Genomic DNA, 71,686 nt, shown 5'->3' on the forward strand with positions numbered 1-71,686 from the left:
AGCTCCCGTTGCTCTGTCCCAGCTTCTGCCAACCTAGCAGTTCGAAAGCACGCCAGTGCATGTAGATAAATAGGTACCACTGTGGCGGGAAGGTAAACGGTGTTTCCATGCGTTCTGGCTTCCATCACAGTGTCTCGTTGTGCCAGATGCGGTTTAGTCCTGCTGGCCACATGACCTGGAAAGCTGTCTGCGGACAGATGCTGGCTCCCTCGGCCTGAAAGCGAAATGAGCGCCGCACCCCATAGTCACCTTTGACTGGACTTAACCATCCAGGGGTCCTTTACCTTCTTACCTTACCTAAATGTGTATTCTTTATTTACAGTCGAGAAAGGGCCAATAAAGTATTGCCAGTTTTTTTAAAAAAGAGAAAGCACTGCAAGATTCTCTCCTTCTAAAGCTAATAAAATTAGTCGATTTAGCCAGACCATTAAGCCTATTTTCCTTCGCAAGGCAAGTTACCTGCACGCTAGTATTTTACTCGTACAATACCCTTTCAGTACAAGCCACGTGTGAAAGGAAAACATCTCTCCAAAGTGGGATCTGTGTGGGGCATCACTGAGCCTGGGTTCCTCCTAACTGCTGACAGACCAGCTCCATCAGATCCTCCTCTCCTTCAGCGAGCAGCTATCCCAGCAAACTGTTTCCGTGAGAGAGATGGAACGCAGAGGTCCCATGCCACAGACCTCTTACCCTTGAACTGTGCCAGGCCAGCTGGTGGTCACTGTAAGAAAATTGGTTTGAGTTTGATCCCTTCTTCCCTTCCCTTCCCTTCCCTTCCCTTCCCTTCCCTGTCCCTTTCCCCTTGCATGTTGTCATTTTTAAACTGTAAGCCTGTGATCAAGGACTGTCTTGTTTTAACAGGTTTTATGTAAGTCACTTTGGGAGCCTTTTTGGCTAAACAGCGGGGTGGTTGGCACCCGGCTGTCTCCAGAGACAATGAGGCGCACCTCTGGGGGGGGGGGACGGGACAAAGTCAAACCACTGTATTAGCAACATCCAAGTGACGTCTCCGGGGCGCAATCCTGGCCGATGTGTTTGGAGGTCCTGGGCTGCCCCAGACGACAAAACCTCCCCTCTCGGCCTCACTGATGTGGTCCAAAGAAAAGCAGAGCGAGACGTTTGGCCCCAGCTTGGCTGCAGGAGTGGCCGGAAGGAGGCGTAACAAGACGCCATCCAAATAAATAATTAACAAACAGATAACTTGCGGCGTGCGGTGTTGCCTGTTACCTTCTGTGGTGCTCTGTGGATGATCCACACCTCAGGTAATAATCCCTTGTCACTGCCGTTCTTATGGGCTTGCATCATCAAATAATTACGGGTGGCTTACAGATAATCTGTTTACTGAACATTCTTCCTGATTTGCTCAGAGGGAAATAGCTGCGAGGAGGGATTATAAGGCAGAACCGGAACTAAAAGCACAGTTCCAGAGAGCGGTTCTGGCTGCTTCCAATATGGCAAGCCAGGAGGGCCAATTCACTACACAAGGGTCAGCCTAGCAGGGTGTCTTCCACAGGGGTGTAGCAAGGGGGGTGGGGGGCGGACCGCCCCATGCTCCATAATGGACGGGGTGACAAATTATCAAGGAACAATTTTTTTTGAAAATTTTTTTTTTCCTGAATTTTTTTTAATGCCTGCTCCGAAGGTCTTATCTTACTATACTAGGGATTACATAGCTATATATGAAATTTCATGCATATCGGTTAATATCTTGACCCTCCTCCACCAAAATAGCTGTTCACTTGGCTGTTTTCCTATGCCGTGAAGGCTGAAATTTCAGTTCAGTGGAGCACTTACTGTTCCCAACCCTAACCCTGTGGAAAGCCTTCTAATTAGACTTTAATTTGATTTTGAGATGTTTTTAGGAGGTAATTTAATTATTGTTTGATTTTATACCAATGTTATGTATCTGATGTTAGCCACCCTGAGCCCGACTTCGGCCGGGGAGGGTGAGATATAAATAAAAGTTTATTATTATTATTACTTGTTATTATTCCTTTGTAAGAAAATATGAAATAACGTAAAACCATTTTTGCGGCGGGGGGGGGAATCAATGGGGGGTTTACAATAAATCTTCCGCACCAGGTACCACCTGACCTTCCCATGCCCGGGGGGAGGGGTGACAATTTTTTTTTTGCCCCTGGGTACCAATTTACCTTGCTACGCCCCTGGTCTTCCATATTGTGTTGGATTACTCCTCACATCTTCTGTCACCGTTGGCATTGCTGTCTGGGGCTGATGGGATTTTGAGTCAAATACTGTATCATCTGGAAGGTACCCCTGACTGCTAGGTCCAGTAGCGGGCGACTCTAGGGTGGCGGCGCTCACCTCGCTCTATAGGCAGAGGGAGCTGACGTTTTGTCCGCAGACAGCTTCCAGGTCATGTGGCCAGCATGACAAAGCCGCTTCTGGCGAACCAGAACAGCGCACAGAAACGCCGTTTACCTTCCCAATGGAGCGGTACCTATTTATTTACTTGCACTTTGACATGCTTTCGAACTGCTAGGTTGGCAGGAGCAGGGACCAAGCAACGGGAGCTCACCCTGTCATGGGGATTCGAACCGCCGACCTTCTGATCGGCAAGCCCTAGGCTCAGGGGTTTAGACCACAGCGCGTCCTATTCCATCATAATAACAGTGTCACACGTTTAACATTTGGGAGGAAAGGTGCTGGTACTGTGTACCTCTGAATACCCCCAGGGGGGAACCACTTGCCAGAACCCACCTGAGAGGAGTTGTAACTGAGTACCTGTGAGTTCCCCTGGAAAAAAGCCCTACATACACTGTCTGTTGGGGTATATGCCTGTGTTACTGTTCCACCTGGAGCTGTTCCACCTGGCCTTTGGGTTGGTTTCTGTTTGATAGTTATGCTTCATTCTTTTATTGGTGGGCTATTTGGAAATGAGACTGCAGTTTTAATTTTGAATTTTTAAATTTGTATTTTAATCTGTATTTTAAATTGATTGTTTTTATGTTTTTGCTGTGATTTTAATTAGTGTTAGCCGCCCTGAGCCCGGTTTTTGGCTGGGAAGGGCGGGGTATAAATAAAAATTTATTATTATTATTATTATTATTATTATTATTATTATTATTATTACCAGTCTAAGCCATGCACTACTCTGTAGAGTCTGGCTAGCTCTCTGTCTCCCAGAACATCAATGCCTATTCCCCAAGATTTGGAGAGAAGAACATCTAAACCTCAAATCGCTGTGGAAAACTTAGAAAACTGGCAAACATACTGACTCAACACCACAGACTTCCCTTCTGCCTCATACAAACCCAGTTGGAGGGGAAAGCGCACAAACTATTTTTTAAAACACACACACACACACACACCCCTGGTGTTTTTAATAATGGTTTCATTTTTCTCTATGTGGGAGCTTTAAGAACTCAAAGTACTCAGTAATCCATAGTCCCCGCTCATAAATTTATGAGATGGTCACAACCTCCTCAGCTTGTTTGCATTACAATATATTTTCTAATGAAAACCAACTTCCCATAAGAAGGGAAAACACAACCATATATGATTCCAGTGGGAAAATCCTTTAAACTCAAACAGGAAGGAAACCGCCAGGGCTCCAAAAGCATTTCATACCATTCTAAGACAATTGCCTCTAAAGCCAATAAGCTTTCATAGGATAATAAGCCGAAAGAAAGGGTTATTTAAGGCATCCTGTAGATTTAGAAAGCAGGGATATTTACCTTTTGTATACTGCAAAGGAAATCTTAAAAACAACATTGTGGAAGAATTAACGAGGGAAGCAAGCTTTGCACTTGGAACAGCGGGTTGGCTGCTTTCCGTCTGACACGGCACACGTTTTAAAGGCATTCATAGGTCAATATCTCTTAGGTATAATTCATCTTTGTTAAGCACTATGGAGTATGGCTGCTTGCTCAAGAACACAAGGTCCTTGCTGGATCAGAGGAAGGTCTGAGTGGTCCAGCATTTTTTATTTTTTTGCAAGATTCCTTCTTCTTCGGCAATCACTTGTAGCTAAGATTGTCTTCCATGAACACAGTCATAGAATCCTAGAGTTGGAAGAGACCACAAGGGCCATCCAGTCCAACCCCCTGCCAAGCAGGAAACACCATCAAAGCATACCTGACAGATGGCTGTCAAGCCTCTGCTTAAAGACCTCCAAAGAAGGAGACTCCACCACACTCCTTGGCAGCAAATTCCACTGCCGAACAGCTCTCACTGTCAGGAAGTTCTTCCTAATGTTTAGGTGGAATCTTCTTTCTTGTCGTTTGAATCCATTGCCCCGTGTCCGCTTCTCTGGAGTCTTTAACAGTAAGTCCGTAAGTTACTGTGGAGGCCAATTCTGGAGCCACACGTCCTTCCACAGTGGGGACATAGGTTTCAAGGCAGGAGTTGATCACAGTGAGGGTTTGCCAAGCATGCCTTCCCCTTAGCTCGTTTCTTCCTTTTTGTCCTGAGTACAAGCATCTTCAAAGCCCATGACACCTTTGGGAAAGGCTGCTCTCCAATTGGAGCGCTCACAGCCCAGTGTTTCCCAGTTGTCAGTGTTTATACTACATTTTTAAAGATTTGCCTTGAGAGAGTCTTTAAACCTCTTTTGTTGATGACCAGCATTACGCTTTCCATTTTAAGTTCGGAATAGAGCAATTGCTTTGGAAGACGATAATCAGGCATCCGAGCAAGATTCCAGGGAGTTACTAACTAGCTGTCTGTTTGAAACTGGTCGTTGATCTATTGCTCACTCACAATATACCTTCTGCCTGCCCTTTATTCTTCATTCCAAATCAGAAACATTGAGAAACAATCTCAAGACTTCTTCACCCTAAGATCCAGCAGTCCAAAGCCATCCTCTTCAAACATACAAAGCAAGGAGTGCTAGCCAAAAAAGATTTAAAAAGGCTGCCTCTGTGTTAAATACAGAAGCTCAAATATTTGTTTCTGAGAACAAAATTGAAGCTTGACTGCAACATCTCCTGGTTACTGTTGAGGTTTCCAGAGACAGGCTTTGACACAAAATCTAAATCCCCTTTCCCAATGTCCCCCCCCCCTACTGTAGGGTTGCCATATTTCAAAAAGTGAAAATCTGGACACAGAAGTTCTTGAGGTTTTTTTTGGAGGGGTGGGTGGGGAGTTGTTGAGCTACCCCCCCCAAATCTTCTAGACATTTTTACCATTTTTTTAGAAATTCCTCCGTATAACAATGCTTTTTTTATTATCATGAGCAAATCAAGATATTCTCTTGGAAAACACCCTTTGCTTTATTATGTCTGTTAAAACTCATTGTGACCGAACATTTTGGTGGTGGCTGTTTTCTCAGGTGACTCTTTCACGAAACGTCATGAGAATAATGTGGTTCAACCCCATGAGTCATTTCATAGTTATTACAGTAACACACACACACTCTAAGTGCATAAAAACATTATTTCCATTTGTCCCATCCATATGAGCATACCAGAAAAGGACAGGCATTGGATAACACAGACTGGTATTCAAAGCTTGGCTGAGAGAAATTCCAGTACCCACTCTTCTGCAGAGCAAAAAGAATTATTTTTTCACCCAGTGACAAAATGGTCGCTTTTGTCCTGCATTCTGAATCCGGGCCCTGCCCGTCCACCACCACTTCTTCAAAACAATTAGGGCACCCATGGTTTGCTTTACACAGCAGCACGAGAGGGCAACAGCCACAGTTCTCTGGATTGTGGACCTGCTTTGTGTCAAACACCTAAAGCAGTATACAGGTGAAACTCGAAAAATTAGAATATCGTGGATATGTCCACTTATGTAAGCAATTTTTTTCATTAGCTACTGGAGTTTAATATATGAGATAGACTCATGACATGCAAAGTGAGATATGTCAAGCCTTTGCTTGTTATATAAATGTGATGATTATGGCGTGTAGCTGATGAAAACCCCAAAAGCTTAAATTGTTAATTTGGGGTTCTCATCAGCTGTAAGAGCCAGTTTGGTGTAGTGGTTGAGAGCCAGTTTGGTGTAGTGGTTAGGAGCGGCACACTCGTAATCTGGGGAACCGGGTTCGCGTCTCCGCTCCTCCACATGCAGCTGCTGGGTGACCTTGGGCTAGTCACACTTCTCTGAAGTCTCTCAGCCCCACTCACCTCACAGAGTGTTTGTTGTGGGGGAGGAAGGGAAAGGAGAATGTTAGCCGCTTTGAGACTCCTTCGGGTAGTGAAAAGCGGGATATCAAATCCAAACTCTTCTTCTTCTTCTTTTCTGTACGCCATAATCATCACAATTATAACAAATAAAGGCTTGACATAGACTCATGACATGCAAAGCGAGCTATCTCATATATTAGTTCCACCTTTTAAGTTGAATTACTGAAAGAAATGAACCTTTCCACGATATTCTAATTTTTCGAGTTTCACCTGTATAAAGAATTTCCAGAAAGCTAGAACCTTAAAAAGCATTTGCCTTGTAATTCCTTCAGCAAGTACAAAGAAAGGCAGTAGGCCCACCGATTCCTAAATGTAGGAGTATGCAGACACAGCTTCCGAAATAGCACTCTTCCCTTCCTCTTAAAGGATAAGACTTACACATTCATAGATCAGCTGTCTTCAATGCCTACTCTATTCTTTTCAGAGTGGCTAGGAGGGGAAGCAGCAAGCAGAGGGAAGGAGGAAAGTAGACGGATGGACCAAGAGGAGGAGGGGAGGAAGAGCAGAGCCAACCCCGATGGCAAAGGAAGTCGCTGGCAGAGCGCTAAAGGCGACAAAAAGCAAACTTTTCGAGTTTCTGGTCCATGGTCTCTCCCCTGCTTCAGAGCCGACAATGCACCTCCTTGCCAAAGACTAGGTACGCCTCTGAAAATAAGAATCTGCCTTATACTGAGTGAAAACCATTGGTCCACCAAGGACCAGTACTGTCTCTGTGCTGGCTGGCACAGCTCTTTGGAGTTTGAAGCAGGAGTCTTTTCTCTGCCCAAGCTGGAGACATCAGGGGCTGGGGCTGGAACCACATGCATGGAAACCTTTCTTTCTCTCTGAACAGCCTATGAGAGGAAGCCAAAGGGAAGAGTAGAGCAAGCACGCTGCCATCTCAATCATGTCTACTCCAGAGTGTGACCTACTGAGTTCAATAGGGCTTACTCCCAGCAGGATTGCAGCCTTTGGGAAATTGGGTTCACAGAGGGTGTGTGTGTTGCTTTTAAACTAACACCCGTCACAAAACATATTTCATAAAAGCACACAATTGTTCTCAAGATCTGACAGCACCTCCCGCTATTTGTAAAAAAATGCAAGTCTTTCTACAGCCTGTAGCACATGGGTAGGGAACCTCAAGCTCAGGGACTGGATATGGCCCTCCAGGTCTCTCTAAACAGCCCTCAACACACTTCCCAGGCCGGACCCTTCACTGGTCATGATTTGCACCAAGTATGTTTCCACCTGGCTGGGATGCAACCTTGAACTTTCTGGACAATGACAACTCATGCATCCATTGTCCTGTCCCTTTGACTCTAGCTTTGCCCCCCCCCCCGAAATGTGGCTCCCTGGTTGGAAGGAGGCCCTCTGCTCCTGCTGCAGCATAACCCCATGGCGTGGTTGCATTTCGATGCATTGGAAAGCAGCACAATGCTTGTGAAGATGCACATCATATTCCCCTTTACTGGTACATTTAAAAAGCACTGTGGAGCTGTACCAACCCACATTTTTAAGAAGTTTCAAAGTGCCAACATGTTCCTGCGAGTATAGAAAGGCCAGCCAAAAATAATGAATGAATGAATTTATTTTTACAGTCACACACTTGCTTTTTTCAGCTACAGCTATATTAAGATCGCCCTCTGCTGCTCAGTCCAGGTCTATATTCACATTACAAAGTGATTTAAAAGACTCCCCCCCTTGGCATGTGGGAAGACAGAAAAATATTTTTAAAGACAAGCTGAGTTTTGTCAAACAAAAACATCTAGCAGTGCCACATAACCTGAGGATCACACCAAAAAGTCTTTCCAGTAGCACCTTAGAGACCAACTGAGTTTGTTCTTGGTATGAGCTTTCGTGTGCATGCACACTTCTTCAGATACCTGATTTTGTTTTGACTATGGCAGACCAACACGGCTACCCACCTGTATCAGAAAGTATGGTTTAACAGACTATTTTAATTTCAAACGATGCCAAGATACCTAACCCAGAGTCGTCCTCTTACCTTTATAGTTAGAAACCGAATCGTCAAGTTCAAAGGGACCTCAAGGATAATCTAGCTTTAGCCCAATTCCCAAACATACATACAGTCTTCTATGTATTTGAGGTAAGCTAAGGCTTTTCTGTGAAGGACTAAGAACTGTTCAAGGAACACCGTCCTCAGAGACAACCAATGATTCAAATGAAAGACTGTTAGGATTTACCCTAAAAAGTTCAGCACACATTACCCAACACTGAGCATCTCATTTTCTGGATGGATCATTCTATCAACTGCCTTCAGTTACATGCTAGCAAAATGCCCATTTTGGTGCCAGGTCAGTGTGCTATGGGAGAGCATGTTTCTACAGGGATCCCTGGGGGGTGCAGTGCACCTCTGAGTGCCAGGTACACGGAGATGAATGATGCACTTTTGCAGAAACCATTAGTAAGGCCAGGCCCGTGAGAGAGAATAGAAAGGCTGCTCATCCTCCCTGGACAACTAGGATTAGAGAAGGAACCAGTTTTAAATGGATCTAACACATGAATTTGCCGGTTCCAGCCCAACTGAACTTTACTGTCTTCGGATTCCCTCCTTGCCTGCTTATGTCTAAGACACCTTGCCCATTATTGTAATTATTATTTTTTAAAACACAATCTTGCTAACCATATGCAAAATGATATGCTAAGTCTGTTTACCAATTTCTGTGGTAAATTCAGAAGCAATGAGCAGAAAGAGACCATTGAGTCCCAACTGGTTTATTAAATCAAAGATGAACACTTCATAAACTATACAAAAAGAAAGACATCTTTTATGTCGTTCTTACGCTCCCTCTTTCCCACTCTTGATCAAAGCTAAGCTCTGTTGTAGGAGTAATCAACCTGGTGCCCTCCAGAGCTCGTCGGACTCCCATCAGTTCCCAGTCAGCATGACTAATGCTCAGGAATTACAGGAGTCCTTCAACCTCTGAAGTGCACCATGTTGGCTTCCCCCTGCTCTGTTGAATAATTTGATCATCAAACCGAGACAGGTAAGTTCAGTTTCAATGCACAGTTTACTTTATGTGAAGTGCAAACAAATTACATACTCAATGCTTAAAAGGTATATATACTAGCCGGCAACAAGAGAACAGAAGTAATAAATATTAACAAATTTTTGAATTTAAATGCAAAATAATGATGCATGACTAGATTTTACTACCATTTAAAGCTGCCTCAAACAGATGAACTGCCATGATAGTTCAGAAATATAAACATAAAACTGAGCCAAAGCCAGCAGTTTAACAGCTGCAAAAAGTAGCTTGAATTCCATCCAAAAAATATGAAATATCATCACTACTAAGGTACAAGACAGGTTTGTATAATATAATCATATATAGTTTCAAATGGGTGCAATAGATGTTGTCAGACAGCTGCCTCTGCTCTCTGACGCTTCGTTTTTGACTTTTCCCCTCTTGGCTGTGCTGTGCCGTTATGCAGAGCCTGAGTATATCGTGCCACAGTGGAAATGCCGTCCACAAACTTTGTCTTGTAGAGCACATTTGCATTGTTGAACATACCATCCTTCAGCGATACCACAATGAACTAGGAACCGAAAAAGCACATTGTTAAGCATATGTCTGAAACAGTTATCAGTGGAATGCAACAGTGTCTAACAGCAGTCCTCTCATGAACAGCTAAAATCTGCCCAAGCACTGTTGTTCAGCCTGGACACTGAAGTCCAGCTCCAAGGACCTTCTGGCAGTTCCCTCACTGCAAGAAGTGAAGCTACAGGGAACCAGGCAGAGGGCCTTCTCAGTAGTCATGCCTGCCCCGCGGAATGTCCTCCCCGCAGATGTCAAGGAGAGAAATAACTATACGACTTTTAGAAGACATCTGAAGGCAGCCCTGTTTAGGGAAGTTTTTAATGTTTGATGATTTATAGTGTTTTTAATATTCTGTGGGAATCTCCATTTACTCCTCTTGCTTTTATAGAAAGAACGAGCAACCGAGATACGAGATGAACAAATGTACCCCTGATAAGAGAGAGAACTAGAACCCTTCAAAGACCCAGAAGCATTTGTTCAGAAGATACTCTGTGAAAATTACACTCATTTACTAGCTTCTTACTTGGGAATGCCTGAAGTGGGTTCGAAGCATCTGTCCAATATTCTGGGTGTGTGACAGATCAAGGGCTGCATCTACTTCATCCAAGATGTAAATTGGAGCTGGCTTGAAGAGAAGCATGGCTAATATCAAAGATAAAGCCACAAGAGACCTGAAATGCAAAACAAAAATAGAGAACCATTCACATCCAGGTTTTATATGTGAATACCTGTATCCCTATTTTCAATAACGGACACTCTTTTTTTAGCTTTCTGGAGTAGAAGGATTTAATTAATACTTCACAATACTTCTCTCTTTGAGATTAATGCAAAGTGACACAGCTAGGTCTTGAAAATTTTGAGTTAAACAACGACATCATGTAAACCTCAATACTGCTCAAGTGCATAAACAGTTTAGATGCACTGAAGATTTGTTACATTTGTTTGTCACCATACAGAAAGAATCTCAAAACAACTTAGCAAGATAAAATACGAATGAATAACATTTTTTTTAAAAAAAGATTCAAAACAGTTTATGATATGTAATATCTAAAATATTTGTTCAATAACACGATAAAGTCTTACCATCAGCCACAAAAAGAGAACACCTGACCAAGTGAAAACGCCTTGGGCTGCTGACAAACAATTAAAATTGACAGTACCTGGTATGCTTTATTGAGGAAAGCATTCTAGAGAAGGGGCCAAAACTGAAAGGGTCTGTTCCATGTGCCCATCCTGTGTACCTCCCTCAGGTGAAGCACACAAAGAAAGGGCCTCTGATGAAGATTGCAGAATTCAGGCAAGTTCATACGAGGAGAGGAAGCCCTTGAGGAATTGGGATTCTGAGCTGCGTAATACTTTACTGGACAAAATCATTGCTTTGAATTGAACTCAGAAATTTAATTGGTAGCCAGAGCAGTTGGACCAATTTTAATGAGTGCAGGTTATGCACTTACTGGTAAACAGCAAGTAAGCATTAGTATGGATCCCATCTTCCCTGTCTCGCCAAGTAAGTGAAGGAGAGTCAGCAGCCCTTGGACCACCTCGCCACACCCACAAGGATTCCAAGGTGGACCTATTCCCAAGAAACTGAATATTCCCAAGGAACCTAGTAATCAGGTGAGCTCATTTTGGGCTAGTCAAATTTGTCAGTTTGCTACCTCCTCTGGCCAGTATTTTTCTCCTAAAACCAAGTTCACGCACCACTCTGCATTCCCCATATTGTAGACACCAGAATAAAGATCCTTGGAAATTGCAGACCACAGTATATTGCTATACCTCTATAGACATTTCCACACATATAAAACTATTTATTAGCTTAATGGAGGCCGAGCCCACAGTTGCGTTTTTAAACTTTCCGACCGATTTCTTAGCAGCTATTTTAGTTTAGCTTCCCAACTCCTATTCTTTTATTATTTCCAATTATTAAGAACATTTCACCATTTTTTCACTGAACTCATGAAACTTAGCAAGGTCAGTATCCAGACTATTACACAGAACAATGTATCATAAAAAATTGATATCCCTGTGGTATAGGACAAGGATGGGAAAGGGTGGACAGAAGAGAAATTTAACAGTTGTCTTATATTTATAAATGCTAATGTAGCACAAAATCAATCACACTAACCTTTGGCCCCCACTTAATTCAGTTAAATTTTCCTTCCAGGTGTTCCCCAAAGCAACTTTGAACTCGAGACCATCTAGAACAGTTTGGCCCTCAGGAGGAGACAGCATAGCATTGGACCCAGGCAAAAGTGTCGAGAAAATGGAGCCAAAGTCTTTGTTTACCTGGGAAATTGAACACAGCAATCATATTTTTAGAAGTTCTTTTGAGTAAGACCGAGACCTGAATCATGTCTTCCATTTCTAGCACATAACAATTCCATAGGCGACAAAGGTCTTTTTTTGCCACTCATTTTGCTTTATGGGACTTTTGTGCATCTCAAGTAATAGTTAAATAGACAATGTATTTTGGGTAATCCATAAAAAAGACCTATGAAATTAAGTTTATTCTTCAGCCCATGTACAGAAGAGTTATCAAACTAAAGAGACCTACCTTCTGCCAGGCAACATTTAAAGCTTCATTTTTCTTTTGGTCAAGTTCTACAATTGTCGCAAGAATTTTAGACTTGTCATTCTCAACAATTCTTTTCTTCTTCATCAAGTCATTGTACTAGAAACAGACAAGATTGAAAATCATGTGACTTGGAATGGGGCAGATTAGGCTGTAGAACTTGCAGTTTTCCTTGATTTTTAGTGTGTGGTTGAGCAATTTCAGAAAAGCAGGGTAAAGAATGTCCTTTTAGGGTCAGGGAATTTAGTGCTTTGTGGAGTTGTCAGTATTTATTTGGCGGTGTGGAAGTATGAACCAATGCTGCAGAAGCTTGATACTACACTGATAGTTTGGAACAAAAAGCAGAATCCTTCTACTATATACCAGTAACGGTCTCTTTTGCCTGTACCATAGCTGTCAAGTTTCGTATTTGAAAATAAGGGATCAGCAGCCTCACCTATCCTGGGGACAGTCACATGGCAGTGGTGGGCGGAGCCAGAAGCAAAAGTGGGTGGCACTGGTGTGAACGCACGTAGTAGGCTTACTGTATTTTGGAAACGCTGCCCGTGGGCTACGACACCTGTAAGCGCGGGAAATGGCTCCCGCTTGCTTTGAGGCTGCAAGGAGGCGAGGTCTTCCCAGTCCCTGGCTAGCAGGGGATGGGAGAGGAGCTGCTTCCTTTGAAAAAAACGGGAAATTAAAGGGATATAAAAAATAAGGGATAGCAGCGGGAAACTGCTTGAAATAAGGGAGATTCCCGGGGAAAACGGGATACTTGACAGCACTGGCCTGTACTGCCTTTTTTGCCGTCATTGGCTGACCTGCTCTGATGTCACAGAAGCTCTCTCTTAGCAGCAGTGGCACAGCCCCTCTTGCCATTGGCTGCAGTTTTCCATATCATATGGGTTGGCCATTCTGGCACCAGGCACCTGAATGCTTTAGGCAGCTGGGTAAAAACCTGCTAATAATTATAGCTCATTAACAGGAAGTTTGAATGACTCCTTTAAGAATGTTATGGAGGTCTTTTGCTTGAAGTACACAGAAAAACACTGGGCAGTAGCCAACAAAAGCATTCCATCAGCACAAGGATTTCTGCTTGCTCATTGGAAAAATCCCCTCTCTGCCTTGACACTCTCCTCCGCTACACACCTTCCCTCTAAATTTACTCTAGGGGCTCCCCCAATTCTCTGGAGCAGATCTGGGGAGGGCGTGAGGCAGGCACTGGACAAATGAAAATCATCATGCTGACAGGACATGTTAGCTAGATATTGCCCACTTTCTGTATAGTCATGCATCTAAAGCCATCCAGTTTGTTGTTCACTATCTAAACATGCTGCTTCCACATTAGGGTAGGGTAATGCAGCATATGGGACGCGGGTGGCGCTGTGGGTTAAACCACAGAGCCTAGGGCTTGCCGATCAGAAGGTTGGTGGTTCGAATCCCCGCGACGGGGTGAGCTCCCGTTGCTCGGTCCCTGCTCCTGCCCACCTAGCACTTCGAAAGCACGTAAAAAGTGCAAGTAGATAAATAGGTACCGCTCCAACGGGAAGGTAAACGGCGTTTCTTTCTGACCTAGAAGCTGTGTGCCAGCTCCCTCAGCTATTAACGCGAGATGACCGCCACAACCCCAGAGTTGGACACGAATGGACCTAATGGTCAGGGGTCCCTTTACCTTTAATGCAGGATATGGTTTGGCTGTGTACACAGTAACTGGGAGGTGGCAGGGGGAAAGAGTGGAGTGAAAGTGACTTAACTCTTTCTTCTGCCTCTGTAAGCATGTTCATAGCTCTCATGTTGACATTCCTGCCCAACTTCTCTTTCTTTTCCTGCAATTTCTGAAGTCTCTGGCCAGCTTCTTTTGGATTGTTAGTTTTGAAATCATAAGCTGTGTTTGGCTGGCCAAAAAGGTTTTTCTCTGAAGCTATCCATTCATAGTCATTCAGCATTTTGGCAACCTGTAAAAAACAAAAAAAGTCTAGAACTTTTATAGAGTCATATTTATCTACCCCCCCCAAATGTTTCTGTAACTCTTAGGACAGCAATTCCAAACTGCGTGCTGTGGGAATCCCCCAAAACTTCAAGTATGAAAATTTATTGGGTTCAGTGTTGATATTGTGTTGCATCTTTATCTTGCAATGAGAGGGCAAGTTTATCTTGCAATGAGAGGAGGAAATCTGTTAGGGAAGCTTCTGTTTGGGATATTAATCTTGCATTTGCTAGTAGGATCACAAGGTTTTTGCAGCTGCATCACCTTTAATAGATAAAGTAAGCCAAGCAATGGCAATGGGAGATGAACAAGCAATGCACTCCTTTGGCTTACTCAGCAGCCAATACATCCCTTATAATTCATCTCTGCCCACAATATGCACATTTTAAATTGAAACACAGTTAAAAGTATCAGAAATAGGGATCTTACTCACTGGTGGGGAAGCAGATTTGTTAACATACCTTTGCAGAAGCATCGGAAGCCTCCTGCTTGTGTTTGCTGATACTGTGTTCCAGCTCCTTGATCGTAAGCTGCGCCTTGTTATTTTGTTCTTTATATTTCACAGCCTCTGTAGATTTGGCTTTGATTTCTTTGTCCTGGGCCATCACCACAGCTTTCTGCTTAGCCAGTTCCTCTTGAGCATTCTTTACGGATTCCTGAACAGCAAAGGAGACAATTATCTCCCCACACTGATTACAATTAAATGTGGACTGGAAATATTTAAAATAGTAAGTGTTAACGTATTAAAACTCAAAACAAAAAAAGCATTCAAGATTTAAAGAAGCTAGAGTGTGGACCCTTACAGGCAAGGGGAAGTCCCCCATCCTCAAGAAATGATTCAAGAGACAAAACAGAATGTCAACGGAGGGACTTGGCAAGCACAAAAATGGGACTTGCCAGCATAGTATTTTAGGATATGTTTGGGGTATTGACTCATCGGCTCCTCTTTTCTTAAAACTCGAGAGTTCAAGAAGACATGTCAGGTTGCAGCTTTCATTAAATCAGAATGACAAGACTTACCTTGTTTTTTGCTACCTCGGCTGAAGTGACCTCAGCCTTCTCTTGGAACAATTTCATAGCTTCATTCACCGCCTCAAGCTGTTGCTTATAAGAGTTTTGTTCCCGTTTTAGCTCTTCAAGTTCCAATGCTAGAGCTTCAGCTTCCTGAACAAAGCAAGCAAACAAAAAACAACAACACCCATCATGGCTGCAGTTCTTTGGGAGCAAGCCCCACTGAACGCAGTGGGACTTGCTCCTGACAAAGCATTCATATTATTTGTGCTGCACGGATAGCACTTGCTTGGTTTTAATCTAATGAAATTATGCACATTACACTCCCAAGGTGGGTTGGGCAAATGTTTTCCAAGCTTCTCTTGACGGTAGAAAGCTTTTCCACATCCAACTGTCTTCCAAGGACCACCTAAGTGCCTTCCCCACAATACTTGCTTGTGGCAGGCAATTCTGTCTGGGGCATGGCTTGACAATGCACTCTCCCTTCATGGGGTGCCCTAAGCCAGTTCTGATGGATGTCATGGCAGCATAACATGAAATGTACGCTCAGAACACACACAAAACAAGCTGTTTGCAATGTGAGAGCTCTTCTGCTGTTATTGATCCTCTTACGAAGAAGCCCCAAATAAGCTTCCTGGGAACATCCGGGATTCCCAAGGAGACATTTCCACAATGTTTAGGAACAATCACAAGTTTCAGTTAATTTCAAAACTATTTAAATGTTTGGGCACCAATACACTGTTGTCAAAGGTTTTACCTGCTCCTTTTCTTTCATCTTTTTGCTGGAAGCATCAGCTTTTTTTTTTGCTCCATCAAGCTTGTGCTGGGCATTTTTCAACTCTTTTTCCCTTTCTGCTCCAGCATTTTTCATTTTGTTTTCCAGCACTTTGAGCTTTTCCTCTGCTTTTTTCTGAACCTCTTTTGTTTTCTTCAAAGTCTCCTCACTTTCCTCTGAAAAGGAAGAGGCTGCTGATCACAAACTTCTGGGCAGAAAGCTACTACAGCAATTCTGTTCGAAGCACCCCCCCCCCCAAGAAAACCTCGAGAGAAAATGAAATGTTCCTTTTGTAAAGGCATGACGACGTTTTTTGAAAGTTAAAAATTCTGTCCGCTTTAAAGTAATATGACAGCCTTGTAATGCCTACTGATAAAGACGAAGGTTCAGCCAGTGGCGTAGCGTGGTTTTCTGGCGCCCAGGGCAGGTATGTGCACATGTCATTGGGGGGCGGGGGGGAGGCATGGAGGGTGAATGGAACCCATCACACCAGCCCAGCCCTTGCCAAAGCAATACCAGTCCTGCACCACTTTGCGAGGCTGGGATCTGATCTGAATGATTTCCCTGGCTACCACGGATGTCAAGCACCAGTGACTCAACGTAGAATGCACTTTGCAGAAAGCTACCCAAGATTAAAGAGGCTAATTCTCCTTTGGAGAAAGATAAATATTAACCACCGGCAAGAAATACAAAAAGTTACCAAATTACCACATTGACTTAATTTACCTTTTAAAACGATTATTATTTTTAAAAAGTCATTTCCCTCGCTAAGCAACTGGCTTGCAGACTCTAACCCAAAGTAACAGTACATATAGCCAGTTAAAATACACTATCACCGTTTTCTTCTCACCAATTGTATTTTTCAATGTATTCAATTCTTCCTGCTGTTTGTAATAGGAACTTTGCTGCAACTTGGTTTGCAATAGTTCTGCTTCTTCAGATTTGATCTCCCATTGCTGCTTCAGCTGACGATACCTTAAAAAAATTAAGCATTTTAAAAACAACAACCAGTGCTTCACCCAAGTATTTTATATATAAGTACCTTTAAAAGCAATTGAACTGGATAGTAGCAATACTCTCTAATGATTTTTTATTTAACAGCATTTGCATCTTTGTCTTTTCCTCCAAGGAACTCAAGGTAGTGTACACAGTCCTGCCCCTCTCATTTTATCATATAACAAGCATAACAAATGTCTTGTGATAATTGTAATATTTCTATAGTAGAGATGTCACACAAAATTAGTCAACCGTGCTCTTTAATTGGCATGGAGGTAGCATTACTACAAGCCAGCTTCCAGGACAAACTATCTGTAGATGTTTAAGCTTCTATACATCGTTGTTTTTTATTCAGATTTTTATCTAGGAAAAAAAGACCCAATTCTTCCCGCAAAATACAGCATCATAAAACATTTGTAACTGCTTTAAGGTGAACGTTTTCAGGTTTCCATACAAAAGTAAGTACTGACAATACTTACTTTTCAGCAGTCCCCTGCAGACTTCCTAATTCCTTTCCTATTGACTCCAGTTCAGCCTCCTTTGCTTTCAATTCCTGTTGCACATCTTTAACTTCTTGAAGCTTGGACAAAACCGAAGCAGATTGTGGTCGTGCGCCTGGTTCATGAAAGAAGAAAGACTTAAACAGCTGCTTGAATGAAGACCAATGAATACAAGCACAACACAGTCGCTCCACAGCTGTGTATGATGAATTCAGTTGCTTGAAAAGGGTTGCCATTGGAACAATGTCAGGTGACACAAAAGCTCTCTCTGCAGGGTGAAATTTGTTATGCTGAATCAAGTGATCCACATGTATTGTTAAAACTATTATTTATGATCTGCTCTTCACGCTCAAGTCCCAGGGCAGGTTACAACAATTAAAGAACCATATTAAAAACCATTTAAAACAATTTACAATCACAGAAAATATACATCTCAAGTGTCAAAAGCCAGGGTAAACAGTGCATACAAACACACCTGTCCATTATAATAGAGGGATAAAACTAGAAATGCAGTCTTTAGCAAGCAAACAAATGAATCCAAATTCAGTATAGCCAAACAAAAACAAAAAAATCAGTTATAGCTGTGCAATATGAAATAAAAGGCAGTAATTACCTCCACTCAGAGTGCCTTGGGGATCAAAGGTATCTCCATCAAGGGTGACCGTTTTTGTCATTATCCTTTTGTCAAAGGTAACTCTCTTGGCCTTCTCCATGTTATCGCAAACCAGCGTACCTCCAAAAACATATTCCATTGCCTTTTGAATTTCAGATTCATACCCCACCAGACTAAGGGCCAGATGGACACTGTCTTCACCAACCTAATGTCCAAAAGAAAAAAAGAATTAAGACGGCACAGAGAAAAAGAGAACATATAGCACTAGAAACAATGAGACTCAAGGACTTGCTCTCCCCTATTCATCCAATCCAGAAGCGGGTCACCAGGGGGGAAGAATCACTTTGCTAGCTTCCTGGGAGGTGCCTCATTGGTGCTTATGAGGGAGGGGAACAAGGCAGCAGGGAGATTGGTGCCATGCAGATGCAGAAGCAGCAGCTCTAGCCTGAACTCCTATTGATGCATTTACACTGTGCAGAGCTGCCCACCACCTCACCTCTCCTGGGAAGCCAGCCTAGAAGCTCACGCCCCCCCCCAGCTGCTTCTGTCTGGATGACTGTACCACATATATATTGACTGAATTGTGGCGGCTGCCCCGTGATTTCTCACCAACCCACTGCTCAGACAGAGACCACCTACGATGTCCAGGTAATGACTATGCAAAATCATCTATCCCAAACTCACAGCCTATAAAAGAAGCATTTGGTATATAGAGTGGTACCTAGGTTTTTGAACGTAATCCGTTCTGGAAAACCGTTCAAGTTTTGACACACATCCTGGGGGGGGGGCAGGGCACAGCTGCCATGGCACCCTGCCCCCCCCACTCCTCTTCCTCTGCCAGTGTATGGTGTTCGAAAACTGAAATGTTTGTTAATGGCGACATACAAAAACCGAGGTACCACTTATACAGGAAATGGAAGCGTAAATCATATCATAAGAAAACTGAGCCTGTAGTGTGTGTTATAGAGAAAGTGAAACTGAAACCAGTAGCATACTGGGAAAAGTCCGTAAAATTATTTAAGAACATACCAAGGTTTTAGCCACTCTGATAGCTTCTTTCCCAACACACTTCGCAGAAATTTTGTTCAGTGGAATAATGGTATAGCGACGCTTCAGTTCACCCTTTTCTAGCAATTTTTTCCCAGTAAGCTAACAGAAGAAAACAAAAACAAAAAAATCACACCTATATTCTAACCCATTTATCTCATAGCTGGTGCTGAGTTAATGACAAATTGCAGCAGTAATAAATTACAACTTCTGAAAGCTAGAAAAGCTTAATAGGTTAAATTTTTAACTCATACCTGGCTTATGTCTCAAACTGTATGAAGATCATGTTGGACAAGCTTTAGTTGTGCATCTGAGTCTTAAGATATGAATAAGGCCATAAGATTTGTGAATGAGACAGACCCAATTTCAAACAGGTGCCTCATCCTGTTGAGTGCTAGCACTGGCAGCAGTTTGCCATCTAGTCTATACCTGCTGCCACATCTAGGGTCTTTTCTGCAGAAAGACCCTTTAAAAAGCCTGGATATTTTCTTTTAATTTATCCTATTGAGAAAAGCTTACCTCGGTGTCCACCACAACGTTGTAGAGTCGACCCCCAGCAACTACTTCTAGTGCTGTTGCTGTAGAGATATCTTTCACCGTAATCAGGGACGCAACAAGGCCTTTCACATGATCTTGGTTCCAGTTCTTTTCTGGATCTCTTAAAATGAACAACAATCATCAATCGTAATTTGGCTGCTGCTAAGTATTACCAGCCAGTTCAAATGTATTGCTTGAGAACAACATAAGGGGGGGGGGGAGAATGGCTGACTAGCTATCGATACTCTGACAACAGAGATAATTATGCAGTGATTTATGACAGCCAGGATGAATCCTGGCATCACACTCTCCCTTTAAAGATAGGGAGATTAATTGGGATGAACCTCACTTAACTCTGAAAGCAGTCGCTTTCCCTCCTATCTTCTTTGGTCGCCCCCATCTCTTTTGTTTTGTTTCTTTTCTCCTCTATCTTTATTTAGATTAGTTAATTTTTTATTATGTTGAAAGCATTTATTAAATATTGATATAAAAAACAAAGGAAAAAGGGGGGAAGACATAATGCAACAAATGTGCTACTAAAAGAAGTATATAAATAATATATTGACCAATTAATAGCTTCCAAACTGAAGCACTGCAATTCTATCCAAAATCAGAATATTTTTTTCTCAGCTTCCATGTTTGAAAATAGGACATTTTAAGGGAACAGATGAGCCTGTAGTTTTACCTGTACTCAAAGCGTAGGTTGGGGAACCTGCTCATTAACGTTTCATAGGACTCTCTCAAGCGGTTAACCACGCGGGACAACTCCCTTTGTTTTTCCAAGAGGTTCTCTTCTTTTTTCTCTAGAACCACCAAGAAAAAAAAAATTAAGAACCCAGCTTACATAGCTTCAAAATGAAGCTGTTTAGGAGGAAATGCAGAGTCCATATATAACTAGAATAATACATCCAAAATATGCGAAACTGGTAGGAGCGTTGATTTAGGTGCCACAAATTACTAGGAAGGAATTTAAACATAGGCACAAAATGTAGGTAGCCCATGTCCCATGTAACTGCATTTTAAACGCATAGCACTTGTTAACATGTGCTAACTCATATGCATGAACATTAGCATGCCTGCACTCTTCTATGTCTGGCTCACATATTGTCCAACTTTGGCTGTTCACCAAAAGTCTGCTATTTTTAATCACATGGATAGCAATTTCTTAAATACACACCTGTGCATGACAAGCAAAAGCCTCCCCCTTGTTGAATTTCACAAGCAATTCAATGCTACCTCCTTTCTCAGTAGTATCCAAACATTAACTTCCAGATACCCACCTCCATAAATTGTTTCCTCATTCCTTCTACTCCCAACCGTTTTCGCCATTCAATCACCTAGTTCTAAACTAACCTTCATAGTTGAGTTTCTTCATTTCATTTTCTAGTTTCTCTTTCTGCCTTTTGACAGCTTCTAAGGTGTCTTGATCTTTCTTGTAGCCAGCATCCATTTTTTTCACTTCAGCTTGTTTGGTCTTTAGCTCTTCTTGAGCATGTTTCAGCTTCATCTGAGCCTGCAAAGAAAATTCAAAAGGCTAGGGACCTTGCTTATATGGGCGTATTCTCTCACCATTAACATGAAGTTATTAGTCAGGCTTTTTACACTAGAACTAGTAAATATAGGCAGCAAACGTATACAAGCTTTATTCAGAAGTGTCAGTGAAGCTTACGGCCAAGACACATACATGCATGATTGGGCTGGAGCGTTTAGGATTTTTTGTTGCGGTGGAGGCTGTTACTATTGTGTCTTTATTTCATATCTTATGATTTATGTAGAATTTGTACGGTTTGACTGTACGTATTTTTCGATGTTTTATTTATTTATGACTACTTTTGTTATGCTTGTAATCAAGTGTTTTTTTTAAAAAAAAAGTTCTAAGATTCCTTTAGCTTGGTTTTAACTTTGGAAAGGTGGCGTGCAAATAAAGTGATTGATTATAATCTGCTAAAAAAAAGTTGTTCCATTACATTGCTATAACATAAAATGTGATGGCAGGCCCAGAGTGAAGAATAGAGATAAGAAAAAAATATTTTGCCTGATAAGGAGACTTTCTCCACAGTAGGATACGAAATATTTGTAACATTTAACATCACTATCATATAACAGCATATGCAGAAGTCTGATAATAATTTCTGCCCTCTAAGTTCACATGCTTCTACTTCTTTTCAGGAGCTGTTTAGTTTGCACTGTTTTCCAAAAGGGAGAAAGGTATTCTCTTCTCTTTCAGTTTTGTTAAGTTTTAAACATATTATACAATAAAAAACCAAACTAGCCAAAGTAATAAACCATATTTAACAAGAAAATAGAATTACAACATCTATCTATCTATGCCTCTATCACCATTTTATTTTATCCTAGCTCTTCTTACCCAGGAGAGCATCACCCTTTCTTAGCCTCCCACCATGAGGAAACCCACCTTGTCTTTTAAATAGGCCCCTTTGTCTTCTGTCCATCACCTTCCAATACAGAGCAGCGCACGGAAACACCGTTTACCTTCCCGCCAGAGCGGTACCTATTTATCTACTTGCACTATGACGTGCTTTCGAACTGCTAGGTTGGCAGGAGCTGGGACTGAGCAACAGGAGCTCACCCCGTCGTGGGGATTCGAACTGCTGACCGATTGACAAGCCCTAGGCTCAGTGGTTGACACCACAGCGCCACCTGTGTCCCTGATACATATACATACAGTGGTGCCTCGCAAGACGAAATTAATTCGTTCCGCAAGACTCTTTGTCTTGCGGAAATTTCGTCTTGCGAGGCACCTTTTCCCATAGGAACGCATTAAAATTTAATTAATGCGTTCCTATGGGAAAAAAAGTCCGGGGGCCCCTCCCGACCGGCACCGGAGCCAAGCCAAGCCGCGTTTTAAGACTGCAGTGAGCGAACAGCAGCGCTGCTGTTCGCTCGCTTCAGTCTTAAAAGACGGCGCCGCGGCTCCGGGAGGGAGGGAGGGGGCCGTGGGATCATGCCCAACATCGGGCATGATCCCACGGCCCCCTCCCGACCGGCACCGGAGCTCCGCGGTGCTGTGTTTTAAGACTGCAGCGATCGCTGCAGTCTTAAAACGCAGCTCCGCGGCTCCGGGAGGGAGGGAGGGGGCCGTGGGATGATGCCCGACATCGGGCATGATCCCACGGCCCCCTCCCGACCGGCACCGGAGCTCCGTGGTGCTGTGTTTTAAGACTGCAGCGATCGCTGCAGTCTTAAAACGCAGCTCCGCGGCTCCGGGAGGGAGGGAGGGGGCCGTGGGATGATGCCCGACATTGGGCACGATCCCACGGCCCCCTCCCGACCGGCACTGGAGCTCCGCGGTGCTGTGTTTTAAGACTGCAGCGATCGCTGCAGTCTTAAAACGCAGCTCCGCGGCTCCGGGAGGGAGGGGGCCGTGGGATGATGCCCGACATTGGGCACGATCCCACGGCCCCCTCCCGACCGGCACTGGAGCTCCGCGCCGCCGAGTTTTAAGACTGCAACGATCGTTGCAGTCTTAAAACGCAGCGGCGGGGCTCCGGGAAGGAGGGAGAGGGCCGTGGGATGATGCCCGACATCGGGCACGATCCCACGGCCCCCTCCCGACCGGCAGCGGAGCTCCGCGCCGCCGAGTTTTAAGACTGCAACGATTGTTGCAGTCTTAAAACGCAGCGGCGGGGCTCCGGGAAGGAGGGAGAGGGCCGTGGGATCATGCCCGACATCGGGCACGATCCCACGGCCCCCTCCCGACCGGCAGCGGAGCTTACCTTTTCGCTGCGGTCGGGAGGGATGTTGTCCGCGTCTGCCATTTTGGATCGACTGCGCATGCACAGTCGATCCAAAATGGCGGACGCGGACATCACCCCTCCCGACCAGAGCGAAAAGGTAAGCCAGCTTACAGTGGTACCTCGCCAGACGAATTCGTCTTGCGAAAAACAGGCATAGACGAATTCGTCTTGCGAGTCAACTAAAAACTCGCAAAACCCTTTCGTTTTGCGAGTTTTTCGTCTAGCGAGGCATTCGTCTTGCGGGGTACCACTGTATTTCAATTATTTAGCATCTGCACTCCAGAATGCTATTTTCCAAATGAGCTGGATTAGAAAAGTGCTTGAAGTAGGAATTGGCTTTTAAGAAAAAGTCACCTCTGTCACTAGCACGGTATTGCATATATTTCTAAAGAAAGCTCTTCCGTTGATTTTTTGCACCAGAATGCTTGTTTATTGTTGCTTTTGCCTTCATGGGCATATCACTGCCCTCCTAAGTTGCAATCCTACAGAAGTTCATAACACAAGATATTTGTTTGTCATTTTAAAGGCTAAGGATTCCAACCCTCTCCAAAAGATGCAAATACAGATTCTTACTCGTTTTGCTTCTGTTTCTGCTTTGCTCATATCGTTTTTGCAAGCCATTATCTGTCCAGCAAAAGTAGCATCTTCCCCATCTTCATTGCTGGACAGACCAGCAGATACAGCATTGAAATGCTGCTGTGCTGCAGTCAAAGCCTCCATCTCTTTATTATTTGCCTCCTGTAGAGCACTCAGTGCATCCGTAATCTTATTTACCTCTTTTTCCTTCGAGACTAAAGCTTTAGAGTCCTACAAGAAAATATAAAAATTTATACAAATTGTATACACAGAAGCCCACAAAAATTAGATGCAACTGACCAGAAAAAGTCCACCAACCTTTTTTAAAAAGGCACTTACCCTACCAAATCTTAATAATAATATGGGTGGCTGGGGAATCAGTCATATTTAATCTTACATGGCCTGGATCCAAAGAACTGCACAATTCGTCCACAAATTTTGGCAGGGCACCAAGGCAGAATTTGTGATTGACAAAGTACCCGTGCATAAGTTCTAGTGGTTTCAATTGAGCACTGTAATTGTTCACAGGGCAACAGCCTTTTAAGGAAACAAATACCACTGAACATGTGCAGGATTGCACTGTTTGATTCCCAACCTCGTGCCCTGCCTCTGTGGGACACAGTATCTGCAATCGTGAAGCAGTCCCAGCTCCCTTATGTTACCTTTACAAATGTTAAGATATATTTCTACAACACAAGTACTTTACATAATGCATATTAGCAAAATGTACAAGAGTAAACATATTGGGGGTGCACATGAGAATGTAAGGGGAAAGAGAAGACAAGAGCATATAATTTAATAAAGTGTTCTTTGCTTACCTCTTCCATGCATTTAACCAGCTCTTTATGCTTTTTTTCTTCACTTTGCAAGTTTTGCTTTATGATGTCAAGTGTGCTTTGCGTTTTAGTTTCTGCTCTCTGAACTTCTGCAAGAGCTTCTTCTAGTGAATGAAGAACGCCACTAAATTCCTGCAAATATTTTAAAGTATCAATTGTTAACTTACGTGTTTCGTGTATTTGCAAGTGTGCTGGGAAGAGGCAAAAGGGTTCTTTGTTAAGGATCTCTGAAACAAAGGCAGACCACCAGTGGAGAAAGGCTGAGTTTTATTAAGCAAAATGGCTTCACATGCACACAAGGGTACAGAACCCCTTCAACGATTAAACAACAATTCCTCATTTGCACAATAGACAAGCAAACAATAATCAAGCCTGAATATTGAATACAGTATATTCTGGCGTATAAGACTACTTTTTAATCCAGGAAAATCTTCTCAAAAGTCGGGGGTCGTCTTATACGCCGGGTGGAAAATCTGTGGTTGAGTATATCTCAAACTCTATATTTTAACTGGAAAAGTTGGGGGTCGTCTTATACGCTGCAATATACGGTACTAACCAAACAACCAATAACCCCTTGCTTTTTACTAAGCAAAATACCAGATGACAGAATCCCCACTTCCTGCTATAAGGAGTCCCAGCGGTAAATAAATATTGGGAAAGCAAAATGTCACTTAAGGAAGGATCCGAACTATTTCCCTTGAAGCTTGAATTGGTTTTATTCTGTATTGTTTTATTTGATGTTTTAATGTGTTATAAACCATTTTGAAAAAAAACATTTTTCAAAATATAAGATGGCATAAAAATGAACTGAAAAATAGTTTTCACAGCAAAAAAGGGGGGTGTACCCAGACATTCCCCTGTGGTAACCATAACCTAGGTTTAAGGTACCATTTGGCGATTAGCTGACATTTTTGAGTTTCTAACACTGGATCTCGGTCCAGACAGCGATGCAGGACCTGCAACAGTGTAGATCTGCTTCAAAGCTCCCCGCTTCCTATCTCAAGCTCTATGGCTTTTTTCTGCTCCATGCAGGGGACACTTAATGACTCAGCTACCTATACCTGGCATGATTATAGTACTACCTTCACGTGGTCTGGGAATCTCATGATCAAGGCCTGCAATCAACCCACAGCTGGGCCATCTCCAAGAACAGGAGTGTTTCTGCAAGCTCTTAAGACAGCATTAAATGAAGGGTTATAACTGCACAAGGCCACCTACACCCCCTCTCCTTGATTACAATTCTTCCGCATTTCCACGGCAATCTATTACTAGAAATTTCGTCTGGTATGGATAGAAGATAATACTGTCAGAAAGTGGAAAGGAATGCGACAGTAATAGGCTGTGTTTGAGGGTAATCAGCAACTTTTATTCTCAGAGGGCCATCATATTCCCACCCCCCTAAGAGATGCATTTTTAAAAAATGTATTATTTGATACTAACTACTTTGCTTGGTGAATATCTCTGTACCAACTGTGCTATAAACAAGTGCAAACTTTGCTGTATACGAACGGTTCCATTTGTAGCCAAACAGTGTTCACAGCATCATGCTTTAGGACAGGATTTGCTGAAAAAATTGTCAACTTCAGCTTCCAAAATTATGTTCTATGTCTCCTGTAAGCACCAAGACTATAAAAAGGTTTATTATCTTGAGACCGTCTTGCCTCAAATTCAACCATCCAATTTCTTCAATCCCAGTTATCTAAGATACCTTCAGTGGAAAGGCCACCAGGGAACTCATACCAAAAGCTCTACTTCTGATGTGCAACAATTCAGTAATTCAGTTAACCAAATAGTGCAGGTTTCTTATCAAATGTTACCCCTTTAAATGTTATTTCCAAGTGATGTGGAAATGTTTAATATAGTGTACTTCACACGTTGGAATTCTCTGTTTAATCCAGACACAAAAAATGTTTTTTTTAAAAATGTGTGTAATACAATAAATAATGGCAGCAGTTTAGCTGGTCTTACTTTATCCCTTTTCTTTTCCATTTCGGCTATTTCTGTGCCAAGTTCCTTCACTTTCTTCTCATTCTCAACCATCTCTTTCTGGACTTTTGCAATATTCCCTTCCATTTCCTTTAGCACATCACCAGCACGTGCCTTGATTTCTTCAGCCAACACAAACTGATATGCAACATACAGATGACTCAAGTGTTCAATCTCTCTCATGACCTTTTGGTATTCCAAGTAAGAGGATCGTTCCTGGAAAAGACAACCAGAAATATAAGCTATAATTAACAGCTATGACGAAACAGCGCAATTAGATTAGAAAACATGGCTAACACATTTATTTAAACAGAAATTCTATTATTTAAAAAAACCTACAAATTACTGGATTCCAAGTGTATATTTCTGCACTGTATATTGAGCATGTAAGATTTTCAGAGGAAAACAAGAAAAATGAAGCATTCATGAAAACCATTATGAATAGTAAGAAAGAAGTGATGCAGTTTGCAAACTAGTTCACATCAAGAAAAGGTCTACCATATCATCTCCTTTCCAGGCCTTCACATGAAATTGCTCTCTGTACAAGGCTATACACACAACTGCACCCATGAACTATTTATGGTAATTAAAAGTATATGAATGTAACTATAGGTGTTTGTGAGAACACACTGGAAGTCTTCATGGAATCATAGAATTGTAGAGTTGGAAGGGATCCCGAGAATCATCTAGTCCAATCCCCTGCAATGCAGGAATATGCATCTGCGTCATATTAAGATCAAACCTGTGGTCTTGGCATTATCAACACCATGCTTTAACCAACTGAACTACATTACAGTGTGGGCACCAAACATAATTTGAAATCATCTGCATATCTTCACGTAGCTAAAGACCTAAAGGGGAGTCCTGGCTCCATCAACAGTTTAAAACCTTGCATGTTTGGATGTAGACTGCTTATTTTGAAGCTATGTTTTATTATCACATTTTTGAATTGCGTTAGACTGTTATAAGGTGCACATTCTTTGTCTCTTCAGCTTGTAAACCGCCTTGAGTATCGCAAGATAGAAAGGCGGTATACAAATTAAAAGTGATGATGATGAACACCTTAACGCACCTGTAGTGAAAGTCTCATGCAAATTAACTAGTCAGTCTTCTCAGCAGGTTAATTAAGCATAACTTCACTTCAAGCTTTGAATCAAAACGAAAAGAAACTTCAAGCTGCAATCCTAAACATAGCTAAGAGAAAGCCTCAGTAGGATTTACTTCTAGGTAAACATGTCTTGGTTTGCAATGTAAAACTTTTTTTTTCAGTTTAAACGGGAAATACCTCTTTCAGTTTCTGCAAGGTGGGTGTGATTTCTTCCTCCAAAATCTGTGAACAAAATATAGAATGGATTTAATTTTGAATTTCCCAAATGCTCCCATCATACTTTCAGCGGATGGGACATCTGCAATGGACTTTGAAAAACTAAATTAAAAACGGAAGAGTAACTAAAACCAAATAGGTCATTACGGTAAGGAAAGAGGCAGACATGGCCAGAGTCAAAGCTCATTTCATTCCTCTTAATCTACCTTGAGGAACTTTAGCAGCCATCCATATCTAAAAAGCAAACTTCCCAATATAAATAAAAATATATTATAAAAATCTAGTACCGTGCAAATTTCTTTAAGTTTTGCCTCTTTTTTCTCAATGGTTTTCTGGGCAGCTATTTTCTTGCATTCATACATCCTAGTGCCAGCTGCTTCTTCAATCATAGCCAAAATCTGGAACAAAAATACTATTATTGCAATCTCAGGCTAAATAAAGAATCAATTCCAAAATGAATAAAGGAAACACTAATGAAAAAGCTCCAGCATTCTTACCTCTGGAGGCTTCATATTGAGAACTTTGGTAATCCGTCCCTAATATAGAATGAAAATCAATCAGTAACATCTCATGTTATTTTAAGATCTCATTTTTATTACTTATTAGCATCAAAATATACAGCAGACTTTTAACGTTTGTGTCAAATAGCCACTGATCTAATATTAGCAAACACTGGGGCAGATCTCAGGGGAGTGGAGGTGGAATGCACAAAGTTACAGGCAAGAATAGTATTCTGAACCAAGCAGTGTTATCATCCGTCCTTACAAGAATTAAGAACTGGAAAGATTGAGAGTCCATGGCAGAGGACACATCAATTCATTACAGTGGTACCTTGCAAGATGAATGCCTCGCAAAACAGAAAAACCGCTAGACGAAAGGGATTTGCGATCGCAGTGGTGACTTGCAAGACAAATTTTTCTATGGCCGTTTTTCGCAAGACGAAAACGTTTTGTGATCCCCGCCCCCCGCACAGCCGTTTCAATGCAAGCAGCGCTTCGCAAGATGAAATTCTCGCAAGACGAAGCGACTCGTGGAACAAATTAATTTCATCTTGCGAGGCACCACTGTAATTGGTTGATTCCATAACTGTCTATTTTGCATTATTTTAGTTTTACCTTTAATGTATCAGCTGCTTTTTGTGTTAGCTGGGGCCTTTACTGTTTCTATTGTATATTGGCTTGAGACAACTGTGCAAAAGGTGATCAATCACAACAATAATAATGCATGCAGCCCAGAGGACTTATTCAGAACCTGCAAGATCCCATTTCATTTTTTTAAAACAGCAGATCTGCTGGATCCTAATCATGCTCATCCCAACAGATCTAGCCTTAGGACTGCACCCTAGTTATTTTTTAAAAGACCGAGTTCCAGCCTGCTGAAAAACCCAACACAATAAGGAGAAGGAAAGTGATTATATTTATAAAGATATATGCATACCTGCATAATAAGAAAGTGAGGATTATTGACATTCAGTCCAACAGAGCAGAAGAGATCTTGTACTCGAGTATTATTTGCATTCACCCCATTGATTAAATATTTATTTCTGCCTCCTATCACCACCTTGAGAAGAAACAAGGGTTCATTATGTACCAAAGCATAATTTTGCTTCTAGTCTGATGTTACAGTATTCAAGCATCTAGACTGCTTGGCATGTGCAGCTAGATATGCCAAAAACAAACAAAGGATTTCCAAATATACCTTTACAGAGGCTAACTATTGCTCACCTGCCTTGTTACTGTAATCTCATCATGACTCTCAAACCCGAATGGACTCTGCTTCTTGTCAAAATTATCAAAAGTGATTGATACTGTAGCCTTGGTAATCCCAGCTTGGCCATTTTTGTAAACCAGATCTTGCAAGTTAGAAGCTCGCACCTGAAAAACATTAAAAGGGCAATAATGTTCAACTGATAACAAGAGTGCATGCTTAGGCTATAGGAGTGTGTCTAAAACACTTAGTTGGAAGTTAACTGTTTTGGCCATCATTCACAATGTTTATACAAGATTGAGGAGAGAAACACTGATTATTATTTTTTTAAAAAAGATCAATCTTATGATGAAATTTGTGGGAGGTTTTATATATAGCTCAAAAAAGTCTCTAAAATGGTTTAGCATTGCATGTTGGATAATGTCAATAAGTATTTGTCCTAACTCCCACAATGAATTGGAATCCCAAAAATCACATGTAACTGGAAATTACGTCTATTGGTGCAGTAGTTTTACTGGAGAAAAGAATCCAGCCAATATTTGTATAGTTTTAAGTGAGTGATCCACAAACAACCTGAACTGCCACAAGTGCAAATTAGAATTGAGTTTTAGGTTCTATCTCAGCCAGTTCATAGGCCAGGCATAGGCAAACTCGGCCCTCCAGATGTTTTGGGACTACAACTCCCATCATCCCTACCTAACAGGACCAGTGGTCAGGAATGATGGGAGTTGTAGTCCCAAAGCATCTGGAGGGCCGAGTTTGCCTATGACCGTCATAGGCAAATATACAGGGCAAGTTTCAGTAAATGCTGCCAGAACAGACTTGTACCCCTAGCCAGTCATAATTATAATCAGTATAAAATTCTGTGTTTAGTTATACATGGAGTAAAGACAGGTTAAGGACCAAATACCCTGCCTGTTTTTTTTTTTTTCCAGATTGCACTGTTAGTGGGCAGGGCTGCAGTTTAGTGACAGAGCATCTGCTTTGCATGTAGAAGGTCCAAGAGTTGAATCCCCAGAGTGGGCTAGAAGAGATTCCCTGCCTGAAATTCTGCACTCAGTGTATGCCGAGTCGTCACCATTTCACCACAGTAAAATGGGCAATTATTTGTTTAGTTTTACTCTAATCTGAAGAATGCATAATATTCTAGCATTTGTTACAAACACTTTAAGCTCACCAAAGAACAAGGAAAGGAAATATTGATGCCAGTAGATGTCTAAGGCATATACTCACCTGTGATAGATTGGTAATGCCCAATAAGAAACAGATTGAGTCCAGGATGTTTGATTTGCCACTTCCATTTAAGCCAGTAATAGCATTGAACAATGGGTCAAAGTCATTCACTTCAGTCCGTTGAGCGTAAGACTTAAACCCTTCAAGCACAATTGATTTTATGTACATTTTGATTCCTCTCCCTGGATATTCCAAGCAAACCTACTGTTTAACCTGTGAAAGAAAGCAATTGAATCATAATTGTATTTTGAGTCATAATTCTGTGAGTTACAAACATACATACTTCATGGATGTTTAGAATGTTTAGAAATCTGTAACAGTGAATTCTAATCAGCTTTAGTATTTTAACTTTCTGTATTGTAAGGTTCGCTGGGTGGTTGCTCGTGAGTAAACAGCCAAAACTCCGTCCTGTCTTTTAGCAGTTTTATTGTGCATACTATTTACAGTGCAGAGCTACAAGTTCATGTCTGTATCAGTCACTCGCAGAATCCGGGAGTGGCCCCTTCCAGCTGTGACCCCAACATAAGAATTTCAGTATACGACATCTCCGCCTCCCCTCCTTTTGTTTCACCCCTCTGCGCACTTGGGGCGATGGAAATGGTGTGTCTCCCCTCTCGCCCACGGAGCGAGGGGAGTGCAAGGTCTCTCCAATATCCCCAGAGCCTCTGCTCTCCAGCCTCTGAGCTGCCTGCCCCTTCCCACTGGAGACATCGCTGCTTCCTCCACTGGAGGAGGAGGTGCTGCTGGTCAGGTGGGGTTGGGGCTCTCTGTAACATCCCGAAAGCCCTTCCCCTACGCTGCACTGAGCCAGGGACAGTTCCCTGACATGTATATTTCCAATTTTTCTTGAATTTATTGTTTTTACCTTTTTGTAAACCTCTTGAAGGCTTTTCACAATCAAGCTGTCTATAAATTTTATGAAATAAAGTAAGAAGCTATTGGGCACAACGCAACAAGTGACAAGCATGAGATGGCAAGCGTTGCAATCACACTGGGAATAACTTTACAGTAATGTTGCACAGGAGAAATCAACACACACACTGCAACTAATTTGAGATTTAGGCTATGCAGCAAGGTTGGTTTCCCTGCCTTTCAAAAAGCATTTTTATGTTGCTCTCTATGTACTAGAGAGCGGGGTGGGGACATCCTCAGGATGCTCATTATCCAATAGGTTTCCCTGCAGCTGAGCCACCTCAACTCCTATTTCACCTGGCGCATTCATTACATATTTTAGGCAGCAGACGAAAATGTTCCTTTTCAACCCGGCCTTTTGCTGATTAATATCCTACAGCCTTTTGAATGTCTCTGTGGAAAGGGGGGGATTATTGTTTTGCTGTTTTGATTTACTTATTTACAGTAATTCTTTTTATCCTGTGTTTTATTCAGCGAACTGCCCTGAGATCTTATGAAGGTTGGTATATAAATCTAATAAATACAACAATAACATTTCATGAAGCTGTCACCTGTGCAGAGGCTACACCACAGGTTCCAAGTCAGACCGAAGCCGGTTTGAGGTGAAATGCCTCAAACAGCTGCCTATCACAGGAAACTGTGGGCCTATGGATCGTTGCCATGTGTACTCAAAGCGCTAAGCGCCGCAAGTCAAGAGAAATCGTTTTCGTTCTGCGCCGAGGTGTCGCAGATCTGCTGGTGCTTTGCCACATTTCATGGGTGTTTGGGTTCTCATCCCATAGAATCAGTTGGAAGGGACCCTGAGGATCATCTAGTCCAACCCCCTCCAGTGCAGGAATATGCAGCTGTCCCATCCAAGGACGGAACCTGCAACCTTGGCATGGTCAGCACAACGCTCCAACTGAGCTACCCACCTTCAGAGCGATGCTACACGCTCTTCTTTATCTTAGGTGTGCATAGGATTGCAGCTTCAATCCAAGCAACAGAGATGGCGCCCATAAATGAGAGCCAACCAGCCATGCCACCATAGCCAGGATTTATTGGGGGGGGGAGCATGGGCGTAGCCAGGATTTATTGGGGGGGGCAGCATGGGTGTAGCCAGGATTTATTTTGGAGAGGCAGCACGGATGTAGCCAGGATTTCTTATTTGGGGGGCAGCATGGGCGTGGCCAGGATTTATTATTTGGAGGGAAAGCACTGATGTAGCCAGGAGTTATTATTGGGGGGGGGGGGGACAGCCGAGACTTCCAGGTATAGGGCAGTATATAAATTCAATAATTACTGCTACTACTAATAATGTACTCAGGAGTTGTTATTGGGGGGGGGGGGGCAGCATGGGTGTAGCCAGGAGTTATCATTTTGTGGAGGGGCAGCCCTGAGACTTCCAGATATAGGGCATTATATAAATCCAATATTATTAATAATTTCTTATTTGGAGGGACAGCACTGATGTAGCCAGGAGTTATGGGGGGCAGCATTAGCATAGCCAGAATTTATTTTGGGGGGGCAGCATAGATGTAGCCAGGATTTATTTTGGGGGGCAGGATGGGCGTAGCCAGGATTTATTATTTGGAGGGGCAGCGTGGATGGAGCCAGGAGTTATTGGGGGGCAGCCAGGACTTTTATGGGGGGCAGAACCTCAGGTTTGTAGATTTTGATTGGTTGGGGTGGGGGCTGCGCTACGCCCATGGGGGTGTGGGGGGACACACACAGAACCGAGTTATCTGGGACAGAATTGGCCAGTTAGTTTATTTATTTCTGTATTAAATTGAAGAAAGGGCTGCTCGCAGCAGGACAAATCTCGGGATCCGTTCCCTTACTTGGTTTACCCCGCAACCCTGTCACACGGATGGGGGGGGGCTCCCTCCCAAGGGGCGACGTGAGGACGCCGGAGCGCCCTTTATAGACGCGCGTCACGAAGGTCGCCTGACTGACCCCGTTTTCTCCCGACACGGATGTCCCTCCGCAGTTCACACGAAACAGGCCCTCGCGCGCGCAAACATGAGGCGGCCGTTTTCAAGTTGCGCTTATTGTTATTATTACACTGTCGGCGTGAGGCAATCTCTGTGTATTCCCTCTGCTCGGAGTCTTACCTGAGGCGACGGCGGTTTCTTCCTCCCCTCGCTTGAATTTCGGCGCGAGCGCGGGGGTCCTTCGCCCTTCCGCCTCGCGAGACGTTCTCAGACAAAGCTGTCCAACTCGATGCCTGGTTTTTTTTTCCCCCAGGCGCCCGTGAGGAAAGGCCCCACCCTCGCCGCTCGTGATTGGATAAACGCGCTCGGGCATTGGGTATAAAAGGGCGCGGAGGCCTCGCCGTCGCCCATTTTCAGTTGGTGGTGGGGAGAAGCTTGGAGGTTTGGTGTTGGCGGGGTTTGATTAGCTTCTGATATGAAACCAGAGTTCTAGGGTCTGGTTCTAGATTACTCTATAATGCTTTATCAAATTAAATAAGGAGGGTCAGCTAGTCCTTGCAATGCAGGAAAATTCAGTTGCCCCATATGGGGATCGAACCTGCAACCTTGAGATTATCAGCACTATATTCTCATGTGCTGAGCTAATAGAGGGAATTTTTCTCCTCCCCTTATTCTTGCTTGTAGATAGCCAAGCAATTGGTTTCAGTAAGGAGAAAACGAGGCTTGCTGGGGTTTTTTGCAGGCTCTGGATAAGTGCAGTAGTTACTGCCTCTCCAATATTGAGCTTTTCCCTTCCCTTTCTGTACTTTCTGTTCTGAATGTTTTCAGAAATATTTAATGAGGGAAAAGGGGACTGGAACTTGGGAGTCGTTACTTCAATAGCTTAAAAATGCTTTTATGTCGGGAAGGAAGGGTGGAGTCGGGTAGTGGTAGCCTTTGAAGATTGCAGCTTCTGAAATGAAAAAAAAGTCCATGGTCTTGCGATGTTACCTTAAATTTAAAAGTGCAGCAATAACCATATAAGAAAGGATTCCGCCATACCCTTTCCTATTACTCTTCAAGCTAAGCCAAATCAGATTTGTTTTCAGCAAGGAGTGTAAAATAGAGGTTTGCTTTTTTTGCAGACTGGAAAGTGTAGTTGCTTCTACCTCCAGAATTCAGACCCCCCCCCCCTATTTTTCTGCGCTGACAATTTTGAAGGAGACTGATTTAGAAACATTTAATGAGGGAATAGGGGATTAGAACTTGGGAGTTGTTGCTTCAGTACCTTAAAAAGTTGGGAATTACAGCAACTACTTTTTATTTCCATCTTTTCAACGTGTTACGTTCACTAAGTTTTTTTTTAAAATTATTAATAAACTGCAGATAACAATAGTAGCTTGTTTTGTTTGGGATCACCTGGAGCAATATCAGTTTTACCACCAGGAGTAGGATGAGGCATTTTCTGACATTGTATAGCTACTAGAGAACTTAAACTGGTTTGATGTGAATTGCATGCCTTGGGCCTACAACCTATAAAATCAAAGGTAAATAGCTGTAAAGGAAAAATGAGTGGGTGGGAGAAGGAAAAAAAGCAAACTGGCCTGGTGGGGCTTGGTGGTTTATTTTTTTTCTTAAGAGGGTTCCAGTCAGGCATTCTAGGCCAGATTATTCACAAAGTTAAAAAGCAGGATAGTGCCACTGAGAATTCATGGCTTTTGCGCTTTATAGTGAAAAGCTGCTGCAAACCTGATGTGTACAGCCCTCCCTTTTGATTCCCTGCCCAACTTTTTTTAGCTGGGGATGAAAGCTGTCAGAACAAAGACTATTCAACAAACAAATTTATTTTTAAGTTGAAATATTTCTGACCACAGTACTGTATTCCTTTAATCTTGGCCCTTAGAAGTATGCTATATCCAAGCCAATGCAGCTTTTAAACCAGAGTCTGAAGCAGCTTCACCCAGGGTTTTTGAAGTACTCTGGTTTTGTTTTGCAGTGAGGGGGGCCAACCTCCCAAAAGTGGAAATTGGCAATAATACATTAAAAGTCTTAACTACTGGGGGGTACTTTCTCTTACCAGCACCTTAAATTGGAAGCTACGAGATTGGGGAGAAAGTACTGGGTTGTTGTTTTTTAAAGTAATGAATTGCTATACCTATCCTGGAAAATCCAATTTAAACTTATTATTCTGCTGTTTGGACAAACACAAGCTTGCTGCATGGGTGGGGTCTGTGGTGCCATTTATCACACCCCACCTGCATTCTGGTTCCCCCAGCAAACTGAAAAGAACAAAAGTTTTTTGTACCTTTGAAGAAAACTTTAAAGCGGTTCTTTTTTACAGATATACTACATAAAGTGCCTGTGTTAAAAAGTTAAAACTGCCATGCCAGGTCCCCTTGTTCAGATACTATGACTTGTAGCTTCTCACCTCGGTTTTATATTCCTATACATAAACTGCCATGCACGCTGATGATGCGCTACAGTTTTAAATCTGGCATCAAATATTGCATGCTGCAGTATTTACTGTTAACCCCTTCAAGGAAGCTTAATGACTTCGTTTGTATGTATATTTTAAAAAAGTTTGTCCCTCCAAAGCTGAACGCCACCCACACTTGAGTGTCAGTAGTAATGGGAGATAGAAATGAAGTGTTTGGTGCAAATTAGATGCACTAATAGCCAGCTGGAATGGAAACTTCAGCTAACATCGTTGCTGCTGAGCAGGTGGAACAGCTGTTACCATTTTTCTCTGTTGCAGCCTAATTGCAAAGGCTGTTGATTGGGCATGTAGTAACCCTTGCCAGTGGCCTGAGATGGACCAAAGATGAGCTTTTAAAGTGTTTAGGGGAGCTGCCCATGGTGCCCTCTGCCCCGTTCCTTGTTCTTCTCTGCCTAGGCACACTACTGTGATTGGGTGACAGTGGAACATCGCTTTGTGGGCATTCACCTTGAGATGATAGGTGTGGCGGCAATATACCAAAGTTACTGCTTTCTAGAATGAGCATTTGTATGGCTTGTCCCCTGTATGACATGTCTCTGTGTTGGAGAAAGACACTCAGGATGATGCCAGCCGCATGAGACCTCTGAAGCTCCCTTTGTGGGCGGATAGCAATGTTTTTAGGCTTAATTAAGCTCAGGAGCCTTCTTTCAAGTTTTCTAGCACTGGTATTGTTTCCTGTATGGCATGTCAAATGTTTGGAAGAAGTTGCGTTCTTCTCCAACAGCTCATGAAGGGGAAACTGGCCTTTTTTAAAAAAATAAAAAATAAAAAATTGAATTTTCTCCAACCTGCATGTAGCTATAGCCTCCACCAGTTTTGCCAGGTTATGAGGAGCGTGGCAAAGTTCTCCTTCACCCCACTGCTTTGCCCGGGGGGGAGGGCCCTCCTGTATAGCAGGATTGTAAACTTGCTTTTTGTGACACACCTCTACTCTTAGGAAACAAAGGACACCCTTGAGCATTGTTTTATAGCACAATCAAGACACAGAACTTTTACTTCCAAAAGCTTCTTGGGACAAATGTGTTCTTTCCACAAACTCCTTAAGGCGTGGAGGCTGCAGGAATGGCAGGCGATGAATGCCACCCCCCTCCTTGTGGGCCCATATCTGCTGCCCCTTCCAGTTGGTCGCCCTGGCCCTTACGGGGGTGAGCACCAGCCCCAATCCTTCCCTATGAAGCTTCCCGTGCAGGAAATTAGTTGCAGGGCCGTCTTAAGCCTGTCTGGCGCCGTGGTGCAAATATCCCTTCAGCACCCCCCCCCCACGGGTGGGGAGGAGGCTCGTGGCACGGCATGGCGGAGCTCTCAGCTTGGGCCTACCTTGCAGGGTTGCCGTGAGGATCACAGCGGAGAAGGGAGGGGAAAACTGCCATTTCATCGGAGAAAGGATGGGGTGGAACAAGGCGAATTTTTAAAAGAAACAAAACATACCCATCATCAACATGGCCGTGTTCCATGGGGGTCTTGGCAATGGGACTATGCATGGGCCTCCAACGCTGCAGCCTTTGCTTTCATGGCTAAGACCTGGCCACTGGATGCTCTGCCAAGAAAGCGAGGCACCCAGAGGCGTAGGAGCCAATGTCCCTTTGGGCCCTCTCAAGTTGCCAGGCACTGCCATTCAAATAGTGTGCCTGTCATGTGATTATGCAGGTGAGGATTACCTGCTTCCCCCCATTTTATTCAAGTTGGCACCTCTGCCCAGAGAGGTGGGGTGGGGTTTGCTGTGTGTGGCAATCCTGGCACCACCCGGCGGGCAACGAAGGTCTTCCTGGCGAGGAAGAAGGCGCCGGGCCAGCCAGGATCAGCGTGTGCTGTCCCCCCGACGCCATGGTGCGCCTTCTGTTCGCCTGCCATGGGCAGGACCAACAAATAAAACGCTGGACTTGCGCGCTGGACTTGCGCAGGGCCCGGTGCAGCAGGCAGCCAGAGGGGGCGGCCCGATGGGCAGGGATGCTGCCAGGTGTGGTCGGCCTCCACCTGCTCGGTCAAAGTGGCTGTGCAGTGCTGCTGTTCAGGGAGCCCTGGCTGCCACAGTGACAGGCTCACCACCAGCTTCCTGTCGCGATTGCTCCACGGCGTTGTAGCAGAGAAGTGCAAAAGCTACAGGTTCTTTAGTGCAGTATTCTTTTAATGTGAGCTATATACATACAGACAGTTCATACAAAGACAACTAGGACTCTCTCTCTCTCTCTGACTCCACTCTACACCACCACGCCCTGCTTAACAGGTTCCCCTTTAATACAAGACAACAGCCAATCATCTGCCGGCCCACTCTTGCTGAGTCACTCTGACACAGTAAGGTTTGCAGGTCTATTGCATCAGCTTCTTTTACTTTTCAAGCAAGCTCAAGCCTGCAGACTTACTAGGCTACACAACATTCTATGTATCCCGACACTTCCCTGCAACGGCGCCCGCAGCCCGAGGAGGCCGGCAAGGCTGGAGGGCAGCTCCTCTAGCAGGGAGGAGGCTCCACATGCAGAATGGCGGAGGCGCCTTCTAGAACTTTGCACAGTGGCGTCTTGTGCCACTAGCCTCTATGGCTAAGACGCCCCTGTGTAGTTGTGATTCAAGAAATCCTGCCCATTGCCTCAGTGGCAGATCCCCCAAGTTCTTCCATTTGCCGTTTTTCGTCAATGGCGGGAAAGGAGGAGGCGGCGGCAATGGCGGGAAAGGAGGAGGAGGCGGCAATGGCGGAAAAGGAGGAGGCGGCGGCGGCTTCTTCGTCCGGCCTGGCGTCCGAGGAGAAGGCGGGAGCCCGGACGAAAGAGAGAGGCAAAAGCTGCCCCAGAGCATCTTCAAAACACCATATTAAGGCCACGCCCCCCCCCCCCCCCGAGAAAAGCAGAGCCAGTACTTTCGCACACGGACTGGACTTATCGGCCTACGTTGGTAAAGAGGCCTCCCTGCGCTGCCAGAAGGTCTTTGAAGACACCTGTGGTGTTTCTAGTTGAATTACCACGGCACGTTACTTAAAAGAATAGAGAAAAGACAAGGTAGCTTGAACCAGCAAACGACCTGTATGAGGGTAAATGAGCAAAAGAGAGAGCTCCTCCTCCCAGCCCTCATACAGGTACTTTTTATTGAACACAAAACCCGCCTTCAAAGATTCAAATCATCCAATCACAGTGTCCAGAGCAAACTCCCCCCACAGGCCATGTGGCCATGAGAAGAACAAAGAATCTTTGAACTTAGCAGAACTGTTTTGATCTAACCCTACTTCCTAGGCTACAGATAATTAGCATTCCAAGATCAGGTAGAAGAAAGACACAAGATTGATAGGAGGAAGTGAAAGAACAAGCATCCTGGCCATATTGACACTACACAGGCCTCCAGGATGTTAGCAGATATACTTCAAAGAAACAAGAAGGACAGATGCTCTGAGGTTATCAAAGATACACTCATTGCCATGTAGTTGTAAATTAAACAGCAACCAAATTGGAAAAGAGAGACGTGACTCTGTTGCTAGCCAGCAATGGAGTTTTAAGACACAGCCAATTAATACAGCCAGATTCAGGTCATGTAGGATAAATATGAAAATCATATTTTGCCACCAGAACCAGAAAGGAACTTTGCACTCAAACACAACCAATATTGGTCTCGGAATGTCCAGCTCGACTTCCACAATGTTCTTAGGCAATTTATTTATTCCTTATTTATCCAGCATGAACACCACAGACACCCAAGGGGTCGAGAAGATGAAGCAGCTCTACTTTGGCTAGGCCCAAACCCCCAGGCTTGCCCCCCTCCAGGCAAATCCAACAGCAAGGGTCCGGCAGCTGAAGCCGCCCTCTCTGCCAAGCTGCTTGAATTTTTGTATTAAATTGAATTTTTCAATTAAAGCACTTTTTTTTTTTGCAGTGAAAAAGTAAAGAATGGAGTCCATGAGACTCAAGGGCCTCCTCCAGCACCACACCAAATGTCGGCCTATCTTGATACTATGCCAAGCCTCAAAATAGATATTTCCATTCTAAAAAGTCAAAGGCTTTGTATATGTCTAGGGACCCGAGTGCCTAGTTGGGGAGTCTCTTTTGGTAGTCCTAGTGTATGGAGCAATTTGTGGGTTGGGTCCACTAATGCTTCTTCCTGGAATAAATCTGGTTTGTTCTGGATTAATAATTGTGTATCAAACGTTGAAGTCATTTTGTTTGTGTGGGCCATGCTATTGTTGAGAATCATCCCCAAACATTTTTTCACTATAAAGCCAAAGGCAGATTTAACCCATATTTAGCACTTGTATGTGGGTTTTGTCTGTTAAAATTGTATCTTGGCGAGTGGTTGCATTGATAGAGAGGAGTGTAAAGTAGCCTTCTGGGCAATGGCAACTCGTGCATCCATTGTCCTGTCCCTTTGCCTCTAGCTTTACCCCCCCCCTTGCTGGAAATGTGGCTCCCTGGTTGGAAGGAGGCCCTCTGCTCCTGATACAGCATAACCCCATGGCGTGGTTGCATTTCGATGAATTGGAAAGCAGCACAATGCCTGTGAAGATGCACATCATATTCCCCTTTAAAAAGAAGCTTCAAAGTGCCAACGTGTTCTGCGAGTATAGAAAGGCCAGCCAAAAATAAGTGAATGTAAACCAGGCTTGCTTGTCGGGATAACCAGTCGCTGGAGTGCCTGCTCCCACTGGTTATGAGGGTTCTTGAAGGTCGTGAGGAGTTTTAGGAGTTGCAGAAGGTCTGAAGAGGATAGCGATAGGCAGCAAGGAAAAGTAAAAGGTGGGTGCGGCCGAAGAAGCAGAAAGGAGGCCAAAATAAATGAGACTGCAGTCGGTTGTTGAAGTGTACTCACGGAATGCGAGTGAGCTCTCCCTCCTCTCAAACTGAGGCAGGGGCTATTTATTGAGAAATCATACAGCGTCACCAACTCAGCATAAACCAATCACAACTTAGCAATAACGAGCTTTTCCGGGCGGCCGTTAGCAGGAGGCTTCCTGGCGCGCGGAGGGATCCCGGCTCTAACTGCGGCCGGATCTTTTTTCTCCTTCTGCGCGTTAGCGCGGAAGGATCGGTGCAGCGGCTATCGCGCGCGGGAGAAACCAAAAACGTATTCCCACACACTGAGCATCTCATTTTCTGGATGGATCATTCTATCAACTGCCTTCAGTTACATGCTAGCGAAATGCCTGATTATTTAATTTTCCAAAAAATATCGCTGGCTTTTCTGCAGTGCTGCAGAGTCTTCGAAACGGAACTTGATGAGAGATGTCTTTCTGCTGGTCAATTAGTGGTCCCCCGCCATATTGCCATTTTCTCTTGATTTCAGCTTTGAAGAGCAGGTTTAATAACTGCTTGTATTATGAAGATCTGGAAAAGACTTGTTCCAGGGCAGGATGTGCCCCCTGCCCTGACTTCTGCAATTGAGGCTCCCTTCCTCTCCCAAGATCCTAGCTGGCTTTAAGGAGCCAGAATGGGCAAGAAGCAAAGAGACACCCCAGTAAGCCTCTTCACTTCCATCAGAGGTAATGGGTGGAAGTTGAGCCCATACAACTTGACTAGACTGAACACTAGCATTCTTGCCCTGGCTACTAAGCCTGGAGTCTTCCCTCTTTATGAATAGACTCCCCAATTTTTTCCGTATATTTCTTTTTTTTTAATTACTCAATTTTCTTTTTCTATTACTACATACATTTCATATCCATAACATTTATATCACATCACCTCATCCCTCCCCTTCTGGGATTCCCCCAACTTCGACTTCTGGTTTGTTTCCCTTTTATTGCATACTGCCGTTTCTTAAAAATCCACTATATCATATTTTCCTATTTTCTCCAAAAAAAAAAAGCTTTTCTGTAATTAAATTCCCTTCTTCATCAAACATGTTCTTTAATTTATAAAATCCCTGATCATCTAATTTTTTCCACCAGCCAGGGTCCCTTTGACCCTCCTGCATGTATTTTTTGTAAATTTCTTGTAGCACTGCAGACCCCCAATGTCAAAGATGGTTCTGTTAGACTACGAACCACCTGAAAGAGTCACCTGGTGCTGTTTTCCAAAGTTGAAATCTTACCTACAACCTGTAAGCTACTTGTTTTCCAAAATAACGATCACTGCCATTTCTGCAATGTCGCAGAGGCTTTTCAGAATGGAACTTCCTTCCAAAGAGATGTTTCCCCTTGTTACGGGGCCATGGAATTGAAAATTCAACACAGAGAAACCATGTAACTTTTACAAAATGGGGTCCTCTATTACATATGCGTCGAAGAAAGAACGTGTATTTAAAGCACCTAAGACACATGGGAGCATGTGGAATGATTATTTAAACCAACTGTAGAAATAATGTTTAGTTGATTATATTACTAAGGTAATTACCTGGACATAGTTGGGGCTGTTTTTTTGGGGGGGGGTAGGGGGAAACTATTTGTTTGCTTGTATTTGATTATACGTTGTTATATTGAACAAATAAAATATTTTTTTTAAAAAAAAAAAAGTCAACACAGATCAAACCCAGGCTGAGGGGGACGTTCTCGTCTCCAGTCCATGCGAACAGAGACTCAAAATCCGCTATCCACATACTGCTTGGGCCTGGTACCTGAACCACTGAAATTGATGCAACAGTGCCCCCCGGCACATCGTTTTCCTCGCAGGCACATCTCGCAAAACAAGTAAAAATAGTTGGGGATTTACAAAAAGACTAGTAAAACTTGACGACAAGGCAAAAAAATACAGAAACAGCAATACCTCTGAAAATTAATATTGGTTATAAACAATTAAATCAATTTTTAAACAGTTTTGGGCCATTTGGGCAGCTTCAGCTTCCAGTTAACTTCCAGGGTGTTTCCTACCCAGTAGAAGAGGTCTGGCAGTCCTTGGAGGCAGCTGTAGTCAGCCAGGCCTTAGGCCTTGTGGAGAGAGGCAGGGGGCAGGTCCCACAAAACTCACAGAGGGTGTGGTTTTGTCCTGGGCAGCCAGTGATCAGGGATCAGGTAGATCTCACTCCGAGCCGAGCTGAAGGGCTGGCTGGTAGAATGACCGCAATTCCCCCAGGTTCGAGCGGGGGGCTCCCCTACCATAGGCCTCTGCCCCCCTACTGCAATTGAGGCCCCCTTGCTCTCGCCAGCTCCTCCTTCCAGGCATATTCTTCAGCCCCCCCCCCTTGTCCCAAAGGGGATGATGAGCTCCTTTGGTGGCAGCCCCTCCCCCAGGGCAGGCTGGCTTTATACCTTACAAAACAAGTTAAAAATAGTTGGGGATTTACAAAAAGACTGGTAAAACTTGACGGCAAAGCAAAAGAATAAACAGCAATACCTCTGAAAGTTAATTTGTCAAAAAGAATTAAATCAGTTTTTTCTCTCATACCATATTGCCCCCTGCCCTGACTACTGCAATTGAGGCTTTCCCCAGCTCCTCCTGGGCACATTTCTCAGACCCCCCTAAAAGGGGGCTGGCCCACACCCTCGTCCCACCCTTGAAGTATTGACACCCAAAGGTGATGATGAGCTCCTTTGGTGGCAGCCCCTCCCCCAGGGCAGGCTGGCTTTATAAAGTTGCCCCCCAGCAGCTGGTGTTCATCTAAGCTGGGGTTGCTTGCCTGCCCGCCAGCTCCTGGTCCCCCTACACTACCTTTGCTGCTTGCCAACCTCTCTTGGGGCTTATCCACACTTTATTTTGGCCTTCTTTTTCCAGGCATCCATGCTTTCCTGTGTCTGGGTGCGTTCACCGCAAAATCCTGATATTTACTATAAAGGTCTATCTTGAGTTTCCACCCGGATTGCCATTTGCTCTGATGCAGCTTTAAAGAGCGGGTTTAATAACTGCTTCTTTATGCAGATTGGGAAAGACTCCCTCCTGGGCAGAACTGCATTGGCCAGCCCAGGCTGGCTGGCTTTTAGGAGCCAGGATGGGCAAGAATCAAGGAGACGGGTGGTTGGTTTCACTCATCCCAGCAAGCCTCTTCACTTCATCAGAGGTGTAACGGGTGGAAGTTGATCCCATACAACTTGACTAGATGGAACACTGGCATTCTCCCGGCCCGGCTACCACGGTGCTGGAGCCTTCCCTCTTTCTGAATCTTACCTGCAAAAAACTATGTGAAGTCATTGCAGGAGGTCTTGTGGTCCTCACCAGATCCCCGATGGCAAAGGTGGTTCTGTTAGACTACGAACCACCTGAAAGAGTCTCCTGGTGCTGTTTCCCAAAGATGTTTTCAGAACAACTTCCTTCACAAGAGATGTTGCCTCTTGTTATGGGGCCAAGTTGGAATTGAAAAATCAACACAGACCCAGGCTGAGGGGGATGTTCTCATCTCCAGTCCATGCGAACAGACTCAAAATTCGCTATCCACACATTCCTTGGATATGTACCTGAACCACAGTAATTGATGCAACAGCCCCTCCCCCCCCCCCCGTTTACCTCCCAGGCACGTCTCGCAAAAACATCTTACAAAACAAGATAAAAATAGTTGGGGATTTACAAAAAGACTAGTAAAACTTGACGACGAAGCAAAAGAATAAACAGCAGTACCTCTGAAAGTTAATTTGTCAAAAAGGTTTAAACCAGTTCTTTTCTCGTACCATATTTCCCCCTGCCCTGACTACTGCAATTGTGGCTCTCCCCAGCTCCTCCAGGGCACATTTTTCAGACCCCCCCTAAAAGGGGGCTGGCCCGCACCCTCGTCCCACCCTTGAAGTAAATAGTTGGGGATTTACAAAAAGACTAGTAAAACTTGACGACAAGGCAAATAATAATAATAAACAACAAACAGCATTATCTCTGAAAGTTAATATTTGTTAGAAATATTTAAATCAATTTTTAAACTGTTTTGGGTCATTTGGGCAGCTTCCGCTTCCGAGGCTGCAGTTAACTTGCAGGGTGTGTCCTACCCAGTAGAAGAGGTCTGGCAGTCCTTGGAGGCAGCTGTAGTCTGAGGCTGAGGGGATGTTCTCATTCCCAACACTGCATGTGAACAGAGACTAGCTATTCACATACTGCTTTGGGCTTTGTACCTGAACCCCACTTCAGTCTCGTTAGACTACCAACCACCTGAAAGAGTCTCCTGGTGAAGGTCCTCTTCGCTGTGGCTACTGCCATCTTGGCAATTTTTATTTTTATTTTTTAAAAAAGTTTCATTTAGATAACCAGCAGCCAAAACACAGTGAAACCCCCCAGGCGGTCGATACATTGGATATACATGAACAATGAAAACACATTCAAATCAACCATATGTACAATTCTATATATATATTAACACTCCACAAGGTTTATTTGACTTTCAACGTTTTAATTACCCTAGATTGTTCAAACCTACCCAAATAATTCAGTAGCTTCTCAAACCAATCCTCTTTCTCACTGATCTTAAACCCTTTCATTCTGCGTATCTCACAGTTAGGTATTCTAAAATTATAATAATTCAATTTTTCCCTCCATTGGTTCACCTCTAACTCTTCTGCATTTTTACAATTACTCGCTACAACCTGTCTGGCTGCAATTAGCATCAAATTTACCCATTAACATTCCTCTTTTTGTTTTTAACCCGGTGCTACCCAGGCTAATAGGAACCATTAATTTAGATATTTCCACATTTCTACCCACAATTCCCGATATTTCTATACCAATCTGTTTCCAAAACTAACGGACAATCCCACCACATATGACTGTACGTTCCCATACATACATACATTCTTTTTATTGTACCGTCAGTCAGGAAAAAATACATTTGTACAGAATTAAAAACCTCTGAAGGAACTTTGAAGAAAAGAAGACATAACCCACAATGGAATGGAGCTAAACAGATAGCCCCATATCGATAAAATCAATTAAAATCTTACGGTGCTTAAAAGCTAAAAAAAGAAATTTAGCCACCAAGGAGGCTGTATTTCTAGTGGCATTATTCAGTAAGTATAGAACCTGACTTTCTCTGGATAGAAAGCTAAATGGATGTAAAAGTGGAGCTATAAGGTTTTGCCTGAGTTCTACATTGAGAGGATAAGTCAGAAGAAGTATGTTCGGTAGACTCAACCACGCCCATAGTACATTGACAGGTTCACTGGGTGTATGGAACTCCCTTGTATCTTCCCCACAATACCGCGGAGTCAAGGGTGTTTAGTCTAGCCGCTGTAAGGAGTCTGCGGTATTCCACGTAGTGGATATTCGCGAGCTAAGGGGCTGATGTCTGACGTTCTATCACTCCACATTTCTCCCAGCAATTTTTACTTCCCGATTTTGTGATATGATACAGTAACCTTACTTGTGTAATACAAAAAACGAACAACAACCATACAAACATACACAACAACAACTTGGCAATTGTTTTATTGCCCTCAACTTCAGGGAAAATCCTACCTGAGATAGTGTACCCTTGTACAGTGCTCCCCCAACTTTTTATTGCCGTGGACCGATCAACGTTTGATAGTTTTACCACGGCCCGCTGGGGGGGGGGACACATTGATTGTTTATATTTCAGATTGTTTTGATTTAATAATTTTAATTTAATTGTATTCAAACATGCCTTCAAAATAAAATAATTACACCAAAAAATGAATATAAAGTGATTTAACATTTTAACTCCCTAGAACGCTAAATCAATGAGAACCCTGAGCTTGTTTCTTTGCAACGAGACGGTTCCATCTGGGAGTAATAGGTTCATACTTTGACCAGCAAATGCGTCTCAAGTTTGCACGCATTCTGGACAAGTCAAAAGAGATGGGGAGCCTTCCTGGGGCACGTGGCGGGCCCATCCTACCCCAACCCTTCAGTGCCTGGCAGACTATGAAAGTCGCACAAGGATCGCTATTATAGAAAGATTTTCCAAAGAAGGAAATGGCAGCCACCTGAATCCTAAGTGTTTTCGGGGCCCCGACCCTGCTGAAAGAGATGTGCCAGATATTCCAGCGCCTGTGTGGCAGTAGGGGGCGAATCAACTGAGGCCGGCCCCGATTGGCTACTAAAATGGACAAAATCAGCCCAGGCCTCCTTATATGACCTGAGAGTTGAAGGGGCAATGGACGTCGCTACTCCCTGCAGCACTAAACTGTTGCCAAGGCTCCACAGGTGGCCCAGGAAATATTCCGGATGCTCCTGCACCTCTGGGGCCAAGGATCTGAACCGTTCCACCTGAAAGCGGGACAGAGCATCGGCAATATCGTTAGAAATTCCTGGGATAAAACAGGCAGAAAAAAACTGTTATAGCGTAAACAATGCAACACAAATGCCCGCAACATATGTAATATATAACCATCCAGTGACTTGAACAGTTCTGCTGCTGTGGTGTTGGTTGGCAAAGGGAGTGCACATAACAAATGCTCATGCACATCCTCCTGATATATGATAACGCACATAAACAAGTAGTATTGCCCTGTTGTCGATACCTGTAGATTCGTCAACCTGGAGTGCGTACCACGGCGATGTATTGATCCTCTCCAACATTTGTGTCTCAATGTCTTCGGCTATTTCCTCAATGCGCCTAGTCACAGTGCTAGCCGATGAAGGCACATGTGCTATCTTTTCCACAGCAGCCTCTCGTAGAAGTTCAAAGCAAATGTCTTTAGTGGAGGGCAAGATCAGTTCTTCACCGATAGTGGATGGCTTTTTAGCCTTAGCAATACGGTTAGCCGCCAAATAAGATGCTCTCAGTGCATTCTCCTTTATTGATTGTGGTGGCCCTCATAAATTTCTTCTGTCCTTCGTGTTCCCGTCTTTTTCTTTTAAAATACTCCAGGGGCTTGTCTTTTAATCCAGGCTGTTTGGCGTTCAAGTGGCGAAGCAGTTTTGAAGGTTTCATTGCCTCATTAGAGAGCGGTTTTGATGTGTGGGAATCACCTGTCCCGATGAATCCATATTTCAAGTAGGACTCATGGTATTGTCTGTTAAAAGTTACCATATATTCCGGTGTATAAGATGACTGGGTTGTATAAGACCCCCAACTTTCCCCAGTTAAAATACAGAGTTTGGGATATACTCTCCATATAAGACTCCTCCAACACACACCAAATAAAAATTAAAAAAAACATCAGATTTGATTTCAATGGTAATTTTTATTCAAATGCTTATGACTGTCATCAAACATGTAAACATAAAATAGTGCAACGCCCATCATAACTGCAGTTTCCCTTTAAAAGCCTTCAAAATCCTCCTCTTCATCGCCATCTGATATCATAAGTACATCAGTGATACCTTGTGGTACATTTGTAAGGCAGTCATTGTATGCATTGAATTCCGTATCTGATGGTGTGGTCTCAGCTTCGGCTTCCTCTTCATCTTGCCACAAGTAGTCATCCTCCATACCATCTAATGGATTTGATATGCCACACTTCTTGAAAGACCTGATTACTGTTTCTGCATCAATATCATTCCAGGCTTTAATGACAAACTGGAGCCTTATTTGCTCCCCAGGGTACCTTGAGTTGTGCCTGGCGAGAAATGATGGAAGCAGTTAAGAGACATGAGGCTTCTGGCTTCAGAGGGAGAAAGATTTATTTCTGCATGCAGAGGCACTTGCGGTGTTTGAACACCCAAAGCAAGTACAAAACAGTTTTCCAGCAGTTCTTACACAGTTTTCCAACTCACCTCCCCACCCCAGGAATCTCAACCTAAAAGTGGATGCACGCAAGTGGGGTCAGGGGTTATCGTATACAGGAATAGAGGGGGACCTTGGTCTGCAGCTCATCATACACGCATTGTCTATATTGCATCGGGAGGTAAAGGGTATTGTCTGGCGCAGGGGTAAGGCACGTCGGTACGATAGTTGATTCTGACAGGTTCAGCTGATTTTAGGAGCCCTACTGCTGTGGAGGTGGTTCCCCATAGCCAGGTCGGGACCTGGTCCTTTAAAGGAGCAGGTATCTCTAAGTTTGGGGCTCCCTCTTCTGCCAGCATTCCTTGGAAAGAGGCAGCTGATTCCCCTGGCATGTGGAGGTATATACCTTCTGAGCTACAAGTTATGGTTGCCTTGAGTTTGCATAATAAGTCTCGTCCTAGGAGGTTAACGGGACTCAAAGTTAAGAGGAAAATGTTCTGCTGCTGGGGGTCCGATAGTTAACCTAGCTGGCTCGGAAAGGTGGCAAGTTCGGGGAATCCCATCGATGCCCATTATGCGTTGCTGGTTCTGGCTTGGTATTAGGTGGCTTTCATTTAGAGTGGAAAAAGTGGCCCCAGTGTCCAATAAACACTTGTAGTCGTGGCCATCGATTTTGAGTGTGCAGATGGGGTCTTGCGAGGATAACAGGAAGGTTGGGCAAATTAGGGCTGATTCTTCGGGATTCCCTGCTAATTGTCAATAGTTGTATGGTTGAGGAGGCAGCGGAGCTTGGGCACGCTGTTGTGCAAACTGGTTGTGGAAGGGGTTTCCTCCGGTCGGACCGGCGTTTGGTGCGGGGTTTCGGGGTGGTTGGCTAGCCTGGTTTGTCGTCCCATGTGGGTTCATCGTTGTCATATCTTTATTTAAAAAACTGGGCAATTTCGTCGGAAATGGCCTTCTTGGTTGCAGTAGAAGCATAGGTAGGGGCCGGGCTGGCGGTTAAAACCCGGTTTCCCGTAGGGAGATGGACCTCAGTTAAAGCAGCTTCCCCTGCCTTGGCTCTGCCCTCGCGGGTTCCCCGTGTATGACTGGAAGTTGGGGTTCCCTCCTTGGCCTCGATGCCAGGGAGTGTTGTTCCCTGTCGGGGTAGTCTGCGGAACGCCCAGGGCTACGGCCAACACGCGGGCATCTTCCTCCTTTTACTTCCTAGCCTCCTTCCTTCGCTCGTCCCTTCCATCAAAAACGGTTTTTGCTATTGCTAGTATTTCACTAATTGGTTTCCCTTCGTAACCGAGTTGTAAGGAGAGGACCTTTCTTATGTCCGTGTTACACTGGTCCTTAAAAAAGCTCTTTATGATGATTGGTTTTCAGCGAGATCTGGGTTGATGCCTCCCCACGTTCTAAACGCATTGATAAGACGTGTATAGAAGGAGGAGGGGGTTTCGTCAGCTCCCTGATGTCGGGGTTTGGTTGCTGGAGCTCCTCGTGCACAAACTTGGACTGCTCATGCACGAGGTACCAGTAGCGGGGAAAAGCGGCCAGCGTTCCGCGTGCTTTTGAGCACGGGCGCCGGCCAGGTCTCACAATCCGAAGGAAGCTGAGTAAGCCGGGTGACAGCTCCGAAGGTGCATGAGTTCTTAGTTGCCTTCTAATTAAAATATTGCCTCGAGAAATAGTGGATACCCTGAATCTGAATCGATAGATTAACCCAAGGAAATTAAAAATTTTACTTTAAACCTTTTATCCCCCTTTTACCCCAAAGAAAGACAGACACCGGTTATATCTTTAGTGGCTTTGGCAGAACCCGTGTAGGCTCGTCCCCTAAACTAAGTTCTCCTAAGCTCAAAGTCCCTGCGCGCCCAATCTTCCGCGAGGCTAACTAAATAATACTAAAACCGAAATATCTTCCGCAAGCCTAGCCCTAGGCTAAACCTAAAAGAACCTAACTAAAGCTAAACCGAATGATCTTCCGCGAGCTAACTCTAACTAAAGGAAAAACCCATCCAACCCGTCCAGCCCGCTCCCAATACCCTTAAACTAAACCCTGAACTTAAACTAAAAGAACGTGCGGCTAACCAAAAGGAACACAGGAAAAACGTGCCTAAGCGGGGGTGCCTCAGCCTTTTATTTAGGAACCAACGTGACATCATGATCAATGCCTAAACCAATAAAATCACTTTTGCTGCCCTCCAAAAGGGCGGGAAGCAGGTTTAACGCTCATTGATAACTTTGAACATGACCGGGACTACAAAGTAAAGGCGGATTAATCTCATTGGTGAACCAAACTATTCATTCTTGCTTTCACTTTCGCTTTTGCGCGTAGTGATACCAAAAGTAGATCCCGAAAACCTCATTAAACAAATGAATAAATGTGGATCCTATGGCGGATCCGTGCAACGTATTCCGACACCCTGAGTTACTGCCTGTATTTTGGTCCAATTGATTCCCTTTTTCTTGGCTGCCTTCACTCCCTCAATGATTGCCTTCCTGAAGACCTTTAGGTGCCATAGATCCTTAGCCGTGTTATAGTCCCAATCTGGTTCATTTCGGAGTTGATGTGCAGTGACTAATACTGCATCAGCAGGTTTGTTCTGGCCGTCTTGAAATTGGGGCAATATGAGGGCTTCACCCGCTTTGGCTAGTATCTCTTCTCTATCAGGATCATCGAAAAGGGCCTCTAATAACATGTGGACGTCTGCCCATGAAGGATTGTGTGTTTTGAATATGGAATTGATGAATCGGAAGCACTGTCCAGGTTCATCCTTAAGGGCAGACATTTTATCAGCCCAATTCATCAAGTCAGAGGAGGTGAAAGGGATGTGGGAGTAGACGAACGTGGCAGCTCCCTGGTCTGAGGCAGGTGCTATTGGAACGGACCTGAGTGGGTACTGTCCTTTCTGGGTGTCCGTCTCTACGGGTTTGGCTGGAGTGGAGTCGGAACCCTGCCCACTATCATGGTTTTGGTTTGTGGCTACTTCCTTCAGTGAGTTCACGAACTGTTTTATCAGGGAATTGCTGCGGGTTCGACTGGCAATTGGGCTCAAATTGGGAGGGGTGTTATTCACACTCTGGGATGCGCCGGGTGACTGCGGTACTGGACTGAGGACGGGCGGTGGGGTTTCGTGTTCGCTGTCTGGCTCGGTGGGTGATGGGGCTCTCCCTCCTTCCCCTGATCTGCAGGCTCGGAGGGGGTAATTATCTTGGAGTTCGTCTTCAGTGGCTTCCCAGTAGGGAGGCGGTTTAAGTTCCTTCTTCCTTAATACTGACATTTGATGGAAGGGTTCTGGTGACTTATTACTTTGTAGGAAGTCTCTCGCTGCTATGAAGAGGTCGAGGTATTTGATCTGCAGCGGGTACTGGTCTTCTAGGATCGTTCGTAGTAATGAGAGGCGTTTGATGTTAAACGAGCCTCCTGACAACCAGAGTTGTTCTACAGGGTGGTGGGTGTTGGCATATTTAAGCTGAGCAACTGCGCAACAAAAGGTTGAGACTGTAAAGCATAACTAGCAGTTGATTTAATTAAAGGAAAAATAACAGAAATTACATTAGCTATAAGAACATTACAGAAACATGACCCATCCAGTGACCCACCACCTATGGTACTGAGAGGTACGCAGACCTCCTTATATACTGCATCCGATTGCTGATACGCCTTAAATCAATACAAACTTAACACCACCTGCTGTACTGCCCCACAGCTGCAAAACTAGGTCAGTTCATTTCCTTCTTTCTTTTAAAGAGATATTTCTGTGGAACAGTAATGAACCTTAAACTGTAACATTCAATAGTGGGCATTTGCTTTTACCCAACAGGTCTTGCACAACTTTTTGAGTTTCCTTTTATCTAAGTTACGTGTTCCTGGCAGTTCCACCCAGTTCATAAGGACGAACTGTCGCGGACTGTCAGATCCAGAGTCCTGTCCATAGCCAAGCCGCAGTTGCGCTTTGCTCTGTTCAGGAGTCTTGGGTTAGAATTCCTTGGACTGGGGTGCACACATAACTACGGGGTCGGCCTTTTATACTGCAGTCTGGTTAGAGGAACCCTGATCGATCGGACACTCTAATACTGGACCTAGGGTCCACACAGTCCCTATCTGTGCCTTGCCTGCCGTTCGTCTGCGCTAACTACTAGGCGGCCAGCCGTTGGCCTCTAGCTACTAGGCTGTGGTGCGATCAAGTACTTTCGAGACCCCCCCTTACTAGTGTCAATAATAATTGCTGAGGGTCCAACAGCAACGTTCCTGCCTCCTACAAACTAAGGAAAAGGACTACCTGCCTTCGAACGCTTGGCGTGTGCAATGCCGAAGCGGTAAGCCTAGGATAGAGTTTGTGAAAGGAAAAAGGCAACCTTGCATTCTGACAGCAGCCCGTCACTTCCTTGCGGATTGGAGCTACACAGGGGCGGCTTTGCCTTCAGAGATTTAAAGAGCAAACGTAGTAAAATTTGACAAGAGAGTCAAGAGTGGACTGGGTCAGTTGCCATGTTTTGGGCGTGAGCACTGTACCCCAGGACTTTGGTTCTGCTTTATCACCTTGCCTTACAGCTATGCTGTTAACCAAAAGTCCAAGCGAAGGGAAAGAAAAGGGATAGAACAGAATTTTTTCGTTGCTGCGGTCACTTATCCACCCCTTACACCGTGTCTCTTATACTCACTTAGTGGTCTCTCGCTGGCTTCCCGGGTCCCTTAACTTGCAAATTAACGGAAAAAAACAAACTTCCTTCCCCAGTCGCGTTGCTTTGCTTCGGTGCGTCCCGCTGGAACTCCAAATTACTGCCGGAGATCCTGGTCCCCGGGGCGGGGGAATGCTCTCCCTGCAAAAGAGCTGGGTGCGCGCTGAGCTCCTTCGTCCCCAGACCCCTCAGATCGCCGGAAAACTTGAGTCCCTGGAGTGGTCGCCAAATGTTGTAAGCCAATTATCCTAGAATGAAGGAGAAAATAAGGTCCGTTTTCCCAAGGGGGAGTTCCGGAATTTTACCCTGGGGAAGACCCCGTAATTTGCGGAGCCTTCCACTTACGCTGAAATGACAGAGACGACACCGTAGCTGCAAAGCAAAGCTTAGCCTTCCGCTTATTCCAAGATCTGTTGCAACAGAGGTTCCCCCAAACGTAGTGACACGAAGAGAGAACCCTGATTCATGGTACAAAGAGACTTATATACATTTCTGTTCCCATACAGGTCAATGACACGGAAAGAGCGGGAAGAAAGGGATTTTGCATAAGGTAAGTACATCTAATACTGCGTGATTGGTTTTAACAATGGTGGTTGAGTGCCTTTCCTGACCATCCTTTGGCTAGATAACAGCTCTGTTTATCTTTGTTTGCAGGGTGGAGTTGGCGATCAGAACTTCCTGAGTCTGCAAATGTCCATGCTTTGGTTTTGTGAATAAAGGTGGTAGCTTTTCTATGAATTGGCGTCTCGATGTTTATTCCTTGCTGCTTTGGCAGTAGGCCCAACAGGTGGCGCTGTGGTGCAGAGGAAGCAATCTGACAGTTCTTGGAACGTTGGGGTACGTTCATGAATGAGCGAATCCTTTATGAATGGCGGGGAAGGCAGTAAAGGGAAAGCTTTCTATACTACAAGTTCTATCTATATTCTAAAATACATTTGGATGCAAAGATGCACGGAAACACACAAGGTATAGGATTACATCTTGATACAAGTAACGAGAATACACAAGGCACAAAAATTCATTTGGATACATTGTTTTGGAGATATACACAAAGAAGTAGCATATAACAATGCATGGGCTATAAAAGAGCACATTGAAGAGCAGTGGGTTCAGAGGGAAGATACGCTTTTATGGTATCTGATTTGATGGGAAGGGAAGAGGGAAAGTACGCTTTTACGGTGCATTTAGGGAGTGGGGGTGCACTGCGGAAAAGCAGTTTCAGCGGGAAAAGGTTCCTTCGTTGTCAGGACCTGGGGAGGCATATTCGTGGGCATTGTTTTCACTGGTTCTCGGCTGATGGGCTTGGCTGATAGCCCGGCTTATGCAAATGGTGCAGAGGCTAAGCCGGCGGCAGGTGATAAGCATGGGTGAAGGGAGGATATGTGAACGATCGGATTTACATCGTACATCTGGGTTCGGCTGTAGCCCAGGTGGCCCTGTTCTGGACCTGGGTCCCCTCTCAGTTCATAGGAATGCAGGTGGGGTGCATTCCTATTACAGCATTGATCTTACTGTATTTTTCGCACCATAAAACGCACCTAACCATAAGGCGCACTTAGTTTTTAGAGGAGGAAAACAGGGGGGGGGGGAATTCTGAGGAAGGATTGGGGAGTCACTTTTTTGGAGGGGGTGCTCCTTCAAGTACTGTCTGTGGAGCGTCTGCCTGGTGTCAGCCCCCCCCCACCGTGCATATTTAGGGAGGGCATCAGGGGCAAGGGGGCATGTTCTGGGAAAGTTTCAGGGTGGGCAGTTTGTAGGGTGGGCAGAGCTGGGATGGGGGCAGGTTTTAAGAGGGAAGGCTTGGAAAGAAAGGGTCTCTTACAGTGCATATTGTGGGTATGTTTCAGGGGGCAAAGGGGAATATTGTGGGAAGGTTTCAGGGGGAGGGGGCATATTCAGGGAGGGATTAACGGAAGGGGCAGATTCTGGGAAGGTTTATGGGGTGGGGGGGCAAGGGGGCAGATTCTGGGAAAGTTTCAGGGTGGGCAGAGCTGGGATGGGGGGGGGGCAAAAGCGACAGCCTCTCCGCAGCTGAGCCAGGCTGTCGCTTTGCTTGCTTTAAAGGAAGAGCCCACGGAAGGCAGGCAGGCAAGGCGCGGTGCACAAGCCCGGTTCAGCCCTGGAGAGGCTGCCGTTCCGCTTGCAGAAGCCTGGGAGGCTTGGGAGCTTCCATCCCAAGCCTCTGCAGGGATCACTCTCCTCCCAAGGAGGCTTGGGAGGAGCTCCGCTGCCCCAAAGTGAGCCAAGGAGGAGGGAATCAAAGCCCTCCCGACGCCCCTTCTCCTGCCCTCCCTCTCCCTCCCCCCTCCTCTCCCCCTTCACCTCTCCCCCTCCTCCTCTCCCTCTCCCCCTTTTCCCTAAGGGGAACAGCAGTGGCAGCAAGAGAAGGAGGAGCATCGGGATTGCCTTCCTCCCTCCTCCCTCCTCCCTTGCTCACTGTAAAGGAAGTGGAGGGAGAGCCGCTTAAACGCTGGCGGGAGCCCTGGCTCCGGTGGCAGAGGCATCCCTCCACACAGACATTTTCCTTTACTTTTTTTGGAGTGAAAAGGTGCGTCTTATGGAGCGTAAAATATGGTAATCTTTAGGTGATGTTCCAGCCACACAGAGGTTTATACCTGGGGGCAGTTCTCCATTCCCCAGCCCAGCAAGCTAGACAAAACCACTCCAGGAGGGATTGTGGCCTGGGTGGCCAAGGACAGGGATAGAGGTAGCAGATCACTCCTCTGCCCCTCTCACTCTCGGGTGCTCCTTGCTTCCCTTGACAGCAAAGGACCAGGCGAGTCGTGCTTGGTGTATCTTTGCAGTTGCTGTCTTGTCCTGAGTTCCACCTGCTTGTACGCTCCAAGCGCTCTTTAGTAGGGTTGTGTAGCAGGAAGGCAGAGCCCAGTGGAGCACAAATGGTGTGGAGAAAGCATTGGCTGCTCCTTGGAAGAACAGCCATTGTTTATGCCTGCTCGGTTCTGGCCCAGCAAGGATGTCTGTTTCCTTTGCTGTAATCCCCCCCCCCCCAGTTGTGCACTACGCAGGAAAGGTGCGTAGGTGAGGATGGGGATGAACTTGCTCCTTCCGTAACCTGTTGCTGATGCTGCACCAGCCCCCCCCCCCCCCGAGAAAGGTGGGCGAGCAAGCAGGCATTAAAAGGGTAAAGGGACCCCTGACCATTAGGTCCAGTTGTGTCCGACTCTGGGGTTGCGGCGCTCATCTCGCTTTACTGGCTGAGGGAGTCGGCATACAGCTTCCGGGTCATGTGGCCAGCATGACTAAGCCGCTTCTGGCGAATCAGAGCAGCGCACAGAGACGCCCTTTACCTTCCCGCTGGAGCAGTAACCTATTTATCTACTTGCACTTTGACGTGCTTCCGAACTGCTAGGTTGGCAGGAGCTGGGACCGAGCAACAGGAGCTCACCCCGCCGCGGCGATTCAAACCACCGACCTGATCAGCAAGCCCTAGGCTCTGTGGTTTAACCCACAGTGCCACTCACGTCCCAAGCAGGCATTACACGAATGTAATTCTGAACACACCTTCTTGGAAGTTTGACACATCAGTGAGGGAGCATCTCCAGGAATGAAAATACTCTTACGAGGTTGTTCAAATGGCCAAGGACAAAGAAAACCTTTTAAAGCAGAATTGTGCCATTTTAGACCATTGTTAAAAACAAACATTTTTTGAAACAAAATAAAAAATTCCTTCCAGTAGCACCTCAGAAACCAACTTAAGTTTGTTCTTGGTATAAGCTTGTGCATGCAGACGAAAGCTCATACCAAGAACAAACTTAGTTGGTCTCTGAGGTGCTACTGGAAGGATTTTTTAAATTTTTTATTATGTTTTGACTATGGCAGACCAACACGGCTACCTACCTGTAACTGAAACGTTTTTTGTTCACTTTACAGATTCGGCATATGCAAACAGACCTAAAGAACGTTGCATTATGGAGAAATCTCCATAACTCTGAAGAAGTGTGCATGCACACGAAAGCTCATACCAAGAACAATCTTAGTTGGTCTCTAAGGTGCTACTGGAAGGAATTTTTTTATTTTTTATTTTGTTTTGACTATGGCAGACCAACACGGCTGCGTAACTGTAACTCCATAACACTGTTAGGCCTATTCAAGTAACACCTGAGCACAAATAACATTGGCCAAAGAGCCCTGCCTTACAAAAAAAAAGCTAACCATAGTCTTGAAATATATGTGAATATATAATGGTTAAAACAGTGATGATTGATTGGGCAAAAGATATAGGACACAACATAATGCTAGAAGATTGGGAGAGGCTTTGGAAGGAGGGTGTTAAGTTTACCGCATGTTATGTGTTGAAAGAAAATATGATGTATAGATGGTACTTAACACCTGTAAAATTAGCCAAAATGTATCATACATATGATAATAAATGTTGGAAATGTAAAGAGAAAAAAGGAGTGTTTTACCATATGTGGTGGGTGTGTTCAAAGGTAAGACTTCTGGGAAAAGATGCATGATGAGTTGAAAAAAGTATTTAAAAACACATTTATTAAAAAAAACCAGAAGCCTTTTTACTTGGAATAATAAAAGAAGAAATGCCCCCAAAAGATAGAAGACTTTTTGTATGCTACAACAGCTGCGAGACTATTGCTTGCCAAAAATTGGAAAACACAGGACATTCCGACGATAGAAGAATGGCAAATGAAGATGCTGGACTATATGGAACTGGCCGAGATGACTGGACGAGTCTGGGACCAGAAAGAGGAGACGGCGGAGGAAGATTGGAGTAAATTTAGAATATATTTTTAAAAATGTTGTGATACTTGAAAAACAGAAAAGATTCTGGAAGTAAATAATGGCCTAGGTTTGTAGTTAAAAAAGTATTATTGAGAAAAATAAAGTTGGAAAGATAGAAGATGGTAAAAAGAGGTTAATTTTGAGGAAAATTAAAGTAGTAATGAAATTGGAAGACTGCTAAAGAGGTATAATGAAATTCAGCAAAGGGGGAATTTGAGGAAGTCAGGTTAGTAAGTGAGGAAAGACATGATTATGAAATGTTTATATGAATGTTATTGCACTAGGCTATATTTTTAATTTTGTTAAGGTAAGTATGTTTTATTTGTTTTGATTTGAAAATGAATAAAAAATATTAAAAGAAATATATGTGAATATATTAAGAGCTGTATATGCCTATGGTTCACTGAATATATATCAAACGGGGTTCTCCAATATCAGCCCTTCAGGACTTGCAGCCTCAAAATATAGCTGTGCCAACTTCACTTCAAAACTCAGGTGGGCTATTTCTGTTGCAGGAACTTGGACACATTGATTGATTGAACTTATATACCGCTCTATACCTGGAGGTCTCAGGGCGGTTCACATAAAAACATCACAGTGTATAAAATTAAAATAAATGCAATAACCCAATAATACCCTCCCCACAAAAAAGCCACATTTTAAAAGGATACAGGATCTGCAAGACATTTTTTTTTAACACCAAAAAAGAAACGAACTGGACCGGCTTTGCTGGCTTAGTGGTGCACTCCTAAACATACCCAATGGCAGGTAGGTAGTAGCCATGTTGGTCTGCCATAGTCAAAACAAAATATAAAATCAAAAAATGCTTCCAGTAGCACCTTAGAGACCAACTAAGTTTGTTCATGGTATGAAGTGTGCATGCACACGAAAGCTCATACCAAGAACAAACTTAGTTGGTCTCTAAGGTGCTACTGGAAGGATTTTTTTTATTTTTTATTTTGTCATACCCAATGGGTTTAATAACACTTATTCCCAGGTAAGTATGCATATAGGCACTGCAGCCCAGGTATGTATTCTGCAAACTAGCGTCTCCTCAGCAGGCAGCCCTCATCCCCCACGACCCACATCCCCAAGAATCAAAACACTCCCTGGAGTTTGGACTGCATAGCTGACAGCTATTAAGGGAAAAATTAAAAACGTACAACGGAGAGCAATCCAGTGCATCGCAAATTTATTTCTGAAAGAGCCTTTTAACCCAGAGGCAATGTGTTTTAAGGCCAGCAATTCAGCAAATACACCAGCCTTCCAAAGACGGCTGTTAACTAAAGACTGACAAGTAAGTTTTCTCCTCGCGCCATCTCATGCTTTTGAGGCTGTTGACGGCAGGTGCTCTGCTGGTCACGACTTCCTTGCATCAGCAGCAGAGGCTCCCAAGGGATGCACTTTTGGGACAAGGCAGGTGGCAGAGAGACACCCTCCTCCTGCCAGCAGGTAAACAAGGTGGGGAAAGGTGTGTACAAATGGGGGAGGATGCTTCTTCCCTCGGCGACGGTGGGGTGTGCGCGCGCGCGCAGAGAGAGAGAGAGCCTGCTTTTCCCTCGCCAGGTGCCCAAAAAGGAAAAATGCGTTGTTGTTTTTTAAGTTCTGAGGCAGTCTACCTCCAGGAGGTGCCAGATCCAGGCATATCAAGTTTCTCTGATGGGGGGGAAGAGCCGGAGGATGAGGGAAAAGGGAAGTCTTGTCACAGATGCAGCCAGCGGGAGCTTCCATCAGGCGACGTCAGGCTTGCCTCCATCTCGGACTCGCGCCCTCTTTGCGCCACTCCGCGCCAGCTCCTCTCCTTCCCGGGAGGAGGAAGGGGAGGAAGCGGTGATGCCTGTAGTGGGACCCCCATCTTCCCCACTACTGCCTCTTCTTCCTCCTCCTCCTCCCTCTCCCCCCTCCTCCTTCTCTCCAGGCTCGGCTCCCTGCTCTCCTTGGAAGGGCTGCAGCTTCAGAGCCTGGCGGAAGAGGCTTCGGTTCTCTCTGCGCAGGCGCCGGTTCTCGAGGCGGAGGCGCGCGTTCTCTTCCCTCAGCCGCCCGCTCTGGCGCTCGCGCTCCTCCCCGAGCCTCAGCGCCTCGGCGTGGCTGGCGGCCAGGTCGGCGTACCTCTCGGCCAGCTGCTGAGGGGAGCCTCCCGCCCGGCCTCGCCAGCCGACGCAGCAGCGGCACTCCCCGCCTTCCTTGGCTCCTCCGCCGAACCTCCGCGAAGAGGCGCCGCCGCCGCCGCGAGCCCCGCAGAAGAAGCAGCTGCCCCTCCAGTGGCGGCTGGCGCTGCGCATGCGTCTCATCCGTGGTCCTCGCCTCGGCACCTCTCCGCAGCCTCGAGAGGGGAAAGGGGCTCGAAGCGGCTCTGCCCGGCTCTATGTAACCCAGGAGGGAGGAGCTTGCTGGAGCGCAGGGGCGGGGCTTAAGGCCCCTCAGACGCCTGTTGCTCCTCCCCCCTCCCCTCCCCTCCTTGCAGCTTCCACGGACTCAAGATGCACGCTGAGGGACCGTAGAATTTGTAGAGTTGCCACCTGTGCTGGTATAACGCAGCATGGGGCCATTGGGAGTCTGCTCTGCCCCCTCCAGGATGATTTCCCTCACATCTGGGGCATTCCATGAAAAATGAGCCTGATAAGAATGCTAGATGAGCGCTGGACTTTGGTGAGGAAGATTCCAAACGTGCAGTCTTTAACCATTTTTTTAAAAAAAGCTAAAGACAAAAGAAGTTTATTTTATGGACCTTCTTTTCAAAAGTCCACCCACTGTAGTCTTCACAGAAGTGTTCAAGTTAAAAGTTTTCTGATGATTGTCCCACCCGTGACAGCATTTTTTCCCTTAACTTTGTATCGTTAAATTTCTTAAACTTAATTCCTGATTGCATAGTTGTAACCAATAAACATTGATTTAAACAGATATGCTGAGTTTATCATTGATTCACCTCCCAACTCAGTTTTTCCATAAATCAAACTTCTGTCAAGCTCCATGTCCTTCTTTTGTCCCACGCGTGACAACACTTTTAACATTTAATAAAATTGTCAAAAATATCCATAAAAATAATAAAAAATTACTAAAATGTTCAGTATCTTATTAAGAACGTAGGTTAAATTTTGGTTGTTAATTTTTATGTATATTTACATTGTTACACATGTGTGAATACCAAAAAACATGGTCAAAGTGTCCCACCCGTGACAATGGAATGGCCCATCTGAAGAAGTGTGCATGCACACGAAAGCTAGCTCATACCAAGAACAAACTTGTTGTTGTTGTTGTTCAGTCGTGTCCGACTCTTCGTGACCCCATGGACCAGAGCACGCCAGGCACCCCTATCCTCCACTGCCTCCCGCAACTAAGAACAAACTTAGTTGGTCTCTAAGGTGCTACTGGAAGGGATTTTTTTTATTTTTTTTTTATTTCCCTCACAGTTCTCTTTCCCTGCCACCAGTACAAGGGATTAATACAAAGGGATTTCAGAAATAGATTGGAAAGAGAAGTTGCTGAATTGCAACTCATTACCGAACCCAAAACCACGGAGAGACCTGGTCTGAACAAAGACATTGGATTCTTATCGTCGTTATAAATGACAAAGCTATCTTTAGCCACCTCACCCCTTGCTTTTTCCTGTAAGACCAATTGCAGTCGTTAAGAGTCGTCAACAGGTTTTCCACACCCATCGGCCCATCACCCATTCCCACCACCCTTCTGAGTAATATCCCTCCTCACTCTCTCACTATATATAAGGGTCTGGTGACTTCTGTTTCAGTGTATCTGATGAAGTGTGCATGCACATGAAAGCTCATACCAAGAACAAACTTGCAAGGGATTTTTAACAAACAAAAGCAAGGGATTTTTAAAGGGATAGTACCGGTATTTTGTTGTTCAGTCGTTCAGTCGTGTCTGACTCTTCGTGACCCCATGGACCAGAGCACGCCAGGCACCCCTATCCTCCACTGCCTCCCGCAGTTTGGCCAAACTCATGCCAGTCACTTCGAGAACACTGTCCAACCATCTCATCCTCTGTCGTCCCCTTCTCCTTGTGCCCTCCATCTTTCCCAACATCAGGGGCTTTTCTAGGGAGTCTTCTCTTCTCATGAGGTGGCCAAAGTACTGGAGCCTCAACTTCAGGATCTGCCCTTCTAGTGAGCACTCAGGGCTGATTTCTTTAAGGATGGATAAGTTTGATCTTTTTGAAGTCCATGGGACTCTCAAGAGTCTCCTCCAGGCTACAAACTTAGTTGGTCTCTAAGGTGCTACTGGAAGGATTTTTCTATTTTGTTCTGCCACCAGGAACAGCAATATAAGCAACTGTGGCTTCAGCATGGCCTCCGCTGGAGACATCCTCTGCATCTCTAGCTAACACGACCAACGGTCAGGGATGATGGGTTTTGTAGTCCCAAAACATCTGGACGACCGAGTTTGCCGGTGCCTGATGTAGAGGATTTCTGCAGAGGCCATGCTGAAGCCAATAATTCATATTGTATTGGCCCCATTAAGCTCTGGGATTTGGAGGGTTGCTGGGGGTAACAAATGATGTAATCAGTTACAGGTATCTGAAGAAGTGTGCATGCACACGAAAGCTCATACCAAGAACAAACATAGTTGGTTTCTTAAGGTGCTACTGGAAGGGATTTTTTTATTTTTTATTTTGTTTTAAATGATGTAATCAACCAGCTTATGGGCAGCTGCGCTGTGGAACTGAGGCAGTGGCATGTCAGAGGTGGAAATAAACCAAATCAAATCACCACAAACTGGCTAATAGATATAAAAGGGGATTTACTAGAAAATAACTAAATAAAGATTGACTCACAACCATTCAAACAAGCAAAAACATATTACAAGGCCACGTGCAAAACAATATTAGTACTGTCAAGACCATGGAATAAATTATATTCACAGGGAACGTAACAATGTCTGAATAACTGAACCATCCAACGCGTGGCTAAGTATGGAGCAATATTCTGGTGCCAACAAGGTGCAAAACAGTTTGTAAAAGATGAACCAAGTGGGGCGTTTTTTGGTGGGTCTGAGGTAAACACCACCCTGATGAAATGAACGTGGATGGAAGAAGGACGGAATAAGATGGACTGCTCTCCAGTAGGTCCTTATGTAGCCACCCTCATGGCGGAATTAACACAGGTGGGCAAATAACCAAAGACCTGTCCTCTGGACTTGCAACAGGTTTCGCCACAAAGCTTCATCAGTTCATGGCTAATCAGACAAAACAGTAAACCAGTTCTGCTGGCAATCCACCAGGGCCATGCGCTGTTCAGAGTTTGCGCGCTTCTCATCCTGGGCAGCCAAGTTGCACTCACAGAAAGTCCACCAGGAGCTCCATCTGCTTGTGCATGGAGATGGACTTGTACCTCCTCTGGGCCAGTAAGCAGATTGCATCCATGAAAGCCTGCAAGTCCATCCTTGCATCTCGTTGATCAGTTGTGATGCCATGCCGCTTCTTGGTGATGTCAATGTAGAGATTTGGAAAAGTGTGCCAATACTGATGTCTTTAAAAGAATCCTTCTATTTAAAACAAACAGAGACAAACTAAGTTTGTTCAGAGTATAAGGCTTTGGTGCGTATGCACACTTCTTCAGATACACTGAGGCAGAAGTCACTAGACCCTTATATATAATGAGAGGGAGGGGTGGGAATGGGTGATTAGCTAATATGGTGAAGCTGTGATGACTATTCAGGGCTGCAGCTGGTCCTACAGGAAAAAGCAAGGGATTTTTAAAGGGATAGTACCGGTATTTTGTTGTTCAGTTGTTCAGTCGTGTCCGACTCCTCGTGACCCCATGGACCAGAGCACGCCAGACACCCCTATCCTCCACTGCCTCCCGCAGTTTGGCCAAACTCATGCCAGTCACTTCGAGAACACTATCCAACCATCTCTTTTTTTAAAGATTTTTTATTATTTTCCATATACAAAACAAAAGAAAAACACTACACATACACAAATACAATATAAAAACACAATAAACAATAAACAAATCCAACAACAATCACAATAAACATAAGAAAAACATATACATACCTGAATAAACACTTATCTTTATACCATTCTTGTTCTAACTTCTCGACATAGGGACTTCCCCCATTCCCTCCACTGCATTCAGAATCAATATGTACTTTGGGTAACTCTATATCTTTTCCCATAAACATTAACAATAGCTCTTAGTAATCTTTAGAATTGATTACACAAATATATTTCATGACTTAAACCAAATATCCTAAGATGTTCTTAAACACTTAAATCATTTGCGATAAAATCTCTTATAAACAGTTTTATCTGACATTGTCTAGCTAAAGCCTATTCAACTGGCTAATTCTGCTCAAATATTCAATTTTACACAATTAACTAAATAATCCTTAAATTTCTTCCAGTCCTGCGACACTTTCTCCTCTCTCTGGTCTCGGATTCTCGTGGTCAGTTCGGCGAGTTCCATAAAGTCCATTAGCTTCATCTGCCATTCTTCCACTGTCGGGATCTCTTCGCCTTTCCAGTTTCTTGCAAGTAAAATTCTAGCGGCTGTTGTGGCATACATGAAAAACACTCTATCCTGACTGGGTATCTCTTCATTGGTCATGCTCAAAAGGAATGCCTCTGGTTTCTTACTAAAGGTAATTTTCATTACCTTCTTAAATTCATTGTAAATCTTATCCCAGAAAGCATTTACCCCTGGACATGACCACCACATGTGATAAAAGGTACCTTCTGCAGATTTACATTTCCAACACACATTAGTCATTGTAGGGTTCATTTTAGCAATCTTAACTGGTGTTAGATACCATCTATAAATCATTTTCATAATGTTTTCTCTTAAACTATTACAAGCCGTAAATTTGATACCTTCCTTCCACAGTTTCTCCCAGTCATCCAACATAATATTATGACCCACATCTTTCGCCCAATCTATCATTGTTGATTTAACCATTTCATCTTTCGTATGCCACTCTAGCAACAGATTATACATCCTGGAAAGGTTTTTAGAGGTCGGTTCAATTAATTCTGTTTCCAGTTTTGATTTTTCCATTTGAAAACCAATTTTCTTGTCTGCTTTGAAAATCTCATAAATTTGATGATATTGCAGCCAGTCGGTGACTTCGCCTTTCACTTGTTCATAGCTCTTCAATTTAAACGATTCACCTTCTCGCTGCAATATATCTGCATATCTTAACCATCTTGCAGACATGTTAGGTCTCTTATAGGCCTTGGCCTCCACAGGCGAAATCCATCTAGGAGTCTTTCTCTCTAACAAGTCTTTATACCTCGTCCAAACCTGGTACAAGGCTTTTCTAACTATATGATTCTTAAAAGTCTTGTGAACTTTTACCTTGTCATACCAAAGATAAGCATGCCATCCAAACATGTTGTCGAAGCCTTCCAAGTCCAACACATCAACATTTTCTAGTTTAAACCAATCTTTTAACCAGCAAAAGGCCGCTGCTTCAAAGTAAATCTTTAAATCTGGCAGGGCAAAGCCTCCTCTCTCTTTAGAGTCTGTTAGGATCTTAAATTTAATTCTAGGCTTTTTTCCCTGCCATATAAACTTCGATAAATCCCTTTGCCATATCTTAAAGCAATCCAATTTGTCCAAGATTGGAATGGCTTGGAATAAAAACAGCATCCTTGGTAGGACGTTCATCTTAATGGGAGCTATTCTGCCCATCAATGAGAGCTTCAATCTTGTCCATATCTCCAAATCACTCTTTATCTCTGTCCACAGCTTTTCATAATTGTCCTTGTACAGGTTCAGATTTTTTGCAGTAAGATCGATACCTAGATATTTTACTTTCTTTACAAAGTTGAGGCCAGTGTAATCTTGTAATTTTTGTATCTGTTCTGATTTCATGTTTTTGGTCAATACTTTGGTCTTCTGTTTGTTTAGTTTGAAGCCGGCTACATGCCCAAACGTCTCAATTAATTCCAATGCTTTGGGGACACTGCTTTCAGGTTCTTGTAGGGATAACATCAGATCATCTGCAAAGGTGCGTAATTTGTATTCCTTCTCCCCCACCCTTATTCCTTTAATCTGCTTCTCTCTTCGTAGCATATTTAGAAGGACCTCCAGGACCGTGATAAACAGTAAAGGGGAGATAGGGCACCCTCACTATCCAACCATCTCATCCTCTGTCGTCCCCTTCTCCTTGTGCCCTCCATCTTTCCCAACATCAGGGTCTTTTCCAGGGAGTCTTCTCTTCTCATGAGGTGGCCAAAGTATTGGAGCCTCAACTTCAGGATCTGTCCTTCCAGCATAGCTGTCAAGTTCTCCCTTATTTTAAGGGAAATTCCATTATGCTGAATAGGCTTCCTCGTGAGAAAAGGTAAAACTTGACAGCTATGCCTTCCAGTGAGCACTCAGGCATGATTTCCTTAAGAATGGATAGGCTTGATTTTCTTGCAATCCATGGGACTCTCAAGAGTCTCCTCTAGCACCACAATTCAAAAGCATCAATTCTTCGCCGATCAGTCTTCTTTATGGTCCAGCTCTCACTTCCATACATTACTACTGGGAAAACTCGGATAGTATACAGAAGACCAAAAATAGTTTTAGCATGTGTAATGAGACAAGAATCCAATATCTCTATTCAGACCAGGTCTCTCCATAGTTTTCAGTTTTGTAATAAGTTGCAATTCAGCAACTTCTCTTTCAAGTCTATTTCTGAAATTCCTTTGGAATAAGACAGCCACTTTGAGATCTTGTATAGAATGTCCTGGGAGACTGAAGTGTTCTCCTACTGGTTTCTTTGTCTTGTGATTCCTGATGTCAGATTTATGTCCGTAGGGTTTGGCCTGTTTGTCCAATATAGAGAACTGAAGGGTACTGCTGGCATTTGATGGCATATCATGGGTAGGCAAACTAAGGCCAAGGGGCCAGATCTGGCCCAATCGCCTTCTAAATCCGGCCTGTGGACGGTCTGGGAATCAGTGTCCTTTTATTTAAAATGCATCTCTGGGTTATTTGTGGGGATAGGAATTCGTTCATCCCCCCCAAAAAAAAATATAGTCCGGGCCCCCCACAAGGTCTGAGGGACAGTGGACCTGCACCCTGCTGAAAAAATTTGCTGACCCCTGGCCTAGATGGTGCCCTGAAGGCTGGGCGCATTGGCAAAGAGAGGCACAGTGGGGAAAATCCTTGGCACTGATAGGAGGTGGTGCAGAGCTTGATGTCAATTTAAGGGAAACAAGCAGACTTCCCTTCCAGCCTCTCCATTTGCAGCAGCAGCACCAGGCAGAGGCCTTGATCTGGGCTCCACTGAACACCATGGAGCGGGGAAGGGTAGGCATGAGCCTAGAGAGGAGAGTTGGTTCTCCTTACCCGCTCCCTTACTCACAGGAAGGCCAGTTGGCGAGGCAGGATCCCGTGGCTTCTGCAGGAGGATCCTGTGCAACCTATAGGCTGGAGCCAGTTGCTGCAGGGCTTGCAGGCTGAGCAAAACCTGGAGTGCAGTACTGGTTGCAGGAGGGCCCTCTGAAGCATTGGGAGACCTACTAAACCTGGGGGGTGAGAGCAGGGGGACAGCTTTACGGCCAGCCCTTATTTTTTTTTGGGGGGGGGAAGTCTCCTTTGGGGGGAAATCCCCCCAGGGGAATTTAGGCATTTAGCAGCGGCTGGGGTTAGAATATTGCCCTTGCTGTTGTGAGGCCTGGGCTTGAGCAGTGGTACTGTATAGGGGAGGGTGAAGGGAGTTTCTTCCAGATCTTGGTACTCATTTGCTGTAGTCTTGTTATTTTCTTGGTAGGTAGTGCGGTATAGTGGTTAGCGCACTAAGCCCAAGGATCTGAGAGAGATCGGGTTTAAAAATCCCCCTTTAACTGCAAGCTCATGCCGAGCCTCATTTAGCGGTTGGCTCCCAAGGGTTGCGTTTTGCAACTGTGCTACTATTTCCTATGGGCTGTAGCAAGGGAGAATTTTTTTTATAGTTGCAAATTCTTTTCCAACCTTCATTTTCTTAAAAAAAAATTCCTTCTAGTAGCACCTTAGAGACCAACTAAGTTTGTTCTTGGTATGAGCCTTCTTAGTTGGTCTCTAAGGTGCTACTGGAAGGATTTTTTAATTTTATTTTGTTTTGACTATGGCAGACCAACACGGCTACCTACCTGTAACTGCATTTTCTTAGCATGGCTCCAGGTCAAGGGAAGGGGAGGTGTCACCTGCACCCCAGAGGAAGCGTGAGCAGCCAACCCCCTCCCCCTCACCTGAGGAGGTGGAAGAGTCAGATTTTTCGGGGGTGGGGCTCTATATTGACATGCCTCAAGGCCTTGGAGGGGCAGAAATCAGCCCCTGCCACAGCTGCAGCTTCCAATTCAGCAGCTGGCAGCAGCAAAGAAGAAAAAGTCTAACCAGGGGGGCTGTTGATTTAATTTTAGCTCATTTGGATGCTTTGGGGGCAGGTGTCACTCAGTTCTGCTCCACTAGCTGTGGAAGTCACATAGGAAGCAAGTGTGTCTGCTGACGCAGCAACAGATGAGGCATTTTCTTCCCATCAATGGAATTGGCCAGGGTGGCATCCACAATTGCCATGGGCTTGTCAGGGTTGGAGTTCTGCCCAATGGCCGTTCTCCCTTTCGGTGGTGGCTGAGGCTTTTTCTGGACCCCCCCCCCACAATATACAAAGTTACCCAACATCTTATTGGCCGTCATGGTGGGCTACCCGTTATCATGGATGGGACCCTGGAGGTGTGCCTGTGACCAACTCACCCCGGTGAGCATTATCATTGATGCCCCATCCTGATCCATTGGGTGCAGTTAGAAGGGATGCCATCCCATTTTCAGAGCCATCAGCCCCACTGGGTTTTCACCTTCTCCCAGCTACGGAGAGGATTTGGGAAGGGGAATGTGCTGGTGTGCTCACTCTCTTATATAGAGAAATTCCCAAGAAAGAAAAGGATGGGTTGGACTGAGGCAAAGCTAAATGCAGGAAGGTGGAGAGGATTTGGGCCAATTGGTTACCTGGATATTTAATTTACGCCAGTGTTATTAGACAAAAGGAGCCCCAGCGTGCCCCCGTTTCTTTTGAAATATTTAGATTTGATTTGTACGTTGATTTACAGAACATACTCAAGAGTTCACAGGGGAGGTGTGGCAGCCCTACGATGAGGCTTTTTGTAAGTGGGCGGCTATTGAGCCTGCATTGCAATGGGACAAAAAGACGTCTGGCTCCATTTTATGTCTCATGCACATCCTGTATTAGGGGATAGGACTGACAGTGGGCACTTAATGCCTAGGCAAGGCCAAGCCACATGTTGGTAAAGGGGTCCAGCCCAGTTAGAATACCGATCCTGCTGTGGGATTATCCATATAGGGAGATTGCTCTGTATACCGAGGAGTGTTTTTGTTTAGTTGGTTGGTTTCCGCATTCCATTACAGGACCCATGGCTCCCTTATTTTCAATTCTGGGCATTCATTTGTGCTTGGATTTGGATTCATTAGGGATTCGTTCATTTCATGTTGGTGCTGTTTCTACCACAGCTCACCTAGGTTTTTCAAATCAACGGCCACTCCCAGTCACCAGTCTAGCTGCCGCATTCTGGATTAATTGCAGTTTCCGGGTCACCTTCAGAGGTAGCCCCACGTAGAGCACATTGCAGTAGTCCAAGTGGGAGATAACTGGAGCATGTACCACTCTGGCAAGACAGTCTGCGGGCAGGGAGGGTCTCAGCCTGCGTACCAGATGGAGCTGGTAGACAGCCGCCCTGGACACTTTATTAATCTGTGCCTCCATGGAACGCTGTGAGTCTAAAATGACTCCCAGGCTGCGTACCTGGTCCTTCAGGGGCACAGTTGCCCCATTCAGGACCAGGGAATCCCCCACACCTGCTCGCACCCTGTCCCCCACAAACAGTACTTCTGTCTTGTCAGGATTCAACCTCAATCTGTTAGCCGCCATCCAAGGTACACTATTACAAACCTAAACAAAATCAAAAATTCTTTCCAGTAGCACCTTAGAGACCAACTGAGTTTGTTCTTGGTATGAGCTTTCTGGAAAGAATTTTTGATCTTGTTTTGACTATGGCAGACCAACACGGCTACCCACCTGTAACTATTACAAACCTAGTGTGGGCTGAGTTCGGCAGTTTTGACACAGCTATCCTACCTGTACTCAGAACTATTCCCAGGTAAAAGTGACAAACCGCCATCCAACCTTTGCTTTAAAAACTCCAAGGAAGGACTCGATCATGGGAGTGTAACAGATCTTACTGTCAGAGTCTTCCTAAGGTTTACAATGTGATGTGTGGGTGTCAGCTGCGTGGAATCATAGAACGGTACAGTTGGAAGTGATTCCCAAGGGTCGTGTAGCCCAACCCCATTGCAATCCAATGCACCGCGCTTCTTAAGTGTTTCTAAACCTCGCCCCGCCACCACACGAGGTTGGGAAGAACCTTAAATTCTTGTTTCTTCCCTTTTAAAACCCTTCCGTTCACTTCCCTCTGGGCAGCTCCCTCTTCCGCCCCTTGGGGCGGTGGGGTGGGGTGAGATCCGGGAGGCAGTCTTTTATTTCTTCTTCCAAAAAGGAGCCCAGCAGCAAGCGCTGCGCGTGAGTCTGCAAGCTGCCGCGAGTCTGCGGGCGGGAGAGTTAATCGAGCGCCGGAAACTTAGTTGGTCAAAGTTGCAAAGGCGCCTCTTCGGCTCTGCTTGCCCCATAAAACGAGCGGGATCCTCAGGGGACCATGTCCTGCTCCTCCAACGTGGCGGCCATGAAGAAGGTCGTGCAGCAGCTGCGCCTCGAAGCCAGCGTGAGCCGCGTGAAGGTGAGAGCCGGGGTGGGGGGAGAAGAGCCGTGGGTGGAGAGGGTGCCATTACCACTGCCGCCATTACTGCGCCTCGGGGGAGCGCCTACTCATGGCTGCTCCCCAGGGCGTTAATCTGAGCCACGGGAGCTATTACTCCCGCTCACACAACTGCTTCAAATATTTCGTTTGCATTTCCCTTCCCTAGGCATAGGAAAGGTTGGTGCGCAGCACCTTAGCAATGGCAGAGCGCGCGCAAAAACCCTGTGCGTAAAATCCAACGCACTCACCAAAAGCAGGGCGCAAGAGAGACACCCCAGCCCAGGTTAAAACTAGCTTGATCTCCCTCTAGCTTGGCCCGTTAGGCGCTTGTTCCCGGAGAAGCGGCTGATCTCCGCCGCCCATTCCCCAATGCAAAAAAAAAAAAAAAGGTTGACAGCTCCGGTCCCCACCCATACTTGGATCTCGTTATCTCCCCCCCCCCCCATCTGTTGTCTTTCTCTTAGAAAGTTGGATGAGGAGGGGTTGGTTTGGGAGCGCTTCTGAAATCATGAAGCGAGTGCTTTGTCTTCTCGGTTTTCTCTCCCTTGGAAGCCTTTTTGTTCCTCGGAGGGAGGGAGGGAAGGAAGGGGAGGCGAGCCGAGCCGGAGTCCGCCCTAGCCT

General features: G+C 44.7%; 2 protein-coding genes across 2 annotated transcripts in view; one reads left to right on the forward strand and one right to left on the reverse strand.

Moving 5' to 3' along the window:
* Positions 1-9,072: 9,072 nt before the first annotated feature.
* On the reverse strand, positions 9,073-34,256 carry SMC2 (structural maintenance of chromosomes 2). The gene is made up of 25 exons (XM_033173050.1): positions 34,137-34,256; positions 31,132-31,344; positions 29,916-30,065; positions 29,629-29,751; positions 28,689-28,727; positions 28,479-28,589; positions 28,153-28,197; positions 26,850-27,083; positions 24,864-25,013; positions 24,043-24,276; positions 21,065-21,224; positions 20,397-20,514; positions 19,694-19,832; positions 19,157-19,276; positions 18,128-18,332; positions 17,494-17,629; positions 16,869-16,993; positions 16,001-16,194; positions 15,253-15,396; positions 14,694-14,888; positions 14,000-14,200; positions 12,249-12,365; positions 11,820-11,980; positions 10,218-10,365; positions 9,073-9,692 (listed from the first exon to the last, which is right to left on the reverse strand). The coding sequence occupies exons 2-25, from the start codon at positions 31,297-31,299 to the stop codon at positions 9,513-9,515; spliced, it is 3,597 nt and encodes a 1,198-aa protein (XP_033028941.1). The 5' UTR covers positions 31,300-31,344; positions 34,137-34,256; the 3' UTR covers positions 9,073-9,512.
* A 36,612-nt stretch (positions 34,257-70,868) lies between these two features.
* Positions 70,869-71,686, forward strand: part of GNG5 (G protein subunit gamma 5) — a 3,601-nt gene continuing 2,783 nt past the window's right edge. Inside the window, exon 1 of the mRNA XM_033173636.1 lies at positions 70,869-71,044. Within this exon, the coding sequence (XP_033029527.1) occupies positions 70,964-71,044 (81 nt within the window). The 5' untranslated portion in view covers positions 70,869-70,963. The remainder of the gene's footprint in view (positions 71,045-71,686) is intronic.

The sequence above is a fragment of the Lacerta agilis genome, chromosome 16 (genome assembly GCF_009819535.1).
Source record: "Lacerta agilis isolate rLacAgi1 chromosome 16, rLacAgi1.pri, whole genome shotgun sequence".
Lineage (NCBI taxonomy): Eukaryota > Metazoa > Chordata > Lepidosauria > Squamata > Lacertidae > Lacerta > Lacerta agilis.

Excerpts from the sequence above, each read along its gene's own strand:
- SMC2 (XM_033173050.1), bottom strand. The coding sequence starts at position 31,299 with ATGTACATAAAATCAATTGTGCTTGAAGGGTTTAAGTCTTACGCTCAA. Across the intron at positions 17,630-18,127 it reads CCAAGGCACTCTGAGTGGAG|GCGCACGACCACAATCTGCT; the intron begins GTAATTACTGCC and ends TTCATGAACCAG. Across the intron at positions 9,693-10,217 it reads CCCACTTCAGGCATTCCCAA|TTCATTGTGGTATCGCTGAA; the intron begins GTAAGAAGCTAG and ends TTCGGTTCCTAG.